Here is a 72,089-nt window from a genome sequence, read left to right as displayed (position 1 = left end):
TAAGCTAGAAGTGACGATTAGATTAATGACGAGTGATGATCCGTTTTCATGTGATAGCCTTGTGAGCTATTTGTCTGACGTTATATGATTTATCTGACATGTGTGCACTTATAATTGTGTAATTGTGGTAGTACATGATTTTTATTTACCACCACACATTCCTACACTCACACCCATTATTTTAATCTATTTCTCACATGTGGGATTAGGCGGATTAGACATGTTGCTAAGTGGGGAGACAAAGTACTATTTGAGCATTTAATGCTTCTTATCTAAAAGGGGTAAGATTCTTGATTAAAACCAAAAAGTTTCTCTCTCTTTCCGTCATTCTCATCATTTTCAGCCCCTTCACTTTCTTCTCTCCCCCTCACGCCATTCTTACTCTCCTCCATTGGAGACCAAGCTCAAGCTTCTAGAAGATTAGTGGAGTTTGATGCTTGAAGAATAGAGAGAAGATTTCCTTTTTCTCGAAACTACTTGAGTAAGTATTTTAATATTTTGGATCTAGACTTTATTATGTGATATATGTGCATAGAAGGACGACTGAAGCATGAGAAACTCCTCCTCCACCTTTTTCGTCATTTTCGAAAAATTACGGTTCATGCCCTTTAAAAAAATCTTTCTGGTTCTTTTCTAAAATTGGGGTGAGAAATGTGTTATATGTGATGATTTGAGGTGATTAAGATGTGTTTTGCAAAGCTTAGTCTTGAGATCTGAGATTTTACAAAATTCAGTTTGATATATGATTTTGGAAAATCCTTGAGGTTATGTTTTGAATGATGATTTGATGATGAGCATGAAAATATGAAAGGAATAACGTGATGTTTGATGAATGAAGTGTCTAGATGAGTTTTTGAGTTGGCTATGATGTTGAGTGATAGTAATTTTGATGTCTGGGAGTGTTTGATGAACTTTGGGAATAAAAAGTTGATGAGTTTTCGAGTTGCTCTTGACTGCATGGTTCTGCCTTGAGTTTTGTTCTACTCCGCCGAGTTGTGTTTACGCTGCTCTGAAATCGAGAATCCATTCCGCCGCCCTGCCAGCGAGTTCATTTCTCTGCCCTGACCCGAGAAGTCATTCCTCTGGTATGACAGAGAGTTCGTGATTCCTCTGATGATTGATTCCTCTGACGTTTGATTCCTCTGACGTTTGATTCCTCTGACGTTTGATTTCTCTGACATTTGATTTCTCTGACGTTTGATTCCTCTGATGATTGATTCCTCTGACGTTTGATTCCTCTGACGTTTGATTTCTCTGACGTTTGATTTCTCTGACGATTGATTCCTCTGACGTTTGATTCCTCTGACGTTTGATTTCTCTGACGTTTTATTCCTCTGATGATTGATTCCTCTGATGTTTGATTCCTCTGACGATCGATTCCTCTGACGATCGATTCCTCTGACGACTGATTCCTCTGACGAAGTCATTCCTCTGACTGTTGATTTCTCTGGCGAGCATTTCTCTGCTTTGGAGAGTATTTCTTCTCTGCTCTGCCAAGCTAGTCTGCCCTGCTCTGATGAGTTTTTCCGCTCTGACCACCGAGCATTTCTCTGCTCTGGTCTCCGAGTCAATCTTATGTTTGTTTGTTTGCGATATGTTTATGTGTGAGTTGTATGCTTATGTGTTTATACTTGCCTATGTGTTTGTCTGCTATGAGTATAGTCAGAGTTGAGAGTTAAATCGAGAATAGGACGTGTGAATCCTTAGAGGTTGAGTATACCTAGGGATTTAGTTTTATTGGGTAAATAGACGTTGAGTGAGAAGTCATTATTGAGACGAGATTAGATTTTAGTAATGAGTTCTAACTAAGGTTTGTTTTATCACATGAACCTTCGTGATGATGTTGATGATTTATGAAGACCCGAGCGAGACGAAGAAGTAAGTCACCTATTCATATCCGAGCTTAAGCGAAGGACTACAGGTGGGCAATATTTTTGAGTATACGTTTATCGTACGAATTTTCTAAAATGATTGATGATGATATTTATAAGTTTATCAAATATTGAGTTAAAGGATGTTTATGAACTGTTTGACTTGCCAATTTTTGATGTTGAACTTGTATGTTACCCTCTACTGATGAGACGAATTCGGTCCTGCCACAAGCGGGATTTTGTGCACAGAGGTGACTGTGAGCCGTCTTCGGGTCGGCCGATCACGGTACTTGAGAGGGAGGCCTACTTCTCAGTACCGATCATAATGATGAATTGTAGACGTGGTACATACATGATGAGTATTTTGATAGCGCTATCGTTCTTTATGATGTTATGATTATTAAAACTGCATGCACAGATTCATTTATGCTGACGTATTTCTGTGTATTGCTGATGTTATGGCAAGCTTCAAACATATAGCTCTAAGAGCGCCTTTGATGTTTTTCCGGCGTTTGCCCACTGAGTATTATTACTCACGCCCTGCATATATTTCTAAATGTGCAGGCTAAGCTTGGGAGCGAGATTGGACTGGTGCTGGTGGGAATTGTTTCATCGATGAAGTTTCTTTGCAGCTTTCCTTTGATGTTAGAGTCATAAGGATGAGATACTTTGCTTTCCTTCTGACATTGATAAAACCTTAGTGAAAAGATACTATGTTTTCTTTTGAATCAAGCAATATACTCACGGTTATGTGTCTCCATACATATAATCGGTTCGCCTTTTGCTGCGACACTCTGCATGTTATGCTTCCTGATGAAAAATGAGCTATACCCGTTTTGTTTTTGTTCGGGAAATTCCTGATAATTAAAAAGTTATAACGACGTTGACGATTTTACACTTGAGTTCATTTACGATGATTTTCTTAACACCTTTGATGCGAGCTTCCGCTTGATGTTTGGCCTATACATCTTATCTTCTATTCTTTTAAAAATAGTCGTATCGATACTCGTACTCCGCTATCACTATAGTTGGGAATCGGGCTGCGACAGAGTGGTATCAGAGAAGGTCGTCTGCTCTGAGTTAATTTCTTGATTGAGTTGAACCTTTGATTGCTTCTACTCTTTTCAAATTAAGTACTAGTCTAATTTGAGTTCTTAGACTAGTTTGAGAGAGAGTCTTTTTGAAACGAAACCCCAGCACCCCATCTCCTCCGGCTTAACGAGGTAAGAGGTTGATGTTGTTCTTATCGCTTTTCTGATGAGAACTTATCGCTTTTCTGATGAGAACTGAGTTTGATGCACTAATGAGTTATGTATTGTTTTGATGACAAAATTGTTTGAGATGATGAATTCTGATGTGAGGCAGTCGATGTGGAATATGAGGAGAGATGTTGAGGCTGGTATAGCCGATGCCCCACCGTACCAAACGAGGATGAGATGCCGAGTTATATTGAGACAGCGATGCAGCGATGGTCCAGGGAGTATATCCCGGACGAGGATGACACCTTGGGTGAATTTCTGGCACACTATCGCCGACGATGGAGGAGGGCTATTTCCCTATGGGATTGATGGTGCGGAGGCCATTACGCTTTTGATTCCATAGCTGCCACCCAAGTGGCAAGACTGGGCGGCTTCGCTGGTGCCGCAACATATTTTGAGGACTGAGTTCGGGCGTTTCGTGAGCGCCAATTTTCGTGGCTTCGTCGCGACCTTGAGCCACCGCTACTTTGCTTGTGGCGAGCCACCTTCATCGCCGTATGGAGAGCCTGAGGGACCAGCCCAGGGAGGGGAGCCAGTTGTTGTGCCCCCACTTCCCGAAGAGGGGGATCCGGATGAGGAGACTCCAGAGATGACGGTCGGCTACGGACGGACCCAGCCATTGCAGCATCATACTACTGCTGAAGGAGTTGAGACATGGGTACCTATTCTTGAGGTGCCGGTTTATGGTCCGATGGTGGACACCAATGTCGAGGATGAGCCGAGCGACGATAGCACCTACCGACTGATCGACGAGTACGAGAGTCAGGAGACAGAGCCGAGTGAGGATATGGAGGTTAACGATGTGACGAGCAGGATTTCAGGAGACGACGACTAGCGATCACGTGTATCTAGTAGACGCGTACATATGTAAGATGTATAGTTGATATATATATCGATAGGTGCTTAGTACCTATGATGCTGGTATAGTTAGAGCATCATTTTGGAGTTAGAGCTTTGGGACACAAGACCTTACTTTTGTAAAAGACCTTGACAGAGAGAGACAGTTTTCCTTATATATATATACAGAGAGGTTGATGATTAGTGAGTTTCACTTTCTTTATCAGAGCTTAGAGAATGATGATGATGTTGATGCTTGATGATAAATGAGAAATAGAGATTGACGAGAATTTCGAATGATGATACACGAGAACTAGAGTGGACAAGAATTTTGAGAATTTTGAGATCACTTATGAGATATAGAAGCGAAGTGAGAAAAAGGAGAATTAGTATTTTGTTTTGACGAACGGCTAGTTTCGAAGTCGATAGTTATATAATTCTTTTCCTTTGTAGTATGTCTCCTAGAAGAAGAGGGAACGGAAGGAAATGAGCCGAGAAGAAGATGAAGAAGAGAAGCAGATAAAGAGATAGATGAGATAATACGACGAGAGTTAGAGATTTCATCGCAATTTACGGACATGACCCTAATAGGGCGAACGTATTATGGAGATTTCATAGGATGCATAGATACTTTTGACCAATTGTACTTCGTAATAGAGGTATTGTCACCAGGACCGCACGTATAGACTTATTGAGTCCCTATTCCGCTTGGTCGTATTTAAAATTTTCTGCATCCATTTGAACTCCTACATGAGATGAACTATTTGCTATTGAGAAATGTTTTCTAGATCCACTGTATTTGAGCCTAAATCGTCTGGGTTGGAAATCCTTGCCCCTTGTTTAACAGTGGACAATTTATTCATTTTCCACTTAGTGGATTGCTTCTACTTCCAGTATTGATTTACTCCCATCATATTACATCTCAGTTTTTATCTTAGTTTCTGTTCTAGCTTTTGATCTTCCTTTGATTGTAACTTCTTCATTATCCTTGAGATAGCACTGGCTATTATGGAATCATTCCATTACTTGAGCTCGTCTTGTTCAAGATCAGACATTTTTATTCATTACCTCCTAGTCCCTACCACATCCGACAAGAGTTAGGAATGTCTAGGTAACTAGGATGGCGTAACAAGAAGAGTATTTGGAAGAAAACACGAGTTATGGGAGCAGTCGTAGAATACATTATTACAGGACGAGCACAACTGTTCGATTATGGATTTTCTTATATTAGCCAAGTATGTAGAAAGCTAACCATTTCGAGGATGAGAAGAAGTGATGCTAAGCCAGAATAGGCGATAGCAGATTCAAGGAGATCGAGATGACAGATTAGAACAGATGACGTTTTCCACGATAGCAGACTGAGATGACGACTGATGTAGAAGTAGCAACGTCGTAGTATTTCGGGATGTTTTATGGTTATGCCCCGCAGTTAGTAAGAGCTCTCGAAAGAGAAAATTTTCTTATATGTCTATACGATGATGACCAGAAAGTCCCTATGCTTGAGTAGAGCTTTGAGCTGATGTTACGATGATAGACATGAAATATGTCTTTGACGTTGAGTTATGAGAATTGAGAAAATAGTATGATGATTGAGTAAGAGTCTTATGATTGGTGAGTTATGAGAATTAGTTCTATGGTTGATACATATTCCCTTAGACTTTTGTCGAGAAAGAGAAACCGATTGAAGAAAGAAATAAAGTTGATGATATGAGATAAGGCAATAAAACCGTAGCCGAATACGAACGTCAGTTTCGCGACTTGGTTCGGTATGCCACATATTGAGAAGAGATGAACGAGAAGATGTCAGAATTGTTTCGATTAGATTTGAGATAAGAGGTACGAGACGATGTAACGAGTCAGAGTGCGGTTATGAGTACTGAAGCATTAAATAAAGCATTTGATATAAATTTGGCAATGCAGCCAAAGAACGCGATTTAAGCTTCAGCACCCCAAACGAGTTAGAGCACTCGAACGTGCAATCTATCTTTTTATGGACGAGGGCATGAAGGAAAGAGAAAATGAGACGACCGAAGTCAAGGCCCTAAGAAGCCGTGGCAGAGTCAGAATGCGCCACCACAATAACAGAAGTGAGACAAACAGCCTAATGTTGGCCCAACTGCCCCAGTAGCAGTAAACCTTCAAGAATCAAGAGGGATGTCGCCTTGTCGAAGAGCAGTAAATTACGTTTGAGATGATGTAAGATGAGACAGAACAGCTGTTACACCTGCGGAAGGATCGGGCACTACTCGAACCAGTGTCCGAATCGGCAGCAAAGTGGAAGCGAAGGACAACCGAGTCAGTTCGACCGCAACTCAAAAGCAATGGAGGGAATCCTATCACTACTTCCACCACAGCGACAACAACCAGCCTTTCGACCACGTCAGACAAGAAGGCAACCACCAGCCCCGCGGGCGAGTCGACCTCATCACCAGAGACTGTTCGCGCTTGAGTAGAAAGCACTAGACAAGAATCAAGGAAATTTGTCAGATAGAGGCGAGTTGAAAGATGTGCCCATAGTTTTTGTTCGACACCGAACGAAGAGCCTGTTCCACAACCTCTAAAGAAAAATCACACTCACAGGCTGAACCACTACGGTTTCATCCGTGTGCCCTAACTTAGAATTCGAGTTGAGATCAATTAAGATCAAGGCGAGAGACCTGAGATTGATGCCTATATGGCACTTGGATATAATTCTTGGAGTGGACTGGTTAGAGGAAAACCATGTGAAGATACAATGCAAGGAGAGACGGATATCTTTTCAGCCAACTGGCCAAGAACCTACTTCTTTCATTGGTATTGAGAGAAAATGGAAGAAGACGCTGATCATCTCGGCACTACAAGCAAGAAAGTTCTTGCGGAGAAATGATACAACCGCGTACGTTGTATATCTGAGCCAGAGAGACGAATCCAAAGCAAACGTTGATGATGCCAGTCGTGCGAGAGTATAAAGATGTTTTTCCGAAGACGGCATTTCGTACGAGATATAGACACCATGAGTTATAGTAATGACGTTCGGTTTGACGAATGCCCCGACAGTAATCATGGATCTCATGAACCGCGTCTTTCGCGAATACCTAGACAAGATCGCGTTAGAAAATTTGCGAGTTTTGGCTTGAAGAAGTCAATTTGCTCAGCCATGTTGTTTTGCGAAAGGAATTGAGGTAGAACCCTCAAAAGTTCAAGCGGTATAGGAATGGAGATCACCAACCACACCGCACGAGATTCGCAGTTTTCTGGGACTAGCAGGGTATTATCGACGTTTTCCTGAGGGCTTTTCGAAAATCGCTAAGCCATTGACGCACCTGCTAAAGAAAGAAGTCAAGTTCGTTTGGCCGAACGATTGTGAACGAAGTTTTCAAGAGCTAAAGAAGAGACTTAATATGCAATTTACACTGACGCATCGAAGAATGGTCTAGGTTGTGTGCTGATGCAAGAGGGAAAAGATATAGCGTATGCTTCGTGACTTTTTGCGATCGCATGAGATAAATTATCTAACGCATGATTTAGAATTAGCAGCCCCAGTGCATGCTTTGAAGATATGGAGACACCATCTCTATGGAGTACGGTGTGAGGTATACACCGATTGCGAAAGTCTCAAATTTTCTTTGAGCAACAAAGAAGACGATTAGAGTTAGTGAAGGATTACGATTATGAAATGAATTATCACCCTGGAGAGGCTAACGTTGTAGCTGACGCGTTAAGCAGAGAGAATCAGGGAGAGTTAGGATTTCTCCTTACTCAAGAAGTGAACCTAATCGAGGAATTCGAGAAGATGAGTTTGAAGGTAGTAATGCCCCCACAAACGACAGAAATAGTATTTTCTGCACTAAGCAGTATACCAGACTTACGACCGAGAAGCTCTGCTCTGCCAAGAGAGAGCTATGTTTTTAGCGGTCTTTGCTTTGGACAGAGCTGGCGCCGATTCCTCTGCTCTGACAGAGAAATCACGATTCCTCTGCTCTGGTAGAGAAGGATAAAAAGATGAAAAGGTTTCGAATAAAGATTCGAACCGAGGAAGTAGAGAATTATCAAGAGGCGGCAGATAATGCCATTTTGTTTAAGGAAAGAGAAACTATGTGTGCCTGATAAAGAAGAGCTGAAGGAATGGAATCACGAGCGAACTCGTACTTTTATGAGTAGTAGTAGTGTCGAGACACTACAGAGAGTACTACGGTACCGAGATATGAGATTGTAGCCAAAATGAGATGGAGTTATGATGATACATAGAGATATTGAGTATTTTGAGTTACACCTTTTGATGAGACGAGAGCGCTGAGGAATAAACATAAGTTGATGACGAGATGAGGTAGCTGCACCAGAGCGAAAGCCATTTCTCTGATGACTCATTCCGCTGCTCTGGCATTCGATTCCTCTGGCTTCTTGATTTCGCTGCCCTACCTAATGATTTTGCTGCTCTGACAGAGAAAGTAGGAATACGTGCCAAGACTGAAACGACGTTTTGAATAGAGAATAAGAAGCGAGAGGTGACATCTTTCGTAGAAAGATGTTTGATGTGTTAACACGTGAAGGCGCCACTTTGGCAACCTCGTACAAATTACACCTGTTAGAGGCTTCCACAATAGAAGTGAGACCACATGCCATGAGTTATGATATCGATTAGCAAAATCGAGAGAAGGAAATCCGACAGTTGAGTAATCACTGATAGATTCTTTTGACGCTAGAAACGATGTTTATGTAAGTTTTCCCTATCTCGGGGAGCGTGTTAGTTTCGAGTTAAAGAAAGACTCAAACCGAGATATATAGGACCTTATGATGTATTAGAAGAAGTAGGCCAAGTAGCTTATAAACTAGCGTTGCCTCTGAGCTTCGCGAACGTCCAAGACGTTTTCCATGTTTCTCAACTGAGAAAGTATGTGTCTGATCCAAAACACGTCATCCATCAAGAAGAAGTATCCATGGTACCAGTTTTGAGCTACGAAGTGAGAGACCTGATGCTATACTGGACCGGAAGATCAAACAATTGAGGAACAAGTCGATTCCTTTGGTGAAAATCCAATGGAGACATCACGATCAAAGAGAGTCAACATGGGAACTTGAGGAGAAGATGGTTGTAAGCAGATGTTTAAAGAAGCGGTTACAAAATGGCCAATCTCCAATAAACTCTAATAGCTGCAAGGCACAAAATTCTAGATGGCTAAAAAGGCGAAGTTTGGGAAACGTAGAAGAAATTGATAGACACATTTGATGGACTACTTGGAATCAGCGGGAGTGTATCCCCCAGAGCTTGAAGAGAAGATGAAAGAGAAGTACCCAGAGCTTTATCCCGAAGATGAATAACTCAAATTTCGGGACGAAATTTCTTTTAAGGGGGGTAGGATGTAACACCCCGTACTTTTCCTTACGTTGGGAGATAGTGTTTTAACACTATTGAGAATAGTGAGAAGACGAGATGCGAGATTATTTTCTTTTATGATCAGACAAGACAGATTTTCTTTTAAATAGAGTCATGAAGTGGACAAACCAATGATGGAGTTAGAGTGATGAGATTTGAGGAACGAGTCGAGATTTTATTTTACTTCCGACTACCGGGAATAGAATTACCGGATACCGAGTTATCAGGGATTGACTGTCCTATTAAGAAAATAGGAATAATGAGTTTGACATAGAGTCGAGGAAAAGAAGGAGAGAGCCCTTGATGATATTACCTTGAATTAGCATCGAAATACCATTGAGAACCTTGAGAGTTAAAGACTAGCTTAATAAAATCGAGAGGAAGTTATCGATGGATGGTAATATGAGTAAAATAGAGATGTTGATAGAATTGAGAATGATGTTAGAGTTGAGATGGAGACGTTGATTAAATTTTGAGATGAGATGAAAGACGAGAGATAGAGTCGAGGTAGTGATTGAGAGTCACTATAAAGAGGATTAAGCTAGAAGTGACGATTAGATTAATGACGAGTGATGATCCGTTTTAATGTGATAGCCTTGTGAGCTATTTGTCTGACGTTATATGATTTATCTGATATGTGTGCACTTATAATTGTGTAATTGTGGTAGTACATGATTTTTATTTACCACCACACATTCCTACACTCACACCCATTATTTTAATCTCTTTCTCACATGTGGGATTAGGCGGATTAGACATGTTGCTAAGTGGGGAGACAAAGTACTATTTGAGCATTTAATGCTTCTTATCTAAAAGGGGTAAGATTCTTGATTAAAACCAAAAAGTTTCTCTCTCTTTCCGTCATTCTCATCATTTTCAGCCCCTTCACTTTCTTCTCTCCCCCTCACGCCATTCTTTCTCTCCTCCATTGGAGACCAAGCTCAAGCTTCTAAAGATGTATCTATGGTGAAATCCTCCACTAAATCTAGTCCTTAAACACTTTCTACTCTTGATTCTAGAAGATTAGTGGAGTTTGATGCTTGAAGAATAGAGAGAAGATTTCATTTTTCTCGAAACTACTTGAGTAAGTGTTTTAATCTTTTGGATCTAGACTTTATTATGTGATATATGTGCATAGAAGGACAACTGAAGCATGAGAAACTCCACCTCCACCTTTTTCGTCATTTTCGAAAAATTAGGGTTCATGCCTTTTAAAAAAATCTTTCTGGTTCTTTTCTAAAATTGGGATGAGAAATGTGTTATATGTGATGATTTGAGGTGATTAAGATGTGTTTTGCAAAGTTTAGTCTTGAGATCTGAGATTTTACAAAATTCAGTTTGATATATGATTTTGGAAAATCCTTGAGGTTATGTTTTGAATGATGATTTGATGATGAGCATGAAAATATGAAAGGAATAACGTGATGTTTGATGAATGGAGTGTCTAGATGAGTTTTTGAGTTGGCTATGATGTTGAGTGATAGTAATTTTGATGTTTGGGAGTGTTTGATGAACTTTGGGAATAAAAAGTTGATGAGTTTTCGAGTTGCTCTTGACTGCATGGTTCTGCCTTGAGTCTTGTTCTACTCCGCCGAGTTGTGTTTACGCTGCTCTGAAATCGAGAATCCATTCCGCCGCCCTGCCAGCGAGTTCATTTCTCTGCCCTGACCCGAGAAGTCATTCCTCTGGTATGACAGAGAGTTCGTGATTCCTCTGACGTTTGATTCCTCTGACGTTTGATTTCTCTGACGTTTGATTTCTCTGACGTTTGATTCCTCTGATGATTGATTCCTCTGACGTTTGTTTCCTCTGACGTTTGATTTCTATGACGTTTGATTTCTCTGACGATTGATTCCTCTGACGTTTGATTCCTCTGACGTTTGATTTCTCTGACGTTTTATTCCTCTGATGATTGATTCCTCTGATGTTTGATTCCTCTGACGATCGATTCCTCTGACGACTGATTCCTCTGACGAAGTCATTCCTCTGACTGTTGATTTCTCTGGCGAGCATTTCTCTGCTTTGGCGAGTATTTCTTCTCTGCTCTGCCAAGCTAGTCTGCCCTGCTCTGATGAGTTTTTTCGCTCTGACCACCGAGCATTTCTCTGCTCTGGTCTCCGAGTCAATCTTATGTTTGTTTGTTTGCGATATGTTTATGTGTGAGTTGTATGCTTATGTGTTTATACTTGCCTATGTGCTTGTCTGCTATGAGTATAGTCAGAGTTGAGAGTTAAATCGAGAATAGGACGTGTGAATCCTTAGAGGTTGAGTATACCTAGGGATTTAGTTTTATTGGGTAAATAGACGTTAAGTGAGAAGTTATTATTGAGACGAGATTGGATTTTAGTAATGAGTTCTAACTAAGGTTTGTTTTATCACATGAACCTTCGTGATGATGTTGATGATTTATGAAAACCCGAGCGAGACGAAGAAGTAAGTCACCTATTCCTATCCGAGCTTAAGCGAAGGACTACAGGTGGGCAATATTTTTGAGTATACGTTTATCGTACGAATTTTCTAAAATGATTGATGATGATATTTATGAGTTTATCAAATATTAAGTTAAAGGATGTTTATGAACTGTTTGACTTGCCAATTTTTGATGTTGAACTTGTATGTTACCCTCTACTGATGAGACGAATTCGGTCCTGCCACAAGCGGGATTTTGTGCACAGAGGTGACTGTGAGCCGTCTTCGGGTCGGCCGGTCACGGTACTTGAGAGGGAGGCCTACTTCTCAGTACCGATAATAATGATGAATTCTAGACGTGGTACATACATGATGAGTATTTTGATAGCGCTATCGTTCTTTATGATGTTATGATTATTAAAACTGCATGCACAGATTCATTTATGCTGACGTATTTCTGTGTATTGCTGATGTTATGGCAAGCTTCAAACATATAGCTCTAAGAGAGCCTTTGATGTTTTTCCGGCGTTTGCCCACTGAGTATTATTACTCACGCCCTGCATATATTTCTAAATGTGCAGGCTAAGCTTGGGAGCGAGATTGGACTGGTGCTGGTGGGAATTGTTTCATCGATGAAGTTTCTTTGCAGCTTTCCTTTGATGTTAGAGTCATAAGGATGAGATACTTTGCTTTCCTTCTGACATTGATAAAACCTTAGTGAAAAGATACTATGTTTTCTTTTGAATCAAACAATATACTCACGGTTATGTGTCTCCATACATATAATCGGTTCGCCTTTTGCTGCGACACTCTGCATGTTATGCTTCCTGATGAAAAATGAGCTATACCCGTTTTGTTTTTGTTCGGGAAATTCCTGATAATTAAAAAGTTATAACGACGTTGACGATTTTACCCTTGGGTTCATTTACGATGATTTTCTTAACACCTTTGGTGCGAGCTTCCGCTTGAAGTTTGGCTTATACATCTTATCTTCTATTCTTTTAGGATTATTGAGTTCGAATTTGGAAAACTTGTATGAAACAGAAGTTGTAGATCGTCTCGATATAAGTTCGTGAGTGCAAACGGATTGCAAATCAGAGTTCGAACGAGAAATTTATGGCTGTAGCAAAAACATCGCGCGCAGCAGTCAAAACTCGGCGGTCAACGACTTTGACCGCCGAAAATGGGCATTTTGAAGAACAAATTCGGCGACCAAAACGGCGGGCGCCGATTTGGTCGCCGAAATCTCTGTTCAGTTTTGCACTGCGAGTTTTAAATTCGGCGGTTGCCGAATTTGGTCATTTTTCAGCACAAAAACGGCGGTCAACTCGGCGATCGCCGAGTTTGACCGCCGAATTTGGCGGGTTTGCGAGTTTTTCCAATTTTTAGAGTTCTTCTGGGTTCCAAACACTGTATTTTACCCTGACACTTTAAATAGGTCCTCTTTTGACCTATCTGGGGTTCCCAGCTTTTATTTTTCAGTTTCATAGCTTTAGATTATTATTGCTTTCCAGTTTTTACAGCTTGGATTGGATTTCTATATGGATTGAAGATTCAAGATTTTTGTTTCAGTTTTATTTAATTCAGTTTTTATTATTGCTTTCTTATTTATTATGTTTATGTTTTATTTTGCTATGTCTGGCTAGTTCTTTTATCTGAACCTAGGGTTTGTACAAAGTTGATTTAATATGTGTGTTTGATTTCTTAATATCAATTTGCCCTCCAACTTGTGATTCATGATTCCTGGTGCCTGTTTTCTGGTGAATTATCTGATCAATAATTTGCATGTCTAGTTGTTCAGTTTGAGTCTTGAATGCGATAATTGTTCAGCCGATTCAGGATTGCATGATATAGTGTTAGCCTTGAGTCTTGAATGCGACAGGTGAAGCTATAGGAAGCTATTCTTTGTGTACTATTTGGAGTTAATTAATTCCTTGGAGTCTTGAATGTGAAAAGGGGTAAATTAATCTACGTTCATAGGTGTTCGTTAGAGAAGCTTGTGAATAATATAGTGATCTTTCATCAGGGTTGGATTAAATTGGTAATTGAATTAATAGATTGAATGCATGTGTTTGAGTAACGATAGTACATCCCTAGGGTCAGAGTTCGTTTTATTATTTGAGTTTTTATTTTGTTTTATTTTGTTTTGTTTGGATTTTAGTTTTGCTCTTCGTTCTTTTGGGAGTTTGCCTGGATACTACTAGAGTTTACTCGGGATTACTTAGAGTGATTCGTTATAATAGTCCCTGTGGATATGATACTCGACTTGTTGTTTCTGTGCTACGATTACACTGTTTAGTTGCAGTTATTGTTGTTAAGAAATTAGCGATCAGTAGTTCAGAGCTGGAAAGTCAGCTCTGGAAGGTTGACTCTGGTTAATAGTTCAGAGCTGAAAAGTCAGCTCTGGAAGGTTGACTCTGGTCTTCCGGGTTTACTCTGGAGATTTCGGCTCTGGAGATTCAGCTCTGCTCTGGAGGTTCAGCTCTGGAGATTTCGGCTCTGCTCTGTAATGCGGGCCTTCAGCTCTGCTGCGGGCTTTTCAGCTCTGCAGTCCAGAGTATGCACAAAATTTCCAAAATTTGCACTCTTCCATCTATAAAACCTAAATCTCCTGCAAAGCATAAAATAACACATAAAACGCACCAATTTCTAGAAGATTATCTTAAAATAAGCTCATGCAAACCCCAAAATCTAGAACAATTAAGCATAAATCACTGTCTCACTTTCGCTCCTACACAGTTTTGGTTTGTTTAGACGGGTACTCTTTTACCTTTTTAAGGATTCTCCTTTTCGGGTTTGCCTTAAAAAGGTTTTAACGAGGCTCGGCCCTTAGTTTACTTTTCTGTGCTCTCAAGGGTTTTTTTAAGGTTCCCTTTCTTTTTTCTTTTTTAATAAAATCTCAATTTAATAAAAAAAAGTTGTGAATTCATAAATCTGATTGTGAATTCAAGAACATTAATCAATTTTTTTATTTTTTATTTCTCAAGTCTTGAAAATCAACTTCAAATCCTAAAAAAAAAAAAATCATCAAATAATCCACAATATTACTGGATAAAATACAATGTATCCACAATTATTATAGCAAATTTCATTTTCATAAGCTTTATCTCTAATAAATTTGAAAGTATGCACCTTATGAGCCGAAAAAAGAAGATTGAGAGAGTAGCGTGAAAGGCGAAGGTGCAGCACTAATTTCACAGTAGGAGAGATGAAAATCTCAAATTATACCTCACTTATCTAGAAATCATTCAAACGCAGCACTAATTTCATAGCATTTAGCAGGACACGCACGAAGAGGAGAGAGAGAGTTGTGATATGTTTTTCGAAAATGTGTAGTGTATTTGTGATGATATATTAATGAGTATTTTTTTAATTTTAATCTTAGGAGAAGTTTAGTCATTTAACACAAAAAGTGGGTAATTTTTAAAGTTTTTATTTGAGTGGGTAAATTTTTAATTTACTTCTCCCTCCGTACCGGCTTTTAGTATCCAATTGAGAGTGACACGAGTTTTAATAAAGTGATTGTGTGTTGTGAGTGGAATAAGACTCTCACCTTTTATGTGAGTGTTAAAATAATTAAAGTGGAGTAAGGGTCCCACCTACTTTTACTTAAAATAGAAATGAATACTAAAATATGGGACGACCAAAAAAGGGAAGTTGGATACTAAAAGATGGGACGGAGGGAGTGACTCTTATATTTATCTACTAAAATTAATAATTAATCTATATATATATAATAGCAAAATAAATCTTATCCTACATGGCGTCGTATAATCACTTCATTCTAATTTTCCTCAATTATCATTCATTCTTATTTTTTTTTCTAAATTTTTAATCAATTTTCATATCCAAAAACCATTAAATATCTAACAATCATTATATTAATATTCTACAGCTTTGGGATATTTGGTTAATAATGTACATCTTATATATAATACGATTATGAGTCCAATTTTATGTGACTTTTTGTCTATGTTTTGTGCTTATTTTTCTAAATTATATTGTAACAACTTATATTTGACAAGATATTTATAGACTTAAACGAGTTTGAGAAAAATTAGCGGATATTACTATACATGTTTTGACGGGAACTGGTAGTAAAAATACTTTTGAATTGGGTTTACGACATGACTGGTATATAAATTCTAAAAAGATTTCGTATAATATATAATTTCTAGATTTATTATAAATTATTTTTTAATCTTTTATAATTTATGTTGTTTATTATAAATGTATACTTTATAATGTCCAAAACAAACATATTGATTGTAAAGCTTTTATTGAGTTAGATAATCAATAACTATAATAATTTATATTGTTTATTAATATATTTTATAAAATTTGGGTTTTCCATCACCCGGATGTGGATTTCCGTTTGGTTTTCTCTTCTGAGCAAGTGATTATCGCGGACTACTCTTGGAATTCGCTGGATTTTTGTGTAGCTGTGGTCCATGGGGCCTCGACTTATGTGGAGAGACGGTTGCTTTGGGCTGATCTTCTCCGATTTATTTCGGGTAATATGGTGATTATGGGCGACTTTAATGCTGTGAAAGGAGCCCATGAAAGAGTAAGCAACCGAATGCCTGACCAGATTTCTTGCAGGGATTTTTGCCCCTTTATTGATGAGTCTGTTTTATCGAATCCTCCATCGTCGGCTTACGTTTTACTTGGTCAGGTCGTCGTTTCATGCCGAGTCACGTGGAGTCTCTCCTTGATCGTGCTCTTTATTCAGATTCTTTCTCAGATTTTTGGTTCTCGGTTTACACGCAGAACCTGACTAGGGTTACGTCTGATCATTCTTCGATTGTTTTGCAGTGCTGTTTGCCGCCGCGTGTGAGCCGTCGGTTTTTCAGATTTTTGAATATGTGGGCGTCTCATCCCAATTTTTTGAACATGGTGGAAACTTCTTGGTCTCAGGATATGCAGATATTGTGCCCTATTTATCTGGTTATGGCGAAGCTCAAACGTCTGAAGCGGGAGTTGCAAAGCTGGAACAGGAATACTTTTGGGCTGGTTGATGATCTCGTAACTGTCGCCCAGAAAGAGTTAACTGATATTCAGTTGAGTATCTCTTCCCAGGGCTACTCTGATGAACTTTTTGATAAGGAGGTTCAAGCCCAAGCTCGAATTAATGTTGCTCTTTCCCAGAAGAGCTGTTTCTTGCAGCAGAAAAGTCGTGTGTCCTGGCTGAACGATGGTGATAGAAACACGGCTTTTTTTCATGCTTCGCTGCGCTACAAGAAAAAACCCAGCAGAATTCAGTCCTTGGCGATTGATGGAAACATGGTTTCTAATCAGGATCGTATTGGGGATCATATTGTTGAGTATTTCACGAAGCTTTTTACGGATGATTCTGGTTCTGAGGTTGACATTACTGCTATTGAGGCGGTCATTGAGCCTGTGATTTCTGATGAGCACAATGCCTTTCTTTCAGCGGTCCCCACTGATGAGGAGATTTCTGCGGCTGTCTTCGGCATGGATTCCAATAGCTCCCCAGGTCCTGATGGTTTCTCCGGTAAATTCTTTCAGACTTGCTGGGATATTGTCAAGAAGGACATTTGGAAGGTTGTTCGCAATTTTTTTCTTGGATCTTATCTTCCTACGGGTTGTAATTCGAGTACGATGGTCCTTATTCCTAAGTAGAAAATTGTCATTTCGGTTTCTGATTTGCGACCCATTGTCCTCTCCAATTTTTTCTTCAAGATTATCTCTAAGGTGTTGGCGGCGAGGCTTAGTTTTGTTGCGTCAATTTACGTCTCACAGAATCAGTTTGGCTTTATTCATGGGAGATCTATTCATGACTGTATTCTGCTGGGCTCGGCAGGTTATAATTGCTTGTGGCGGACGGGGAGAGGTCAAAATATGGCTTGTAAGATCGACATCAGGAAAGCTTTTGATACTCTTCGTTGGGATTTTTTACTGAAGGTTCTTAGAACCTATGGGTTTGATGAGAGATTTATTAAATGGATTGACATTATTCTTCGTTCGGCTAGGTTGTCGATTCTTTATAATGGTCAACTTCATGGTTACTTCGGCTGTACGAGAGGTGTTCGACAAGGAGATCCTCTCTCCTCTATTTTGTTCGGCATTGCTGAAGACGTTCTGAGCTCTTTATTTAGCAACTGTGTGGATTCTGGTCATCTTACTCCTATGGCGATGACTCGCAATCTTCCGTTTCCCACTCACCTTTTTTATGCTGATGACATTCTGGTGTTCTGTAAGGCTTTGGTTAGAAATGCCAAGACGCTTAAAAAAATTCTGGATTACTATAGTTGGATGTCTGGACAGGATTGCAGCATTGAGAAATCGTTTATCTATTTCTCTTCAAAGACTTATGCTGTCACAAAGCGCGCTGTTTTGCGTGAATTGGGATTTGTTTGTGGCCGCGCTCCCTTCACTTATCTTGGGGTGCCTATCTTTCATGGTCGTGGCAGAGCCTCCTACTTTCGGCCTATTCATGATTGGATTGTTGCAAAATTTTCTAGATGGAGAGGACGTCTTCTGTCTATGGCTGGGCGTATCTGTTTAGTTAAATTAGTTATTCAGAGCTCCGTGACTCACTCAATGCTGGTTTATAAATGGCCGCGTTCCTTGATTTCAGAACTTGACAAGAAGTGTCGTAATTTCATCTGGACTGGAGATATCACTATGTCGCCTTCTTGCTCGGTTAGCTGGAGCCGTGTCTGCACTCTCAAAGAAGAAGGGGGTTTGGGTGTTCGTTCGTTCTCTCTAATGAATAAATGCTTCTTGATGAAGATGGCCTGGAAGGTCATTTGTGGTAAGGGCTTTGGTTTTCAAATGCTTAAAGATCGTTACTTGAATTTATATGGTCGTGTTCGGTGTAATTCTGTCTCTTCTTCGGTTTGGCTGGGCCTTAGAGAGGAGGTTAGTGAGCTGATTGATAATTCGTACTGCTACGTTGGAGATGGGACCACCACGAATTTCTGGTGTGATGATTGGCTGGGTTACAAAATCAAAGATAAATGTCGAATACCTCATTTTGTGACGGAGATTCTTGGTCACTTTGTGGCTGATTATTTTTATGATGGCATATGGCACTTTACACAGGAGTTTGTTAATCTTTATCCGGAGATTGTGATTGATATTTTGCTTCTCCCCGTTGGTGATGATAATGATACCCGGTTTTGGAAACCTTCTCTACATGGCGCGGTGACTGCTGCTCTTGCTTTTTCAAATAATTGCCACAGGTTTCCTAGGGTTAGTTGGGGGTCTTGGATCTGGAGGCCCTATATTCATGTGCGCCGATCGCTTATCTGCTGGAGAGTGCTTCATAGCCGACTTCCTACTTATGATCGCCTGATCCGTCATGGTATGATTACACCCAATTTTTGTACCTTCTGCTTTGCTGCTGAAGAGACCATGGACCATATCTTGTGGTCGTGTATTCAAGTTTAGCCGATCTGGCTGGAATTCCTCAGTTGGTTTCAATTTCCAGATGCTATGGTTGCCTCTGACATTCATAGCTTTTTAGTTCGCGCTTGGAATCATAAGTTGAGTTCTCAGTTGGATTGTTACTGGAGGGCTGGGATTATTGGTGTTTTATGGGCTATTTGGTCTCATCGGAACTCTTGCACTTTTGACAATGCGCGCTTTGATCACAGGCAGATCATTAGGATTATAAAGGTGTGACGCCCGGGGACAAAGTACGGAGTGATCGCCGGTGCAAAAGAGGCACGGACAAGGAGCGGCTCCGATTAAGGCTTCCAAGCAGAGGGACGCAGGGATGAACCGAAACACACCCGAACGAGAGGGATTCCGAGAATATGTTGGAATGGGACAACATATTCAAGGAGAGCTTAAAAGATTTGGTTGAGCTACTCATATCAACAAGATGCATCTTCTTTTCTGGTGCATATACGAAAGAAACTCCAAGGTTAAGCGTGCTTGGCTTGGAGCAATTTCGGGACGGGTGACCCCCTGGGAAGTTTCTCAGGGAGCGTGCGAGTGAGGACAAAACACGCTAGAAAATACTCGTGTTGGTCTGTGGGGACAACCGTCAAGTCTAGAGCCGGGCTGTTACAGGTGGTATCAGAGCCGAACCTCTTCCAGTACGGTGTGGTTCGAGGACTAACCAAGCGGAAGCTGGTGGGCCTGTGACGCCCGGGGATAAAGTACGGAGTGATCGCCAGTGCAAAAGAGGCACGGACAAGGAGCGGCTCCGATTAAGGCTTCCAAGCGGAGGGGCGCAGGGATGAACTGAAACACACTCGAACGAGAGGGATTGCGAGAATATGTTGGAATGGGACAACATATTCAAGGAGAGCTTAAAGGATTTGATTGAGCTACTCATATCAACAAGATGCATCTTTTTTTCTGGTGCCTATACGAAAGAAACTCCAAGGTTAAGCGTGTTTGGCTTGGAGCAATTTTGGGATGGGTGACCCACTGGGAAGTTTCTCAGGGAGCGTGCGAGTGAGGACAAAACACGCTAGAAAATACTCGTGTTGGTCTGTGGGGACAGCCGTCAAGTCTAGAGCCGGGCTGTTACAAAAGGTGTCTTTCAAAGAAATCGAGAATACCTTTAAACTTGGGCATATGGATAATTCTTGGAAAGAATACACTATTCTTCGTGCGATTGGGGTAGCGTCGCGAGCTGCTCCTCCGATGGATTTTTTATCAGTTCATTGGTGGCCCCCGGTCTCTCCCTGGATCAAAGTTAATACGGACGGTGTTTAGCCCTATTTTGTGATGTTTTTATGGGCCTTTTTGTTGTGCATTCGAGCATGCTTCGTGTCTTTTTGCTCTATCTTTCACTTGCTCGATGTTATCTGGGTGTGCTACTGTCGTGTGCAGGAATCGGGAGTTACCGAGCATTTTGGCATCGTTGGGAGCAATTTCTGTTGAAATCAGCGAAGACCGCAATTTCTGTGGGACGGCGGCCGCCGTCCCTGGCGATTTCGGCAGTTACGTTTTTTCCGTTTAAAAGCCCATTTTTAGGGTTTTTCACACCACTTCTCGACCCCAGCAGCCTCCAGACGATTTTACCTTGGTTTTTCCTAGTTTTAGAGTAGTTAGAAACATCATAAACATCTTTTGATTCGTTGGATTAAAGTTAATGTCATTTTACATTCCGTTGGATTGGATTTTCGGATCGTACGCTTATGTAAGAACTCAGTTTATGTTTTCTATATGAATGAATGCTAGTTTATTTCCAGTGCTTAGATTATTGATGCTTAGTATTCAATTGATTAAATGATTATTCTTTTATCTTGCCTAGGTAATCGTTGTTTATGATTGTTGAATTAGCTATTGCTTTCTAGATTGCTAGTTAGAACCCTAGGTTTATTAGTTTTCCTGCGTTCTTAATCTGCTTCCTATCTTTCGCCTAGATAGATTTATATGCTTTATTTCAATTACGCACTAGTTAATTGGAGAGTGAGTGTCAGACCCCAACTACCCGATTAGAGTGTTTAGGTTTATTTCTGTTTCTTGTGAATAGCACAGTTAAAGCCCTGCTAAGCCTTCCTTGAGAGACGACTTGAGTCAGCTTACCGCCCTAGGACGACCTCGTATAAATTCGAGTCCATCCGCTAGGTGTTTTTGGATGAGTCAAATTTTGGCGCCGTTGCCGGGGAAGGCTTTAGGCATTTGATTGTGTTGCATTGTTTTCCGTGTTTATTTTTGTTTCTTTCTTTTAACTCGATTATTTTCTCCCTCCGGTGCGTTTGATTTGTTTGTTCGTGTTGTGTATGCAAGGACGTAGAAGCTTGAAGAGAAAGCTTGCACCTTACTACGACAACATTCATCGACCTCGTGAGGTTCTTTCAAGCCTGGAGAAGGAGTCCGAGTCCAGTTCGAGAAGCCTTGCGGAATCACAGTTTCGAGAGGAAAAGTGTGAAGAGAGAATCGCTTCCAACCCCATTCTGGAAGCCGTTGAGGATACACCTCCATTGCACTCGGAAGGAGAAGAAGAAGCTCGGCCTAATCCTGGCCAAGAAACCATGGCGGAGCAGAATGTCCAATACATGGGGGATTTCTCCAGGCCGGTCATTGGGAACACTAGCACTTCAGCGATAGTGCTTCCCACAGCAGTCCGGAATTACAATCTGAAGCCCAACGATTCAAACCTGCTGCCGCTCTTTCATGGGATGCCAAGTGAGGACGCCTTACAGTTCATCCGTGACTTCTGCTCTCAAGTGCAAACCTTCCCATTGTTGGGACTCACCGAGGATCAGTTGAGACTCAAGTGCTTACCTTATGCACTCAAGGACCGAGCTAGGACGTGGTTACTGTCCTTGCCGCCGACCTCCATCACCACATGGGGAGAGGCATGTGAGAAGTTCATGCTCAAGTACTATCCTAGTCACAAGACACAGGAGATTAGGAGCCAGATAATGAACTTCATGCAAGAAGCTGATGAGCCTCTCCACAAAGCTTGGGAGAGATTCCAAGAGCTCCTCCGCCAGTGCCCACAGCACCAGTTAGCTCCCGTCATGTTGATGCAGTTCTTCTATGACGGATTGATTCAGACGGCACAGTTTATGGTGGACAGTACCGCAGGGGGCAACATTGCCCGAAAGACAGCCAATGAGCTCAAAGAGATCTTCGACACACTTGCCGCGAGTTTTCAACAAAAGTCGGTAAGAGGAAGGAGAGTCGAAGCGAATGCAGTAGCTCCAAACAATGAGCTTCAGAAGCAGGTAGCAGACCTGATGAGGCAAGTACAACACCTCACGATGAACCAGGTGGAGGCTCCACCCGTTCGCGCACCATCAGCAGAAGGTTGTGGCATATGTGGCGAATTTGGCCATGGAATTAACGCGTGCCATCGAATGGGCGAATTCCCACCTGAAGGACAAGAAGAGGTCTATGCTGCTCAGGGCTACCCGGGGAGGCCTCAATTTGAACAGAGGCCCAGCTTTAATCAAGGGCAACAAAGCTTCAACTCGGGTTGGAGAAATGAGCAGAATTCGGGATGGAGGAACCAAGCTCCTGGCCAAGGGTCGGGATCAAACCAAGGCAATCAGCTCCCCCGACCTCCACAGCAGTTGGGGTATCAGAACCAGCAGCAGTTCTACCCATCTCAACAACAGCCCTCATTTCCTCAGCAGCAGCATTACCCTCAACCATATCAGCAACAGCAACCACCGCAGCAAATCTACCCACCTCAGCAGCACCAACCTCCAGGCCCCTTATTTGAAGATCAGATGCAAGCTTTCATGCAAGCTAGCAAACAGGCGATGGAGGCTCAGAGTGCTACCATCAAGCGCCTAGAGACTACAGTTGGGCAGCTAACAGGAGCCTTGAATCAGCTGCAGCAAGAACAGCCAACTGGGAAGTTCCCAAACCAGGACCAATAGCCGCACCAAGCTCATGCCGTGGCGGTAATCAAGGAAAATGCCCCAATACCCACGGGGAAATGGAGAAGCAAAACCGTGCAAGCAAGCAAGGCTACCCAATGCTCCAGTGAGCCACCGCTACCTGTCATTGTTGCACCAAACCAACCACCACCCAAGCAAGGAGATCCAGGTAGATTTATTTTTTATATTAGCTTAGGTGGGGTTGAAAAGGTTTTGGGAATGCTTGATTTGGGCGCGGCAGTCAATTTGATGCCGCTTGATATTTTTGAGAGATTGGGAAATAAAGAGCTGAAATGCACGAATATTAAGATAGAGCTAGTTGACGGCTCCATTAGCAGCCCACGAGGCCTTGTTGAGGATGTTGAGGTGGTCGTGAGGGGGATTAGAGTTTTGGCTGATTTTGTTGTCCTGGATGTGGGAAAAGGGATTAGAGGCGAGAATGGGCATCTCGTGCTACTTGGCCGACCCTTTATGGCTACCACCCATACTCGCATCGATGTGGGTACGGGAACTGTAAGTATGGTAGGGGCAGGTAGAGCGGTAACATTCTCTATTTTTTATAAAAAACCTACTACCCCCACTCCCTTAATTCAAATCTGCTCTTATGTTGAAACATTTGATGCTTCGGATGAGGATTGTATTGTGCAGGACTTCCTTAATAAGCTACAGGAAGAGGACGAGATCGTGGAAGAATTTCTTGCTAACTTGCAAGATGAAAGTGAGGTTGAGAGAGAATTCCTGGATAAGCTACAAGAGGAAGATGATAAAGAGCAAGGCTTTCTGTGTGCCTTGCTACTGGAAGAGAAGCTAGATGAGGTTGGGTCACTCAATTTCGTTGGATGTGTGGATAGAGGGCCATCCCAGGATATGAGCATGGAGGACTCATTTGGAGGACCCGCAGCTGCAACTCAAGAAGATGTGTTTATAAGGGCGCTAACGCAGCTGGAGCTCCAATCGGATTTTGGTTAAAGGGTTCTCTTAGTCGGGCTGGCGACTTAAAATCTAGCGCTGCATGGGAGGCAACCCATGTTTTCTTGCTTTTTTCTTGTTTCTTTTTTCTTTCGTTTCGTTTGTGTTGTGTTTTGTTGCTTTTGTTGTTTGGTGCAGGGTATTGCGTTGGAGACTGCTTGTTCTTTGGATGAGAGAGAGGCAAACATCGTGGGACATTACAGACTCACCACTGGATCGATATTTAGGGAAGTTTCCTCTTTCACCCCTCTTTTTGTTTGCACTGAGGACAGTGCCAGAGTTTAAGTGTGGGGGGGTGTTTGTTGGTAGTTGTGAATCCTGTGGGTGTCTTCTTGCTGTGATCTTGGGCTTTCTTGTGTGGGGCGAATGGTCCCCTTATCTTGAATTCTTGTTGTTTTTAAGTGCACCTCGCATGTTGATGGTGGTTCACTAGCGATTCTGGTTGGTGTTTCGAGTGGTTTGTTGTCCTTGTCTTTTGTGATTGAATTGTTCCCATTTTGGTGTAAGTAGTTTAATGTTTGGATGCAACACCCTGATGAGCAACTCTTGATGTGATTTGTCCGATAGAGGCTAGGGGGAGTGTTTTCATTGCAATTTCCTAATATCTTTCTCTGAGTTGAAATGTTTGGTTGGTTGTTGAGTTTTTGATAGCTCTGGGTCTCTGTTCCTCTAATGGCTTCATTATGAGCATGGGAAACCACGCGAGAATATTTTGGATCACCTCCAAGAGTGTCAATCTCGTGAATTACGGCCCATCTATTAAGAGCGAAAATAACTTGACCCCAAGAAAAAAAAAGAAGTGAAATGTAAAAAAAAATGAAAGAATGCGAAAAAGGAACGAGATGTGATTATAAAGGAAATTGCATTAGGAAATTCACCCCTAGCGGAGAATTGGGTCTGATCGGATTGAGTTGTATCACCTTGTTGTTGCATTCTAAACCTTAACTTTGAACACCTGATTGGGGACATTGATATCTTGGAAGACTTGGGTTGGTTGGTGTTTTGCTTCGTGAGTAGAATCCCTCGTGGATTTCCATTTGATGTTGTGACTGTTGCTTGAGGACAAGCAAGGATTTAAGTGTGGGGGGGTTGTTTAGCCCTATTTTGTGATGTTTCTATGGGCCTTTTCGTTGTGCATTCGAGCATGCTTCGTGTCTTTTTGCTCTATCCTTCACTTGCTCGATGTTATTTGGGTGTGCTACTGTCGTGTGCAGGAATCGGGAGTTACCGAGCGTTTTGGCATCGTTGGGAGCAATTTCTGTTGAAATCAGCGAAGACCGCCTACGGCGCCGCCGTGTCACGGCGGCCGCCGTCATGAAGCCGGCCGCTGCCCCACGGCGCGCACCATGCAAATCTTGGAGGGATCAGCGAAGACCGTACACGGCAGCCGCCGTCCCACGGCGGCCGCCGTCCCTGGCGATTTCAGCAGTTACGTTTTTTCCGTTTAAAAGCCCATTTTTAGGGTTTTTCACACCACTTCTCGACCCCAGCAGCCTCCAGACAATTTTACCTTGGTTTTTCCTAGTTTTAGAGTAGTTAGAAACATCATAAACATCTTTTGATTCGTTGGATTAAAGTTAATGTCATTTTGCATTCCGTTGGATTGGATTTTCGGATCGTACGCTTATGTAAGAACTCAGTTTATGTTTTCTATATGAATGAATGCTAGTTTATTTCCAGTGCTTAGATTATTGATGCTTAGTATTCAATTGATTAAATGATTATTCTTTTATCTTGCCTAGGTAATCGTTGTTTATGATTGTTGAATTAGCTATTGCTTTCTAGATTGCTAGTTAGAACCCTAGGTTTATTAGTTTTCCTGCGTTCTTAATCTGCTTCCTATCTTTCGCCTAGATAGATTTATATGCTTTATTTCAATTACGCACTAGTTAATTGGAGAGTGAGTGTCAGACCCCAACTACCCGATTAGAGTGTTTAGGTTTATTTCTGTTTCTTGTGAATAGCACAGTTAAAGCCCTGTTAAGCCTTCCTTGAGAGACGACTTGAGTCAGCTTACCGCCCTAGGACGACCTCGTATAAATTCGAGTCCATCCGCTAGGTGTTTTTGGATGAGTCAGACGGTTCCGCGATGGGATCTCCTGGAAATATTGCTGCTGGTGGTGTCTTCCGTGACAATTTTAGTTGGGCCGTGGCTGCTTCCATTTTAAAGGGGGTGTGGGTTTTGCTTTTGAAGCTGAGCTCCTCGCCGTCATCAAAGCTATCTTCATTGCTCATGATCGGGGTTGGCATCACTTATGGGTCGAGTCGGACTCCACGTATATTGTTCATCTGCTTTCGGAGAGATCTACGGCGGTTCCTTGGCGGTTTGCGGCCTCATGGAACAAAATTCTGAGCATTCTTCCTGATTTCTATCTTCAAGTTACTCACATTTATAGAGAAGGAAATAAACCCGCTGACATTATGGCTAACTATGCAAGAGAAGAAGGGTGGTGGCCTCATGCCATTGACGATATTAAGACGGCTGTGAATCTTGATATGGGGTCCCATAGCCACATCAGGAGAAAGTAATGATTTGCTGCCTTGGTATGTTGCCGGAGTCTTTGTTCGTCTGTTGGGTTATCTGGCCTCATCTGGACCTTGATGGTCTGGCTTGGCTTTGTTTTGTTTTGGATCGGAAGTTGGATAGCTTCGGTTTCGACAGAACTAAAGCCTGGATGTTCTGGACTTTTGCAAAACTGAATCGGGAGCTCAGTTCAGTGTCTACTCTGGTGGAGCCCTCGGCTGCTCTGGTGCGGCTGCGGTGGAGGTCGTTTGAGAGGAGGTTTGTCCTCAGCTCGCAAACCAACTCTTCTCCTCAGGTGCGAAACAGATCGGGCGAGGTTCTCTTGGGTGCGTCGAGGTTTGGCGTTGGTGGTGCTCGTTTGATGCTTTTGTCGGATATGCTTGCTGCCTGGGATGCGTCCACAGTCAGGTCTTTTGTCGAACATCTGGTGGGTTGTGGTCTGCTTTTAATCGAACACTTGGTGGGCATATGGGCAGCTCTGTTTGGCTTCGGGCTGTGGTGTTCGGGCTGTGGTGTTCGCGTGTGCTATGGTAGCTTAGGTTCGTGGTGTTGCTGGATCATCGCGGCAGCTTGGTGCCGCGGCGCTCAACAGGCCTATCTTGACTCCGGCGACGGCGTCTTACCGGCCGGGAGTTGCTTTTGGGGTTGTTTGAGTGTCTTTTCTGATGGGGTTAAACCGGCGACGACGTATAACCGGCCGAGTCTTCTCCTTTTTTGTGTGTTTTTTGAGCATCTTAGTTTTGGAAAGCTCACGGCGACGGCGCATAACCGGCCGTGTTGTTTTTCTGTGTTAGTTTGGGTTTTTTGGTTGGTGCTAACGGCGACGGAGTCTAACCGGCCGTTTAGCTTTCTCTGTTTTGGTTTTTTGGAGACTCTTCATCCTTCTAAGTTTTTTACTTCTACATTTTTTGGGGAGAGAGCCGGGATTGTTTGGGGACGATGGTTAGGCCGGAGTTCCGGAAACTTTCCCTTCCGCTCTCTCCTCTCTTTTAGACGGGCACTCTTTTTCCTTTTTACGGTTTTTCCCACTGGGTTTTCCATAAAAAGGTTTTAATGAGGCCCGGCCCTTAGTCTGCTCCGTTGTGCTTTCAAGGGTTTTTTTTTCGGTTTTTTCCTTTTTTTCTTTTTAATAAATTCGCATTTAATAATAAATATATTTTATAAAATTTAAATGTGTTCGGATATGATTGGGCGTATTTTATACATATATTTTGATTATTTTTGATTGATTTTAATGCATAGTTCCTGCTTATTATTATCTTTTGGAGTTAATTGTGGAACTAATAAATATTTTTGATGGTTTTTGATAGCTTTTGGAGAAAAAGCTCAGTTTTGGGAAGAGTTTATTAAGTCGTGAAGCTGTAAAGAGAAAGCTGTACGCGTTTGCTGTGCGGTGTGCCCATACCGTCTGGATTGCCGCCAGAACTGAATTCACGAGAGATTAGGCGGTTGGAATGTGGGCTGAAGTTTTAATTATTCTTTTATTAGGCCGATGCGCCACTTTTCAATTCCATTAGATTAGATTAGGCCTTTATTACTTAGGGCTTTACGCCACTTTAGTTATTAGATTAGGTTAGTTAGTTTTTTTTATATATATACCTTTTGTTCACGCTAACTTGGAACAGAGCAGCTGGGACGTGATTTTTCAGCAAATTAATTCAAGTTTTTTTCTTTTCTTTTATTCTTCGCAATTTATTATTTTTATTTTTCTTGTTTTATTTTCTTATGAGTTTTAGCAAATTTCGTTTATTCCAGCAGCGATTAGGAAAGCACTAGCAAGATTATTCTATGAGATTTAATTTGTTCTTATACTTTATTTTATGCTTGTATCTGTGATTCTCTGTGTTTATCGATATTAATTATTTTAATCCATTAGGTAGTGCGCAATATTTAGTGGGTTAGAATTAATTATACAGCCAATTGAACCGGCCATCCGTAATTGTGGTTTAGGTTTGATTAGTGGTAAATTGACACATCAGGGTCAAGGGAAAAGCAGTCTTAATTCAATAATCCTGCGTCAGAGTTTATTGGTTTTGAATCGGGTTTCTCTAGAAATTAATTATGTCGGCTCATTAAACCTATAGAGCGTCTCTTACGGTTGTCAGTCGATTAGGGTAGTAATCAGTGAAGCGTCTTCCTAGTTACCGAATAATTAAGGAGAAATAAGATCACGTCAGAAGCGTCTTCGGTGATTATAACTGGTTTGCTTGCATGAATTAAACTTATATTTGCATCAATGATCGGAATAATTAAGCTAGGGTGGACTTAATTGATTGCTGGAATTATTTATTAATTGTTTGATTTTTCTATTTATTTATTTAGTATTAGAACCATGCAATTCTTTTGGATTTTATTTATTTATTTTTAGATTTAGTATTTTCTCATATTTTTCAATAAATTTCGTTTGTAGAGTTACTTTGCAGGTTAAATTTTAGGAGAATTCTCGCCGATCCCTTGGGAGACGATTTTGCTTGCTGATGTCTGCGCAGTGTGGGCATACCGGCTGACTGCCGGATATTTTTGGTGTAAAACGACGCATCAAATTTGGCGCTGTTGTCGGGGATCGGTTTTTAAGTAGTAATTTTCCTATTTTTCGATTTGCTTTATTTTATTTTATTTTTGTTTGATGTTGATTTAGAGCTGAAATTGAGATGTCTGAAAATGGGGATGATGACCGTGATGACATTCTGCCACCACCACCGTTGATAAGAGAGTTGGGCCGCCACAAGAGAAATCATCCATTATGCATTGTGTTGCCCACGATTAATCAAAATGCTGAAATCAAACCTGACTTCATTCAAGTTCTTCCAAAATTCAGCGACTCACTTGGAGAGAGTGCACATAAACATCTTGCTGAATTTGATTTAGTTTGCATTACTTTACGCCCTCAAGGTTTTACTGAAGATCATTTAAGATTATTAACTTTTCCTCATACATTGCAGGGTAGAGCTCGAGATTGGTTGTTTGATCTATCACCTAGCTCAATCAGAACTTGGAACGACTTAGAGGAGCAGTTTTTGCGTAAATTCTTTCCAGAATCAAAGGCTGCAATTCTAAGAACAGCTGTTAGTAGCATTAAGCAGAGGCAAAGAGAGTGCTTGTCTGATTATTGGGAGAGATTTCAACAATTGTGTCATAGATGTCCTAACCACGGATTTTCTGATTATCAGTTGCTCATTAATTATTTTTATCGCGGTATGTCTTCTTTTGACAGGAGGATTGTTGATGCTGCTTGTGGAGGAAGTTTGACCAACAAGACCTTGGATGAAGCAAAACAATTGATTTTTGATATGGTCTCCAATGGTCAACAATATGAAGATGAGGATGATGATAGGTATATGCCCGTCAACATAGCAGAAGATGCATGTGTGAATGAGAAACTCGATGCTCTAACTTCCTTAGTTAGAGGCTTTGTTGGAGCTCAAATTCAGAAGGATAATCATCCAAATTTCAGTTGGAATCATTTGCCTGAATTTTTCACCAGCGCACAGCCGCAGGCTGGGCGGTATGCCCATACCGACCGCCCAGAGCCCAGTATGAGTGATATTCTTAAAAGTCTGGAACAGAGCAGTCAGATTATTAATAATCTAGTACAAAGTCAGCAAGCTTTCCAGCAAGAGACGTAGGCTGCGTTGGGTAGTATGGGCACACAGATCACTCAACTCACCACTCAAGTGAACAAGTTGCAAGCCAATCATGGAAAACTTCCATCTCAAAAAGTACATCCCAAGGAATATGTTTATGCTGTGAATTTCATGAGTGAGGAAGATTTCTTTGATCCAAAGCCCATAGAAGATGAAAAGGAGGAAGAAGAGCAAGAAAGTGCGCAAAATGATGAATTTGTCGAAGAGGCACAACAATATGAAAATCTCTCTTCTTCCGAGGTTAGTGTTGAATCTAAAATTTCTAATTCTAAAACACTAATTCCTTTCGCTTTTCCTTTCAGGTTGGCCCAAAATAAAGAAAAAGAATGTGGCAAGGAGATTCTGGAAATATTCACGATGAATAAAGAACCACCAGAATATTATGATGAAATTCAAGGGTGTAAAGTGCAGTCGAACTCCACCAATAAAATTCACACTTGGCATCTATCGCGCGGTATGCCCATACCGACCAGCACTGGACAGATTGTGCCTTCAATTGTGAAACTGCCAAAGCGAAAATTGAAACCACCTGATGATTGATCCAGTTTCAGGGAAGTTCTGTTAGTTTCTTTCGTTTTTATTTTATTTTATTTTCTTTTCTTTTATGCTTTATTTGTTTTGTGTTTTTATCGTTAGTTTTTCCCCACACAATGAGGACATTGTGTTGTCTAAGTGTGGGGGAGTTTTTGTGTCTTTTGTCTTGAGTCTGTGTGCTCGTTTTCTTTAGTTTTTCTTTTTAGTTTGTCTATGGAAACTTTTCATGCGGGCATTTTGATTTGTTAGGATAAGCATATTGATATGGATTGTTTGGTTGTTTTCTTGGATGATACAAAAATGTGTTGAAACCCATATGTGTTTGAGGATGACGAATGTGCAAATTGATCATTTTTGTTGAAAGCCACTCATATAGTGAAGATTGAGCCATAGAGCAATAATTTGAATGCTCCATACTTGTTTTTGATGAGTGTTATGCATACTTGACTTCTTGACATTCGGTTTGCCATGTTATCATAATCAAATTTAACTGCTCCTCTAAGTCGTTCCAAGTTCTGATTGAGCTAGGTGATAGATCAAACAACCAATCTCGAGCTCTACCCTGCAATGTATGAGGAAAAGTTAATAATCTTAAATGATCTTCAGTAAAACCTTGAGGGCGTAAAGTAGTGCAAACTAAATCAAATTCAGCAAGATGTTTATGTGCACTCTCTCCAAGTGAGTCGCTGAATTTTGGAAGAACTTGAATGAAGTCAGGTTTGATTTTAGCATTTTGATTAATCGTGGGCAACACAATGCATAATGGATGATTTCTCTTGTGGCGGCCCAACTCTCTTATCAACGGTGGTGGTGGCAGAATGTCATCACGGTCATCATCCCCATCTTCAGACATCTCAATTTCAACTCTAAATCAACATCAAACAAAAATAAAATAAAATAAAATAAAATAAAATAAAGCAAATCGAAAAACAGGAAAATTACCACTTAAAAACCGATCCCCGACAACGGCGCCAAAATTTGGTGCGTCGTTTCACACCAAAAATATCCGGCAGTCAGCCGGTATGCCCACACTGCGCAGACAGCAGCTTCTCTAACGGATATTATTATATATGTTTGGAAAGAGAGTTACTCTCTTTCATATGTTTGTCAGTTTGGACGGGCGAATAATTAAAATTACTTTTAAATTGGGTTTGACACGAGTAAAAATATATAAGTTTTAAATGAGTGTATAAATTATATATTTTTTTATTATTCATAGTATTTATTGTTAAAACACACATATAAATGTTAAGGAATCCACATTTATTTTTTGCTGAAGACTTCACTAATTGTAGAATCTAAATAAAATATTATCTACATACTTACGTGAAATTTTCTCTATTTATTAATCTTTTATTATTTATTGTTAATGTTTATTTTTAAATGTTATGAGTTTTTATTGAGATAGATAACTAATTATCGTAATACATTATATTTGATTACTTAGATATTTAATAAATTTAAGCATATTCAGGTTATTATAGGATATTACTAACTTTATATCGAATCGAATATAATCGAGTCGAATTAAATAGTAGTGTGCTCAAGTTTGATTTGTTTAGTATCGAGTTGAATTCTAAACTTTATTTATCGAATATTTTGAGGCTGCGAGCTTAATCGAACCTATACGAACTTTCTAAATTTATATTTATATTTAAAATATTGATTATTTTATTTTAAAAATAAATTATTTCATTCAAAATAATAAATATATTAATTATTTTGTTATAACAAAAAGAGTTAATTAGCGATTTAATTAATACAGAGTTAATTATTTTCATTCAAAATTGTTGTCCGTCGAAATTCGACGTAAATTAATTATTATATACTCCCTCCGTCCCGCTTCAAATGTCTCCTTTCTTTTGGGCACGGAGATTAAGAAATGTGTAAAAAGTAGATAAAGTGGGTATAAAGTAGATAAAGTGGGTTGGTGGAAATTATTTAAATATTAGGTATAGAGAGAGTGTGTTTTGCCAAAAAGGGAATGGGTCATTTGGAGTGGGACAGCCCAAAATGGCAAATGGGACATTTAGAGTGGGACGGAGGGAGTATAAATTTTGTTAATAATTTTAAGTATAAATTTGATAATTATATAAGATTATATAATATGCAGACGAACATTGTAAAATACCGGGCTTGGTTAAGAGCAACATATTGGGCCTAATGGGTCTCCTGCGGTGGCCCATTCTCTTTCGATTTGACCCCTTTTTCTGGGTATGAAATAAAACTGAGAGCATGAAACATAAAATTATTTATACATTATATTTACATAACTTTATTTTAAAAACATGTGTTATTGTTCATTAATTACAGAAATAAAATAAGAATACGTCACGTTTAAATTCGGGAAAAAGTAATAAAATGAAGTTAACTAGTAACAATTAAAAAAAAAAAAACTAATCTAAGAAAATATTTTGTTGGGAAAGAGTAGACTGCATATTATTGTCAGTTAGAGAGATGTCCAATAGAAGAATTCCACGTGTCCCCTCCCGCGAAATCCACAATATGAAAGCAGTTAGCTGAAACATGAGAGAGCTATGGCGTCTCTGAAACTAGTCCTTCCACTCCTCTTCCTCTTCGCCCTCTCTACCGCCGCCCAACCATCTCCGGCTCCGCTTCCTCCGCCGCCGCCTCCTTCTTCGTTGTCGGATGCGGTGGAGACTCTGGCGAACTCGGGGTACATGGCCATGTCATTGACCCTGGAAGAGATCAAGCTCCCGTCGAGCCCTCTGACCATATTCTCCCCTCCCGACGCCTCCTTCAGCTCCGGCGGTCAGCCCTCTCTCGCTCATCTCCTCCTCCACTTCTCCCCCGTGTCCCTCTCCCCCGCCGCTCTCCTCTCCTTCCCCTTCTCCACCCCCATCCCCTCCCTCTCCCCCTCCAAACACCTCATCGTCACCTCCATCCAATCCCACAAGATCTCCATCCACAACGTCGGCGTCTCCGGCGTCCCGCTCCTCGACGACGGCTTCGTCCTGGTCTACGCCGTCGACGATTTCTTCGATCTCAACTTCACCCTCCCCTTCTCCATCCCCGCGCCCAAACCCGAATTCTTGCGCTGCACCAAGCTGGAGACGCTCTCCCGCTTCCGCGATGCTGCCGGAGTTCTCAAGACGAGGGGGCACTCCATCATGGCCTCCTTTCTTGAGCTGCAGCTTCTCGGGTTCCTCGACGACCGCGGCGGCGATGACTGGACTGTGTTCGCGCCGGCCGATCAAGAACTGGTGGAGTTTTCTGGGGATTTTCTTGAGTACTCCTCCCTGCTGACGAGGCACGTGGCGCCCTGCAAAATGGGGTGGCTTGATCTTGAAGGATCCGACGGCAGCACGGCGCCAATCTTGAATGTCAAGGGGTTTGCTTTGAATATCAGCAAGGATAGAGACGATCAGATGTTGATGGTCAATGGGGTTGAGATTGCGTTTCCAGACATGTATGAGAGTGAGAGGCTGGTCATTCATGGGATCAAAGGGGTCATTGCGCTGCCGGAGCTCGACGCCGACCAAGAGTTGCTGGAGGAGTTTCCGGCGCAACAAAGCTGACCTACCAAAGATGCCAACTTTTTCACTTTTTTTTACTCATTCTCTTGTTTCTTGTATAAACACAGACTGCCATTGTTGAGGTTTTGATATTTGCATTTGTTGTTCTGTATTAGTATTCTTTAGGTCAAATGCAATACAATGCATCTACTCATTTTCAGAGCATGAGGAATTGATTTCAAGAATCAAGATTGTCATTGGCAAAGTCTCATTTTGGGAAACAGAAAGCAAGAATTAATATAACCTAATGAGTTAAATTAGTGTATAGCACAACATGAAATCAACCAACAAAAGGGGATTTCCTCAGCTTCTCAATTTTGTGAGCAAAGATAATGACAATGTCTTGTTTCCCCTCTTTAACAAGAAACTGCTTCAGCTGCTTGAACATGCGATCTGGAGGCCGCATGCCCATTTCCAGCATCTCATGAAAATATTTGCAGGCAGCATCTATCCTCCTTTCATTGCATAAGCTATCAATCAATGCTGAAAACATGTGCATCCCCGCGAGCACGCCCCTCGCCTTCATCTGCGCCCATATTTGCATTGCCATATCCGTGCGCCCTTCGTTGCAGAACATCCTCACCATGATCTCGTATGTGCTCACACTCGGCTCACACCCCATCTCCCCTTTCATGCTCTGAAAAACACCATACGCCTCTTTGCTTCTCTGAAGTTTTACAAGATTATTAAGGATTATATCATATGTTCGCGTGTTAGGCCCGACTCCACATTTCCTCATCTCATCAACTACCTTATAAGCATCATGCATCCTCCATGACTTGCAATAAGCACCCACCAAAGCATTATATGTGGGAGCCTCGACATCACAGCCGCTGCCCTTGCATAACTCGTAGAACTTGACAGCTTCGTTCAACCTCTTTACGGACCCCAAACCATTTATCAAGGTACAATATATATGAGGCGTTGCCTTAATATTCTTTCCTTCCATCTCATAGTATAATCTTACAGCATCATCATACTTTCCTCCTTTGCAGTAAGCATTGATAAGAATCCCATAAGTCACAACATCAGGCTCAAATCCATCCTCCTTCATCTCGCGAAAAGCCTCATCAAGCCTTAGGAAGTTGCGCTCTTGACCCCACCCCTCCAACATGATCGTGTATGATTTGAGGTCGGGCATAAACCTCGTGTTTTTCCATTTGTCGAACACCATTTGGGCCCTCTCCACTTGCCTAGATTTGCTTAATGTGTCGAGCAATCTATTGTAGTCCTGCAGCTCAGGCTTCATTCCATACTTTCTCTCCATCCTCTCAAACGTCTCTATAGCCTCTTTTACCTTCCTCGCCCTCGCTAGCCTCCGCGAAATCAGGGCAAATGTGTCAGCACAAAGCAGGCCTTTCAGTTTCATCTCATCCACCAATAACCACACCATTTTGAACTGTTCGATTTTCCCCAATGACTCAATTAGACAGTTGTAGCATTCTGAACTGTGCTGAAAACCTTTTTTCTTCTCCGCCCACCGGAAAAAGGACAGCGCCATGATTCCACCATTGTTTAATCTCTTTAACACTTCAAGAACCACATTTGGAGACAGACAATCAGTCGACGTAGCAGAATTCATGGCGGCTTCTACATTTTGCGAATTCCCAATCGCGGATACTAGCTTACAGATCACTTCTGCTTGTTGCGCGGTTTCAAAATCTGCTTTAAGCTTTACTTGGGCATTTTTACAAACAGTTACCGCCCTCGCTGGAACATTGACAAAATTGCACCTTTGCACTGCAAAACTTGGGGTTTTTTGTGGGAAATGTAATGGGAGTAAAGGATTTGAGGGAAATAAGATGTGATTTCGGCGATATAGGGGTGATGTGTAGCTCTGTGTGGGATTTAATTGGGTGAGAATTGTGGAATAAGGTGGTGTATGAGAGGATTTTAACAGGGATTTCGTTATATTTCTCCGGAAATCTTTTAGATGCATTGAAAGAAATGAAATGATTGAAGTTGTATCGAGGCGAAACAAATGTAGTGGGTGATTGCAAATGGATTTGCAGAGTATCAACGATTAGGGTTTTACATGACACGGATGAAAGCAAAATCCACTTTAGGGCACCCTTTGTGGTATGGTTTTCTATCAAGCTGCGATTGTTTAGGCATGTAATTACCGTCTTTAAAAGATACTCCCTCTCTCTACAAAAATTATCCCAACTTTTTTGTTTCCATTCATCTATAAAAAAATATGTTACATTCATTTTTAATAATAGTATTTACACAACTCCACTCACATATCCTTGTTACACTATCAACTTCACACAACTTCCTTGCCCGCACTCACCCGCGCTCGCTCGAGGGCCTTCCACACCCAGCGTTGTGCGCTCAGCCGAGCGGTCGAGGGATTCCTCGCCCCCAGCGCCCCCTTGCTTCCCAGCAGGCGTGCTCTCCTCCCAGCGATCGAGCTCAAGGCTTAGCAGCTAAGCTTCTCGCCCATCGCCCGAGCCTCAAATTCCAGCGGGCGAGTGCTTTCAAACCTCGCGCCCGAGCCACAATTCCAGCGGCCAAGCTATCTCTCTCTCACGCCCTTCTTTTAATCGCGTGTTCTATTTTAAGAAAAGAGAAGAAAAAATGTATTTTACTTTCGGGGTTATAAAAGCGCTGACTTCTCATTTTTCTAGGGCACGCTCACACTTACACTTTCCCAGACGCAGTTTTAGCCATCGTTCCAGACGTGTCGCAGCCCGACTTCTAGCTAGTAATAGCATAGACCGAGTATCACGCGACTAATTTGGAAAAAAGGATCGATTTAACAATAATAACAATAGACCATTGATTTCAACCATTTCATAATAAGGTTTGATCAAAACAGAGGCGACTCTCATAACGGACAATATGCAAATCAATAATAGCCATTATTAGTCCCTTACTAAGTTAATTAAGTCATCAAACCTTAATTTTGATTTACAAACATTTCAACAGGAGGTAGACAACCACAGTCATGACACACAAAGTATTATATCATTACAAAATAAAAAGGTATCCAGTCATATGTTCACAGAGCAACACAAACAAAAGCATAATCGGATTATTCGTATGAAGGCGCGTGATCCGTGAGGTCTAAACGAGATATCATAGATATGCCATCACAAGCCAAGGCATACACCTTAAGGTTTGTGATGATGCAAAAGTGAAAACAGATAATAGACGTCATTTTGAAGTGTCGAGTGTAACAGACTCTTCGTACATAACGCCTCCTCCTCTCCATCTCTTCTTATCCTGCACATTTAGAAATATATGCAGGGCTGAGTAACAAAATATTACTCAGTAAACTTGTGCCGAAGATAATTTGAATAGTGCTACTTAGAGCTATAGGTTGAACTTGCCTGTAATTTAGCAAACACAGGTATATAAATTTTTAGAAAAAAAGTTACTTGTGCCTGCCATTTTTTTTTAACAAGAGATAATAATAATCCAACATATATATTTATATATATATATATATATATATGTATAAATAATTCAACAATAAATCTGCAATATGGATATCCAATAACATAGAATGCATGTACCTCTGCTACTCCATATTTTCCTCATCGTAAAGATGGTAATAGTAACAATATGGGGAAGAGAAGGTGGCCCCCTTTCTCAACCCTGTGACCGGCCGATGCATGACAACGGCTCACGATCACCACTGTGCACATACCTTAACTAGTAGCCCGTCAGCTCACATAGTTGAAGGCCGATCGTATTACATTGTAGCAGGTACAATACACTTCATAATCACTCAATCAAAACATGGCAAGTCAACAATTTTAATCACATTATACTTAATAATAATAGCAAGAAGTTTAGTCGAAACATTTTTATGTTTTTAACCCACATAGGAAGGTTTGCGAGGCCCACATATTAGGGTTAGAAAATATGCCCACCTGTCGCCCTCGCTTTCCTTCTTTTAGTGACGTAGATTACCCTGTCGCTTTTCCTCGTTCAACCCTTGATAGTATGAAAGTACGTGTGTTTATTAATATGGGAAAAGAGAAGCGACATGCATAGTGAATTATATTATTCACTCATTTCCAAATAAATCGTGTTTCTCCATATATATATATATATATATATATATATCTTATCAACTAAAAGTTGTTTAAATCATGAAATTAGAGTAAATTGGAATATGCTAATCATATCTCATTTTATCTTATTTAATAATTTATGTTCTCTTTTTATCGAATTATTTTTCTTATACTCAAATATTTATAGAAATATTTGAGGATGTAGGAAACCCCAAATTTTATAAAATCCTTTTTAGTAATCAATATATAACATTAAATCTTATGATTATAAATTAAATAATCAACATTAAATCAATATATATATATATATATATATATATATATATTATCAACAGATAATCAAAATTATGTATGCCAAGTGAAGGTTTGTATTAAAAAAAATTGTTCATTATCAGCAGTAATAATATATATATATATATATATATATATATATAAGAAAAAGGAGTTTCCAAATAAAATCAAAATTTATTTCAAATGAATTGTCTTAAAATAATTACTCCCTCCGTCCCGGCTTTTGGTATCCAGTTGAGAACGGCACGAGTTTTAATAAAGTGATTGATGTGTTGTGAGTGGAATAAAGGTCCCACATTTTATGTGAGAGTTAAAATAATTAAAATGGAGTAAGGGCCCCACCTGCTTTTACTAAAAATATAAATGGATACCAAAATGTGGGACGGCCAAAAAAGGAAAGTTGGATACTAAAAACTGGGACGGAGGGAGTACTTTATAATTATAAAAAAAAAATGAGGCCTTGATAATTCAATGATAATAGTGCTCAAACAAAATTTTAATCAATTTACTAATTAATCTATCATTAGTAAATCAACAATAAGAATTAATACATGACATAAAAATTAAATTTAGTGAATTTATATCCAATTATTCCAAAAGTTATGCGATCAATTATTTTATCAAATATTTTTTTTTTTGTTAATTTAAGATTATTTTATCAAATATTGATAATCCATCACCACTGTTTTTAATAAAATCAATTATTACTAATCACATGTATACATCACCTTTGCATGCATGATAGGATATATTTTTTTTTTTATTCCCATGCAAAGCTTCCCATGCAAAACTAGCCATACAAAATAATTTGCAACAAGTCAATAATTTAAATAAATCAGTAGCACTTTAACACTTACTCAAATCCATAAGTGTTTGGGAAATTCAAGTTGTGCTTTGTCGTGGAGCAAGCTCGGTGCTTTGATTTTTCCGTTCAAGATCTAAAATTATTGATAATAAATTACTACGTAAGATTTCTTCTTATGAGAAGAAATAATAATATCAATAATAATAATAATAATAACAATACTATTATTAACAATATTAATAATAATAGTAATATTATTACATATATATATATATATTTACGTATATATATATATGTACATATATAAGTATTCAATATAGGTAATAATACATATCTATATATATTCTGTGCATGTGTGTGTGAGTATTTTACGTAAGTATATATATATATACTTATTACATGAGGTATAAAACTCAAGCAAAGTTTGAGATAGGGTCGTTGGCTACCGGCGATATCAACGCCGATGAGGTAAACGGCGACTGGGGGCTGAGCTTGATGGCTTTGGTATCGTGAGGGATGGCTTCTACGTCGAAAGTGAGGGCAACGCAAGGTGAGAAACAAGGGTGCTCGCTGAGAGATCTTTCGGTCCTTTGTACGTGATGATGTTCGGTCGTGGAGACGAACGGCTGGGCTGTCCTCGAGCGAGGTTGGTCGGGCTATACGACGGTGTTTTCTTGGTCTCTTTTCTTTGTAGGGAGAGCGAGACACGAAGGTCGCAAGTCGGCTGGCGGATGTGTCGGAAATTCGACGTTGGTTGCCGAAGGATATTGCGGTCGTTAGTTAGGGAGATAGAGAGAGTATTTCGGCTTTTCGATTTGTGTTGTTGGTAGCCTGAAGATGAAGAAATGGTTAAGTTTTGACGGTTCACGGTCTAGTGGTCGGTCGGCGAAGATACGAGCCGGCGAAGGCAGTCCACTTGAGCTCCTGCACTAATTTCAAGCAACAAATCAGAGAGATTTGTAGCGTCTCTCTTGTGATTCCGCAGCGTCCTCGGCTGGCTTTTGCGAGGGTGACGGCGTAGGAGGGTCGTGGTGGTAACGACGGTGGTCGGCGGAGCTCAATCGACGAGCTCGAAGAGGCGACGTGGCGACGGGGCGGCGCGGCTGGGCTTGCTCGCTGCCAGCTGCTTCCCTTCGTCGTTTGGTGATTACGGAGGTGAGGGATACTGGTGTGTGTTGCTAAGAGGATGGTGAGGCGGTGGTGCTGGTACAAGAGAGGAAATAGAGAGTTTCTTTGGCAAGTAGAGGAGAGAGATGACTTTGTGAGTGTAAGAGCGAAGAAGGCAGCTGTTTATGAATAATTTTTCGTAGGCTATCACCGCTGTTTCCTGGAGTAATATATTCAGTTCCCGTAAACACAATATAGCGGAATACTTGGTATTACACAAAAATATGATCTCTCCCTAAAATATTACTATAAATAAATAATATAATTTGTGATGCATATAAATATGAATAATTTAATTATTCCAAAATGGTAGTAATTCATTCCCATAATATCAAACTTAGCTCAATTATCAAGTTGTAATTCATCATAGCTTATTCCCAAAAATTTAAATTGTGGGCTAATAACAATGCAATAATAATATATTTGTGATATATCTGCATTTGCTAGTTTCCAATATTATGCATTGTCACAAAAGTAACCAAAATCACTTATTTAATATAAACGATTATTTCTTATATCAAGAATGATATCCCTTTAAATTCTACCCATAGAATATAGGTAACTAAAATTTTCATTGTTTAATGAAAAATATAATAATATCATTTTATGCTCATATAAGCATAATATGATTGACCGACATATAATATATTACTTAGCTTAATGTGTGTGTGTGTGTGTATATATATATATATATAAGTATATATCACAAACGTTACTAAATAAATAGCAGGATAATATATATAGATATATATATATATATATATATATATAGTTAATAATAATCTCACTTTTTGAAATTTAATTAATGGATATAGAAATCATTAATATACATATATATTCATATACATATGAAATTATTATTATTATTATTATTATTATTATACTAAAAGACATTAATGAGTCACACATCCTTAATGGACGCGGAATACCTTTAAGCATGTTTAGAAATTCCTACTTTTAACAAATGATAAAAGTTTAAATTCCTACCAAATAATCTTTATAATATTATATAGAGTGGATTTTGAAAATGGCCACTTTCATATTGTAAAATTAAAATCTAGCCTATGAAATAAAAACATAAAAAAAATGGCCACTGTTACCAAAATACCCTTCCACATTAAAAATTAAAAAAATGGCCACTTTACACCACCCCTTTAAAAAATCCCGCAATTCACAACCAGTGTGAATTCACAACCAAAATTTTTTGGTTGTGAATTCACACTGGTTGTGAATTGAGAATTCACAACCAGTCGAATTCACAACCAGAATTTTTTGTTTGTGAATTCACAACTAGTCGAATTCACAGCCAAATTTTAATTCACAACCAGTCGAATTCACAACAAAAAATTAATTCACAACTAGAATTTTTTGGTTGTGAATTCACAACAAACGAATTCACAACCAAAATTTAATTCACAACCAGATTTATGTTGGTTGTGAATTCACAATCAGTCGAATTCACAACCTGAATTTAATTCACAATTAGAATTTATTTTGATTGTTAATTAAAGTAGTTGTGAATTTGAATTTTTAAAGTTTGAATTCACAATTAAAACTGTAATTTATTTTGATTGTGAATTTATAGATTTGGTTGTAAATTCAAGAATATTAAGTTGTGAATTCATCGAGCTAGTTGTGAATTCAAGAACATTAAGTTGTGAATTCATCGACCTGATTGTGAATTCTTAAATCTAGTTGTGAATTCTTAAATCTAGTTGTGAATTCATAAATATGGTCGTGAATTCAAGAACATTAAATTGTGAATTCATAAATTTGGTTGTGAATTTAAGAATATTAAAAAAATAATTATACAGCTCAATCAAATTGCTGTACAACACCAAAATACAACAACTCAATCTACCATCAAAATACATCAATTCCTCTAAATCAACAATAAAAATACAACAAAATATTATTCAAATCAATTCAATCTACAATTAAAATACAACAATTCCTTCGAATCAACAATCTCAACATTCAATCTCCGAATCAACAGATCTTAGAACGAAAATCATTCACAGACGTATCAGATCTAAACTTTTTTTTCAAGGAATTAAAACAAAAATCCCCAAAATTACTCAGATATGGAACTAGGGTTTTTTTTGCCTGAAAAATCCCCAAAATTACTCGGCAATGGCTCAAAACGAAGAGAAATTGCAGTCGATGTTGTACCGTGAAAGAGGAGGAGAAGAAGAAGCCGAAGGAGCGCCGCCCCTACCTGACGTCGGAGATGGCGGAGGCGACGAGGCCGGGGCAGAGACGACGAGGCCTGGGCGGCGGCGCTTCGCGGTGGGGGGTGAAGCAGAAGATGGCAAAGGCGACGAGGCTGGGGGCGGCGGCGCTTCGCGGCAGAGGGTGAAGAGAGAGACCAAGGCGGAGGAGCTAGATCTAGCTTCGCCAGCGGTGGTGCTGCGGCCACCACGCCGCCGTACCCTCGTCCGCCGCCGCCTCCTTGCCATAGAGGCACTTCGGCTGGGGAGGGGCTTGCTATCCGTCCAACAGATCGGTGCAACTTCGATCTGTCCGCCAGAGAGAGAAAATGGGAGATCTTCGCCAGCGGTGGTGTTGCGACCACCACGCCGCCGGAATCGCCAACTCTGTTGCGGACGACGATGAAGACGAAGGCGGCGGCGGGGCGCAAATAACCATAGTCTTCACGGAGGTGAATGGCGGTGAAGGAATGGGCGGAAATCTGGCGGTGAATCGCCGAGAGAGAGAGAGAAGAGAGAAGCCGGTGAATCGCCGAGAGAGAGAGAGAGAGGAGAGAAGAGAGTGCTAATGACAGAGAAAGAGAAATTGCAAATATTTAAGGAGGGGCATTTTAGTCTTTTCACGCAAAAACTGGCTAAAATTTTATGTTTTTATTTCATAGGCTAGATTTTAATTTTACAATATGAAAGTGGATACTTTTATATATTGACACTATTATATATATATATATATAAAGAATAAAAATGGCGGGTATTACAAGACGCCAGTTTCTTAGTTAGGGTTTATTCATTTTCTTATCTCAGTCTTACACCTAGAATAATTAGTAGTCAGAGATTCTTTTCCAGTTATCATCAATTATTGTAAGTTTTTATTTATTGCTTAGATAAACTCTGGATTTATGATTTTAATACCGTAGTTGTTATTTATTTCTGGATGCTCTTTATATTTATTCTTATTATTAATTTCTTCCCTATCTAGATATTATTTATATTGCGCAATTAGTTTAATGAATTATTGTTTTTCCTCAAGAACCCTAGCGTAGATTTCCATGCTTTTTTTTTCCTGCATATTATTTTAGTTCTTGCCTAGATAATTTTACTTGCTTTATTTCTTGCCTAGATAATTTACATGTTTTATTTTAATTACGCACTAGATAAAGAGAGAGAGAGTCAGCCCCTAAAATCTTGATTAGAGTGTTTAGGTTTATTTTCTGTTATCTGTGTGCAACACGAGAAAACACCCTGTTTAGCCTTGCTTGAGAGACGACTTGGGTTAGCTTATTCCACTGCAATTGCAGATGGGATCCTCTGTCCCACAATATTATATGTACCACGTGTACCACTCTTCATTTCTTTGTTTTATAAATTGTTTTTGATAAAAATAAAAATTATTATTATATTATAAACTCTAATTAGTATTTATCATTGAAAAAATAAAATTTAAAAAATTATATACCCTAACTTTGAATTAATGAACCCAAATAATCTATTATTAATTCAAATAAATATAAAAAAATAATTATAAACCCTAAATGGATGAGTGAACCCTTGTTAATTATCTTTATATTATATAAAAGCATAATAAATTAAAATTGAATAAAAAATAATTTGTAAATATAAAGAAATGAAGAGTAGTACACGTGTTACACACTATATTTTGGGACAGAGGATCTCATTTGCTGCAATTAACCTCGTACAATTGCGAGTAAATTCATTAGGTGTTTTGAGTTGAGTCATTATGCCCCTTTTCCCAAAGCTGAAACGTGGAAATAGCTCAGTTCCGTAATTTTCAAAAATAAGTGCAGGGCTGTCGAGCACACTCCTTTGTTCAAAAAATCTTTACAAAATAAACGCAGAGCTGGAATTAAGATTGAAACTAAAAGGCCTATTCTCAAGGTTCCCACAAATGAAATGCACGGCTATCGCGTGTTGTTCATCTCGAGAACAACACAGGGCTGGAAGTGTCGAGAAATTGTGTGCGAGGCAATGATCCCTGATATCCCAGCCATCGAACAAGGTAGTGTAAACCCATTTCCAGAGCTGTTATATAACATTTCTCAGTTTAGAAACTCTGTGGATAGGTCACGGGTTATTGTCAACAACCTCTTCGCACCCTTGCACCACCAAAAATTAAACAAACCCATAAGTTGTTGTGAGTAAAACAAGCATATTAAATTAAGAGTTTTGAGAAATGAGAGTCTTCCCCATCGAACTAGATGTGTCATAGCAGCTCGAGTTTCTTCCCCCTCGAATCTATCACCGCAGTCAAGCTAAATTTGAAATCTTAACTTTCAGAAACCCAAATCCCATACGAAGCTGGAGCTAACAGCGCCTAACCCTCAGAATTCTATACTCTATTTTCAAGCTTTGATTCAGAATTCACAAATTTTCTCAATCCTGGAATAGCAGAGCTGGATTGGTTCCCTTTCGCTCCTGCTTTCCGCCTCTCCGGCGTTCCCTTCCCTATCCTTGCAGAGAACGGCAATTTCAGCTCTTTCATACATCCCTCTTAGTAGAGACGGCTTCCTTCGCTGCCCTTCCGATCGGCCCAACATCTTGGTAATCTTGAGGATCTGTTGAAATCCAGAGATTAGAATTATCAATTATTGCAGCCATGTTGTGTGATATTCATTGGCTTAGAACTCCCATGGATGGAGCGCAGGGCTGGAGTTCGTCATCCCATCAGCCACAAACCTGGGCAATCATAAAATTACCAACAACAAGTAATATGTTGAAAGACTCGTCATGATGGCCTTGAATTCACAAAACAAAATTAGAACCAAATTAGTTCATTAATCAAAAAATGATTAATCCCAAAATCAAAACAATATTAACTCCAAAATCATTAGCAAAAATCATATCTAAATCAGAGCCGAAGCATGATTGATTCATAATATTTCCACAAAGTGAAGGGATTTAGATAGCTTAGCTTCTTCCTCGATATCATTATAAATTTCTTCTTGGTCGCTAAGTTTACTGGATATCGGATTGGTAGTGCTGACTGACGATGGAGGGCAAGGTTGTCGTGTTATATGCGGGAGATAAACACGGTCCATAGCTGGAATAAGAAAGCTCTCGTAGCTGAAGCCCCTCTGTATATTTCTTGTATATATCTCTGCTTCGAAATCAGAGAGAGAATTCCTCGAGCATCCACTCTGTTATAAAATCATGTATAATTGATACGCCCATGATCGTTCAAGCTCTTCCCTGAAATAATCAAGCCACACAGATGAGGCTCTTCGAATCAGAATCATCGCAGGCCCAACCAAGTTGTTGGTTCAGCCACCAGTGATCGAGCTTGCATTAAGAACCCCCATGTTGCCCCTCGCCCTTCAAGGCGATCAAATCCCCATCGAATGCTATCATCTCGAACCCCTTCCCTGTATAATTCATACAATAATGTCTTTAGTATATTCTAAGGATGAGGCAGATAATGAAGTAGCAAAGATATTCTACACATAAAGCTATTATTCAAGGTATCAAGTTAAATTGAAGATATCAATCATTTCAAAACTGATTTCTACAAATCAGATAACAAAAGTCTTCCAGGGCTGTCATTTGCGGTCAAGAGCAACTGTGCAGAACTGTCGTACTACACTCACGAGATGAGTGTTGGGTCGCGGCTACAGATTTTTCTTTGATGAGCAGTTTTTTCCTGGAATTGGAGATAGAAACGCAGCAGTGCTGTCATTGAGATAGGTATAACGGCGATGACATATGCCTCTTTAGCTACCCCTTTGAACCAATAATTTCTTGAACACAGATCTGCCTAGAGTGTATTCCGATTCCACTAACAGATTCGTCAAGATTCAAATCACAATCAAGAGAAACACGGAGAAGCTTCGTTTCCATCCGTGATGAAATTTCCCGCATTCGACCTCCGCTTTATCCGCTTCAATTGAGTTCATTCTCGGCTCTGTCAAGCGGCCCATCTAGAATGACATTTTTATGTCTCATTCCCCTTTGGCACATGTGATATCAAGCATCCATCTAGGACTCTCAATCGAAGTAACCGAAATAACGTGTAGGACAATGGTGTAATCCTTTTCGGTGCTGACCCGAATCTTTGCCAACCATGTCGGGTACCGCCTATGTGACAACGGCCCTATCAGCTGTATCGTCCGGAGCTGTAACCCAAGGTCAGCTCTGTTGAAATAGCAACAAATCCCCGTCCATAATAAGGATATAGGTGCGCTCAGCCCCATCTTGTGCCTCTTGTCACTGTTGTTGTGATATGCTTCATACTTCACAAGACTTGCAAGAGCTGGTAAGGCTAGAGTAAACCTGTATCTGATTCTGAAACACAGGTTTACCCCTTGAGTTAGCTGCCCAATAATTTCATGGCTGGTTGCATAATTGATTCATAGTTATTAATAGCGCTGGTAGTGCGCGCGATCGCGCGTCGCGCACCTCCATCGCGCCGCACTGCTATAACATGGCTGCTTCATGATAGCGCGCGCTATTCGCGCATCGCGCAGGTCGCGCATCGCGCCGGTAGCTGAATTAGGCTTAATTAGGGTTATTACTTATTAGGGTGCTGAATTTTGATCGCTAACGCCTCCAACACTCTAACTTCATGAAGAGACTCTCCAATAAGGCAATAAGTAATATTTAATTAGGGTTTTAAGTTTTATTTTATATACTTAATTACTTAGAGTCTTTAGAATTTCCAACGCAGAAGATTTCTTTTATTTCTCTCACGGCAGTCTGCCTCTCTCTCTCACGGCAATCTCTGTCTCTCTCTCTCACGGTTCATCAACCTTCTTCCTCTCATAGTTCTTCCTCTCCTCTTGTCTCCTCTTATGACTTTATTTTTTATTAACTAGACATATTATGCATGGTTTTACTATGATTATGATATATATTATGTTTTTATCTATTTCTGCGCGATATATTCAAATAGCGCGCGATTCGCGATGCGCGATCACCCTAGGACAGGTTTGCGCGATCGTGCGCGATGCGCGATTAATAACTATGAATTGATTAGTGCCAGACCCTCTGCTCATTCATATCTTTCAACTCGTCTGTTAAGAGTGCATTCAAGGTTTTAAATTTCATGTTCCGCTATATATACGTCTTGCTGCCAACCATGATCTACGACAGTGCTGCTTTGTAAGTGCTGGAAAAATAAATACAATAGCATTGCCCTGTTCCCTGAGAACGAGATGTCAATCGACAATCCAACTGAGATGGAACTTCCTTGCATTAAGGGTGCCTCGAAATGAAGAAAGTCCATGAAGCGGAAAACCAGGATAACCTATCATGCCTGATGGCCTTCAACAAATTAATATCAATAGGAGAATAATTAATAAGCTTTATTTCAGTAAGGGAAGCAACAAAACACTGTAAACCATAATAGACAATTCACAATTTAGTGAAAAATCACTCCCAATTTTTAGGACATAAACGACATTGATATACCCTCAACAATGAGTTGATATTATGATAAAGTAGCATTGTTGTTCAGGCTAGAGATTAAGTTGAGCATCAAGCACAATTTCAAGAACAAAACATTTAGATCAACCACCTAATGTTCAATCCCCCCATCCATTATCACGTTATGCTCCCCATTGTTAGTCAATTAAATCAACAATCGACTAAAATAGCAGTAGAAGACAAGCAATTGATTCATCAGAAAATCAGTCAAAGCGAAAAGAGTTGGAGAACTTAGCTTTGCAATGTTCATCTCTGACCCGACAACTCTGCCATCGACCATTTAACCTTGCTGATCGTGGTGCTTACAGTGGCAAGCATTGCTAAGAATAGTGTTGATATTTAAAGACTAAAAGCCTTTCCCAAGTAATTCCTTTGCATCAAGATTAATGAACACTCTACTCAGCTGAAGTACTAGATTAGTGGGTCATCTGATGACCTTGAACCCATAAGGCTTCTTTCGTTCTTAACGAATTGCTTTCCTTTGATTCTACCCCCTGGTCATCAAGAAGTCATCCAGGCTAATTCATCCCCGAAATGATAGATCCACATAAACTTCGAACAAAAGCAATCCCCTTGCTAATCATCCCAGCCAATCAGACCAACAATACAAATGCTACACCAATACCCACTAAGATAGCAGCCGACGAACTTAGCCCAATTTCCCTGATTAATTCCAAACTAGGTTCAATTTAAAGAGAAAAGCAGCGATAAGTTAGCTTCTTCATATGGTAATGTTCATCCCTGACCCGAATCCTCACCCGCCTCCACAGGGGTGACACAGTCAGCGCTGGACTTCGGATAATCTACAATTGAGTTTGGGAATTCTGTTGGGAATTCTGCAATTCTAGCTGAAATGCAGAGGACTGAGAGATTTCATGGGGGAGTTCGCCCCTCTGCTAAAAAATCACAAGACCTAAAGAAACACCGAGAATGCAGCATCGACTGATATGACCGCGAAGCGGTGCAATTTGAAACAACCCTCGCCGTGAATCGAACGACGATCGCAGAAAAAGAGGCCATGGGTTGATGAGCAAGCGCTTCATCTCCAGCTTTACTCTTCCTCTGATTGACAACGAGGAACTCTTATCTGGCTCTAACTAAGCCACAATGGCTCAACTATCTCCCAACATTCATCACAGACACATCGTCCTCCCTTATTTAATAGGCCCCTAAATTCAACTGGAAATTTTGATCTATTCACATGCATCGATCCCTAACCGTTCATCATAAGCCTCACAACAACAGTGACAGAACATTTGTTGCCCTTGCATAAAAAAATCAAACGAAATCATGAGAAATTGAGGGCAAAAGAAGCAAACTGAATTAAGGTACTAAGACCCTTCACGAAATTGATCTAAAAAGGCTCTAATAAATGGAAATCTTCCCCCTCAAATTGGAAAAACCCCTCGACGATGCGATTCTGGCCAAGGTCGTCGCGCTATGGTGCTTTGACACCATCGGGAGATGGCCAGTTTTGTTCCCCAAGTCAAAGCCCCCATCGGAGGTCTCCTCTGCCCTAAATTGACAGAATGGAAATGGAGAAGGCAGGACTCTCGCACGGCGCGGCGACGGCGCGGCAGCGCAGATGAGTCTAGGCCATGACCAGCGGCGCGCGCGGCTCCCACATGGCGGTGGTGCGCGGAACCCTGACGACGCTTGATGAAGAAGTGGTTTAGGGCACTGGATTTGCGAATATCATTATGGCTTTTCTCTAATTTGGGGATTTTGGTGATGATTCGGGGCAGAGCTTCGATTGGGCAATGGATTTGGATGTAGTGAATCTCTAGAAAACACTTGGAGACGACAATAACCAATGGGATTGACTGGGATTTTCCGATTGGTTCAGTGGGGGAAGCTTGATTCAGAATTGGGGATTTTTTCTTTTTTACAGTGAATGTCGTTGGAAATTGGAAAAGAACCCCCTGGAAAATTTCACATATCATATCTAACAAAAGTTTGTCGCAACTCACGGCGTAACTCCGATCCTTTCCCACAGACGACACCAGTTGATGAGTTCCGAAATAATTTCCAAAATAGAAAATAGAAAAAAAATAGTAAATTGAGTTCCGAAATAATTTCCAAAATAGAAAATAGAAAAAAAATAGTAAATGACACAAGATATACGTGGTTCGATCATAAATGATCTACCTCCACGGAGGTTGCCCAGTTTTTCCACTATGTTTCGTGAGAAGTTTACAATTTACAAGTGAAGTGCTAGAATAAATTAATCTCCCCTTTATTATATGTACAATTGCCCTATTTATAAGGATGAGAATAAACCTAAGGCATTTGGGCCCTTTAGACCCCTCGAGCGCATTAGCCTAAACCCCCCTAATACTGATCTATAGCCTGGAGTCGAGCTATCAGAGCTGGTGCATTTCAGAGCTGGTGTATGCTAGAGCTGGAAGGCGGAGCCGAGCTGAGCCAAACTGAGAGTCGAGTCAATCCTGTACCAAATATCAAAAATAACCATAATAATAATAACAATAATAATTAGAAATATTCCCGTCCTGATGTGCACAACGCTGATGTATATTTTACTCCTCATCAAAGCCCTTCAGTTAAGTATCATAATCCACATCGACCAGTTTGAACTTGAGAAAAAACTTCGTTAAGATCATAGCTACATTTGTTTAGATGCTCAAATGTTCTTTTAGCACTGACAACCTTATCTTTAAGCTTACATAATTCAACATCACGTTGTGTTAGAAGGTCTTCCAGTTTGGTAACCTGATCTTTCGACTTTTGATTCCCATCCAACAATAGACAGATGCCATTCCTCAATTCTACACCTTGATTGTCCACTTCTTCATACAATGCTTCATTGATCTCCATTTCTTTAAGTGGATCAAACACTTGTTCTTCAACAACAGCAGTACAAGAAACATCTGGTATATTAGTATTGAATTTACCAAGAAATATTATTTCATACCAGTTTGTTGTGTTAGTAGAGATCTCTATTTCATCAACATTTTGAATGTTTGGAGCAATGTTATCAACATTATCACCAACATTCATCAGATCTGGTTCAGTATTATCATCAAAGATAACATCAAGCTCTTCGAGGGCTTCTATCATTCCAGCTTCTGACAATTCATCCTCAGATTCTAAGTAATCACTAAGAGTGGCTGTAAGTCCAGCTTGTCTTTTTCTTGCAACTGTAGGATACTCATTTGCATAATGGCCCATGCCTTGACAACCCCTGAACTGAATGTTGCAGCATTTCTAATCTCTGATGTTGGACTGAAGTTCCTCTTAAAATTTGTGATGTTGGATGAGGATCCTATTGACATCCAGATGTCCTTTTGTTTCCAGACTTGATATTTGCTTTCTTCAAAGATTTCATCATGTTGTTGAAATTTTTGACCAACATGGAAAGATTAACATCATCATCTTCCAGATCAACATCTATGCTCTCAACATTGTCAGCAACATCAATCACAGAAGCAAATTTGTCAACATGAAAAGCAACACTCTTAGGATTATAACCAGATTTTTATTGCTCAAGATTCATCTCAAATGTTACTAACTTACTAACCAAATCACCAATTCTAATCGAAGTAACATCAACAGTTTCTTCAATGGAAGAAATTTTCATGTTGTACCTTTCCGGAAGTGATCTCAACATTTTATTTACAAGTCTCTCGTTGTTGATCGGTTCTCCAAGACCAACAGCCTCATTTGAGATCTCACACAACTTCTTATAATATGCTGAAATTGTCTCATCTTCACGCATCCTCAACATTTCAAACTTGGTGGTTAACATTCGTAATTTTGTTGCTCTAACACTTGTCGATCCTTCACATTGTTCCTGTAAAATAAGCTAAGCATCGCGAGCTTCAACACAGTTAGAGATCAAGCGAAAACAAGGAACATCAACTAAGATAAGCCAATGTTTACCTCATTTTGGTTGAGATTTATGGTTCTTGGGATGCACGTTTGAGAATGCTCTGCGCATATTTGTGTTATTTTATACTTGCTCAATGGCTTTGTGTGCTTTTCTCTTGTTTTGTAGGGTATCGTGGTGGTTTTGGTGTTTCGCGAAGCTTTTTGTTGATTCGGCTTGGATCTCCCGCTTCGTAGAGTTGTACGGGGCCACCGCCGCCTCCGTGCCCACCGCCGCCTTCAGCGCTCGCTGCCCCGCGTCGCCCTCCGTGTCCTTTTTGGCGAAGGGCATAGGCGGCGCCGCCGCTTCGCGCCGCCCGCGTATTTCTGGCAGTTATGTTTTTTCGGGTTTAAAACCCTTTTTTCTAGGGTTTTCTTCTCATTCTCAACCCAGCAGCCTCCTTTGGCATTTTTTATGTATTTCCCTTGGTTTTGGTAGATAGAAACGCGATTAGAAACATTTATATTCCTTTAGATAGCTTCAGATTGTCATCCACATTGAACTATTGTAAGAATTCTTAATTTAGTTATTTGCTTCGTATGATTCTTGATTATTTACTTTTGGTTGCTTATAGATTAATGTGATTTATGCTTTTATTTATCTCTTCGCCTAGTTAATGTAGTTAGATCGTTGTTTGATTCATTCTTTGAATTATCCATTGGTTGTTTGGTAGATTTCATTAACGCGTTCTTTAGGATTAATGGTAATTAGTGTTGCCTTGGAATTTGGATGCTCATTCTTTTATCTTGCCTAGATAATTGTTGGTTTATGATGTTGGATTTAATTATTGCTTTCTAGATTGTTAGATTAGAATCCTAGTTCTATATGCTTACTTACTGTTTTCTTTGCCTGCTTCCTATCTATCGCCTAGATAAATTTATGTACTTTATTTCAATTACGCATTAGTTAATCGGAGAGAGAGTATTAGACCTAAACTTCTTATTAGAGTGTTTAGGTTTATTTCCTGTTTATGTGCGTAGCTTGATCAAAGCCCTGTTTAGCCTTCCTTGTGAGACGACCTGGGTTAGCTTACTACATTAAGACGACCTCGTACAATTGCGAGTCAATCCCTTAGGTGTTTTGGGTTGAGTCAGCCAACATCATCAGTAACACGTGATGGAGTTCATCCATCCAACACAGCAACCCAGACACGTTCATCAATGGATTTTATGTATATCTTTATCCTAGTTTTCCACAAGGAATAGTTCTTTCCACTACTATCCAAGGTAGGAGGACGAACCGAAGCATTAGACACATCCATTGGTGGTAATTTTTCACACAGGGATTGATTCTTAGTTCGTCAAGAACCTGCTCTTGATGCCAATTGAAAGAGTTTAGTGCCCTAAATTACCACAAGTAACACTGTGTAATTCGTAAGAGTAATGTTAGCAGGAATATTGATAACAGAATGTTGATAACATTCAAGATAACATGCAGCGGAAATTAAAGAACACACAGGAATACTTTTTCACGGATTATATAAAGGCTAAATTCACTATGATCATCAACAATATAAAGTGCAAATTTAAATCTCTTGGTAATCTATCTTTATAGATTGGCTGCCTAAGACAAATCTACTTATCTACTCACTGTACTAGAATTTAACTCAACACAGAAATCAAAACAGCCGAATAACAAATGTTACTCGGACAAAACAAACAGTCTGCTACGCTCCAATGTCTTCGATATTCAATCCTTGCCCTTGACCTCCCATCAATACAGAGTAAGCCTTTACAGATTGGCTGCATAAGACTCCTCCGTCAAAACAAGTCTTGAAGAACTGGTGTCATGTTTGCAGCAAGACAAATGACGAGTTGGTTGTGAGCGAATGTTAGGTCGGTGAAGATGCACTCCCAAAACGTAAGAATGAACGAGGCTTCTTGCTGCTTTTATAGATCTTCATTGTTAGGTCCGGGGGGTCTCGAATAGGTGTATGGGGGGGGGGGGAATACACCTATAGGCTATTTTTGCAACAATCTACCGACCTTAATCAGAGGGATCTCAGTCAGAGATTAAAGCGAAACTTTACATGCAAACAAGACACCTGTTTTACCGAAATTAGTTTTGACCAACAGGGTTGACGACTGATACTGAAAGCTCTTCAGTAAAGAGTTATCAGTTAAGTCACTGGAACTTAACTGATCCACGTAAGGGCTTCAGTCGTGTTTGCAAAGATAGAGATGATATCACTCTTTCTTACTATCAGAGGATAGTTCAGTCAGATTGATATCATACGCACCGGAAATTAAACTTAGTTTCGAATAGCCTCGGTGGAGCAGATAGTTGGATTAAGGTTTCTCTTTCCTGTTAGTCAATGTTCAGTTTTATCAATTGAAATCGCACAAGTATTGAATGTAAAACTGAAAGCTGTAAATAACACAGAGACTTTTACGTGGTTCGGAAAAACCCTTTCCTACATCCACGGCTGGTTGATCAGACCAACAATCCACTCCGCAAGTGCTTGCCTGGTGCACTGCAAACCGTACCCGTGTGCTTGCCTGGTGCACACAACCGTAAACTGAAGATAAACTCTCTTCAGCACCCACACACCTCGCGTAGGATTTCCCTGCTAAGCACACCTCGTGCTCAGACTTCCCACTCAGAGTTCAGAGTACCTTCCTGAACTCTGAATCACTCAAACACTCTTATGGAGGAGAGGTTTAAACGAGTGCCAACTATACTTACAAAGAACAAGTTCTTTGAAGCAAGTTTGACCTTTGGCTTCTGGGTAAACAGATATATGCCTAGGGTCTAAGAGAATGTATGTAATCAGTAGAGACTAGGGATGGCAATCTACCCGCGGGTAGTGGATATCCGCGAAAACCCGAACCCATTAGGGTGGGTTTGGATACCATTTGATATCCACGGATAGTTTCGTGGGTACAATTCACTATCCATTTAGTTCGTGGGTATGGGTTTGGATACTTACTATCCATACCCGCGAAACCCGTTTACCCGCGAAAAATACCCGCCAATTACCCGTCAATTATCCGTCAATTACCCGTCAAATATCCACAAAAAATTCTATAAAATATGGGCTTTAAATACATATTTTGAGATTATGGGCTAGTATTTTATATTTTAAAATAGGCCCAAACAATAAGGCCCAAAGTCTAATACTGAGCTAAATGAAAGAATGGAAGCTTTTGGACTTGTCTTGAAGATGAAGAAGAAGAGTTGAATGGAGAGGGTTCTATTTCTACTGTCGAGCAATTATAGACATTGTTCTTTGTTGGATTTTATATTTTAGTTGATGAATTTGAACATTGTTCTTTGTGAATTTGAATTTAAATATTGTTCTTTGTGGATTTGAACTATGCTATTTATGTTGATTTTTTTTTCTATTAAATTTGTTGTAAATTTATATATAAATTCTATTTCGTGGGTATCCAGCGGATAGTGGGTATCCGACGGATAGCGGGTATCCGTTGGATAGTGGGTGACAGATACCCGTCGGATAGCGGGTTTCGCGGACACCCGACGGGTAGCGGGTATCCGCGGGTAGTGGGTTTGGATATCATTTGATATCCATGGATAGTTTCGTGGGTAGCAACCACTATCCATTTAGTTCGTGGGTATGGGTATGGATAGTCACTATCCGTACCCGTCGTACCCGATTGCCATCCCTAGTAGAGACTGATTTTGGCTTTGGAATTCTCTTCTTCGATTCAAGCTTTGGGCGGTTAAGCTTTAGGCTGAGTAGCAATTTCGGCAGAGTTTCAGCTTATGTTGTTGAATCGGTGAAGATTGAAGTGATCCTCGAGCGCTATTTGTAGGAGAACTCTTGAATAGATCCGTTGGCGTAAATCGTCCTCAAGATTTCTTCCGTTGGAGAGCAATTTGAATTTGGGTTGAGGCTTCAATCTTCGAGGTTCCTTGTCTGTGTAGAAACGACTCTCTTTGATGGACAGGAGAAGTGACATCTCTGAAAAGTAACCACCAGATAGGAATGACCTCTGCAGAGATAAGATATTGTGATATCTCTGCATTTAATGCGGCTGTACTTGTGTGTACGTGGCTTCCTCTGAACGTTGGAAGATCAGTCCTAGGAGGAATGTTCAACTGATACTTGACTTTAGTATCAGTCCATTGCGCACATTAAATAATCAGTCTTCAACTGATTCTTCAACTGATACTTCAGTTGGTAACTCCAGTCTTCAGTCTTCAGTCTTCATTCTTCAGTCTTCGACACTGTAACTAAACTAGAAACGAACTCTAACACTTGAGTTCAAAACGATTCTAGTCTATTACAAATAAGTCCTATGATTTTTGGTATCATCAAAACAAGGGTTATGATATTCCACAAGGTTCCCAACAATTTCCCCCTTTTTGATGATGCCAAAACCACACAGCAGTTCTAGACAACAAAGAGACTGAACTCATAGTACAAGTTCTAAACAAGAGGTGAAAACAGTTCCCCCTTAACAATAGAACCTAAACAACTTGTACTTAGAGCAAGAACGAAAACAGTTCTAAAAACAAAACTTAAAGAAGACACAAAAACCATAATCAGAGCCTGGACAAAGAGTCATTGTCTTCAGGTTGAGATCAAAAAGAAGTTCATTTCATTAATAAGACTGATAAGCCATCAGTCGAGGTACAGAGCAAGACTTACATTGGAGTAAAAAGAAAAACAAAAACATCATGGATAAACCATGGACTCCAGCAGTCTGCTTGGCTGCGCCTTGAACTTCTTGATCTTCATCTTCTGTCTTCATGTCTTCGTGTTCCTAAGCTTGTTCCACTCTCACTTGTGTTCCGTTGATTTGAGGTCTTGTCCTCTTGGCGTATCTTCCTCATGATCATCGGATGAAATAGGATGATCATGTTGCTTATCCGACTTAAGTTCATTAGATTGTTCTTCTTTCCCCCTTTTTGGCAACATCAAACAGAAGGACGAACATAAGAAGGAAGCACATATCCTGCGAAGGAAAGTTCGCAGGAGGAAGATATTGGGGTCATGGGGGATGTAGAAGGCGAAGGCTTAGAAGGAGGTTAGGAAGAAGAAACAGATGACGAGAAAAAAAATAAGAGAAGCAGAGGTTTTAAGGGGTGAGGGGTTATCAGTTCAGAGGAGATTGTGAGCGTCTCCCTGTTGACATAGCGCCGGTTGACAATGAGTTCCTGCTCATTGTTGTTGCTCCGCATTGGTTTTCCACAAAAAGCGAGAGACCTTTTAGTGAAGACGATGAAGTCTGTCCTATTTCAGACAGGTACTTCAAACCGATGCACCGGGCATGAGGATAGAAGACACTCGCTTTGCTGGATACAAGTGAGGGTAGAGCAAACTTTGACGCCGGAGAGACGTTGAGATCCAGTGGAAGGGTCCGGTGAAGACCAGGTATGTGAGCGTCATTCTTCCACTCCATGACTTTGCAGTCATAGATTTTTCCTTTAGTCGGAACAAATTTTTCTCTGCAACTTTGGAAACAATTGAAGCTTTTTCTCACAGTGAAGGCTGTGGAGATTTGTTAGTTGATGCAGAAAAAAAATCGTGAAGACAACATGGTATAAATAGGCAGAATGTGAACCATGTAGAAGATGAAAAAGTTTTTCGAAAACTGTGCCTAAAATGCAATTGAAGAAAAATTTCGCGTCCGCCGTCACTGCGAGGGACTTTGAAAGGCATCATTACATTATGTCATGTCAATGAGCGTTTCAAGAAATTTTATTGCAGAGGCAAAAAGGTTGGATGGATTTTTGGCAATAAGATCAGGACAAGTTCAATCAAAACAGAATTTCACTTTATAAAAATCTTGTCATTTTCGGATATTCCATATTCCAACAATTCCAACAATCAGTTAAAGTTTTTGAAAGAAACTGATCAGTTAGAGAAAAGGTTTTGAACTAAAAACTTAAATCTCTATACTGAAATAACTGATTTTGAAAAGTAAGCATTTAAAATACTTACTGATCAACTGATCATCGTAGTCAGTTGATACCACGTGATCCTGGTAGATTCATCAGGATGACTTCTTCTTCAGATGAGCATTCGGACTTCATTGCTTTCCACGTCGGCGATCGTAGCGGCCGCAGTTGGTTGACCACCAGTCAGCATGACTGTTTGAGAAAATCTTCAAACACAGCATCACTCTTCAGGGTTGATGAGGCCGATCTTTGCACATAGATCATTGAACCTTTCTTCTGGAAGAGCCTTGGTCAGTAAGTCCGCTCTCTGAATAGCAGTGGGAATCCATTCCACAGAGACATTCTTCTTTTCGACATGATCACGAATGAAGTGATGTCGAATCTCAATATGCTTGACTCTGGTATGATGAACTGGATTCTGGGAGATTGCAATAGCACTGGAGCTGTCGCAATAGATATGAACTTCCTTTTCGTCGATCCTATAGTCCTTAAGTTGATGGACTAACCACAGGATTTGTGAACAGCAGCTTCCGGCAGCAACATATTCAGCTTCAGTTGTAGAGGTGGCGACTGAAGTCTGCTTCTTTGAAAACCAAGAGATGAGCTTGTTGCCTAGGAATTGACAAGTTCCGGAGGTTGATTTGCGATCAAGCTTGCATCCACCGAAGTCTGAGTCTGAATATCCGGTGAGCTTGATGTCGTCGTCTGCTGGATACCACAATCCTAGATTGGGTGTGCCTTTGAGATATCTCAGAATTCGCTTAGCTGCATCCAAATGAGCTTCCTTAGGATCTGATTGATATCTTGCACATACCCCGACTGCAAATGCGATATCTGGTCTGCTCGCAGTCAAATACAGCAAAGATCCAATGATTTCTCTGTACTTCTTCGAAGGAACAGAGCTTCCTGCTGAATCTGGATCAACTTTCCAGTTTGTATTCATTGGGATCTTGACTGACTTCATGTGCTGAATACCGAACTTAGCTATCAGCTCCTTGGCATACTTGGACTGGCTGATCAGTATTCCTTCGTTGGTCTGCTTGACTTGCAATCCGAGGAAGAAATTCATTTCTCCCATCATGGACATTTGAAACTTGTTGGTCATGATGTCAGCAAACTTCTTGCACATGTGTTCGGATTTGGATCCGAAGATTATGTCATCGACATAAATTTGAACAAGCAAGAGATCTTCTCCTTCTTTGAGAGTGAACAAAGTTCTGTCCACAGATCCCTTTTTGAAGCCTTGTTCAACCAGATACTCCGAGAGAGTATCATACCACGCTCTTGGTGCTTGCTTCATCCCATAGAGCGCTTTCTTCAGCTTGTACACCTTTTCTGGTCCAGCAACCTCAAACCCTGGAGGTTGTTCTACATAGACTTCATCTGTGAGCACTTGTCGCAGCCCGATTCCCGACACTAGTGATAGTGGGGTACGAGTATCGATACGACTATTTTTAAAAGAATAAAAGATAAGAAGAATAGGTCGAACATCAAGCGGAAGCTCGCATCAAAAGGTGTTAAAGAAATCATTATAAATGAACCCAAGGGTAAAATCGTCAATGTCGTTATAACTTTTTAATTATCAGGAATTTCACGAACAAAAACAAAACGGGTATCGCTCATTTTTCGTAAGGAATCATAATATGCAGAGTATCGCAGCAAAAGGCGAACCGATTATATGTATGAAGACATATAACCGTGAGTACATTGCTTAACTTCAAAAGAAAATTAAAGTATATCAATCATCAAGACTTTATCGTCAAAATGGAAATACGATAAAGTAAATACATCCTCCAACATTTCCCCGCCAGCACCAGACCAATCTCGCTCCTCGCTTAGTCTGCACATTTAGAAATATATGCAGGGCGTGAGTATATAATACTCAGTGGGCAAACGCCGAAAAACAAGAAAGGCGCTCTTAGAGCTATAAGTTTGAAGCTTGCCACATCTCAGCAATACACAGAAATAAAGTTAGCGTAAATGAATCTGTGCATGCAGTTTTCATAATCATGATATCATAAAGAAACGATAGCGCTATCAAAGTACTCATCATGTATGTACCACATCTACAACTCGTCATTATCAAAGGTACTGAGAAGTAGGCCTCCCTCTCAAGTACCGTGACCGGCCGACCCGAAGACGGCTCGCAGTCACCTCTGTGCACAAAATCCCGCTTGTGGCAGGACCGAATTCGTCTCATCAGTAGAGGGTAACACACAAGCTCAACATCAAAAATTGGCAAGTCAAACAGTTCTCAAATATCATTTAACTCAAATCATTTGTTAATCTCATAACATCATCAAATCATTTTAGAAAGTTCATATGATAAACATATACTCAAAATATTGCCCACCTGAAGACCTTACTCAAACACTCCCGTCAAAGCGGAGTTACTTACTTCCTTGCTCTGCTCGTGTCTTCAGGGATCATCGTCATCATCGAAGGTTCATGTCATAAAATGAATCCCGATTAGAACTCAACGACAAAAACTCATGCCTTAACTCATGCTCTATCTTATATTCTATCTCTTAATCAACTCTAAATCCTTAAGTCCAAGGATAGGTTTCAAGAAAATCATGGTTCTAAGTCTCGATTTATCTCTCATATAAGACTCGTCTAATCTCATTAAAACACTTAGGCAACATAAACACATAAGGCACATAAGAAAATACAATCAAACATCAACAAATCATGTCCTGTTTTCCCACTGACTCAACTTCAAAATTTAACACGTTCTGACTCCGACATCTCCTGGACTTCAGACGCATACCAAAAGAAAGGTATTTTAGTCTAGTTTCATTTAAAAAAAAGTAGAGTCAGAAACTCCAAGTGGTTTGGGAGATATGGCGTTTTTACCACGGTCTACCATATTCGGCAGTTTTGAGCAATCGGAAACATTGATTTTTGAAAAATAGTAAACGTTGTCAAAATGAGCTCAAATTTGGTGGATATCTATCCCATACAGTAAGGTTGATACCATAAAATTTTGGAAAGCTAGATCACACAGGAAGCTACTGAAATGAATGACTTTGTCCCCTGTTCTCTGAAATTCCCGGTAGAAATGTGCAGATTTGGTTTTGCATTTTATAAAAATAGTAAATCAAGTCCAAATGACTTGAAATTTTACCGGTATGCTCAAGCCGCATGTAGGGACATGTTGGAAAATTTTCAAAGTCATTAGACATCGACAACCCGTCGATCACAGTAGGTCAGTAGCCTACGAAAAGTCACCAAAAACTCATCTCAAACTCTTAAATGCTCAATTCAACATTCCTTCAAAGAAAACCAATCAAAGCTCATTTTAAACACATATAACACTCAAAAACATTCAAAAACATTTAAAATACTCATCATACTCAAATTAACTCTCCTCTTTTACATCTTAACTCAAATCTCAAGGAAAACGTTTCTACAACGTATCAAGTAAATCCTCTTCTCAATTTCATGCTTAAAAACACTCAATCATTCAAAATGACCTCATACTTCTTATAACTCATTTTATACACATAAATCCCCTATAATCATACCAACCAAATTTTAATAAAAACTCATATATTCACATAAACTTTCAACAAAAACATGACAACTTCACAAAATGGTCATAAAGCAAATTAGACCTCATTTTATCAATTATTGACTTCTCAAAATATGAAAACTCAAAAACTCTCATAAACTAACTCAAGTCAAAATTTTACTTAGCTTCCAATAGACTTAATCAAACATATTAAAACACCAACATCATGCTCAATTACACATATCTTAAGCCAAATCATTTATTAAACACATAGACAAGAAAATCCCAATTTTTACCAAACTAAACTCTTTGACATTTTATGAACTCACATGGATCTTTAATCTCATCATATATCTATTAATCTTAACCCATTTAACTCACATATAAACCATCAATTTACAAATTAGAGCATAGATACACATAGCCCTAATTTTAGTAAACTAACTCATATCAAAATCATCATTTGACATCATATACTCAATTTACTCCATCAATCATCATCATATACATCTCATAGACTCATTTACATCATCAATTCATCACTTAAACCATCAACTCAAAAGTTCCCAATTTTGGGTAAACTAAACTTTATCAAAGTTTGAATCTCAAAGCATAGCTTTTCAAAACACACATCAATCATCATTGAACATCACATAGATCATCTTTCTCACCCCAATTCAAGGAAAGAAGAAGAAAAATTTTTGAAGGGTAGAACACCCATATTTTCGAAAATTTAGAGAAAAATGAAGGGGGTGGTTTTCTTGCTTCAAACTCTCAAGAATACTCATATACAATCTCTTACAAGTCTAGTCTATGAATATGGAGATCACTTACCCAAGTTTACACCAAATATCAAATTTTCTCTCACTATCTTCAAGATTGAATCTCCATGGATCTTCTTGAATCTAAGGAGATGGAAGGTGTTTAAGGTGGGATTTTGTTGGTGATTTATGTGTTTGGCATATTTTGGTGAAGCTTCGAAGGTGCATCAATGGAGGAAAATGGTGGAAAGTAGAGAGATGAAGGGGAGAGAGGTGGTGGTCGAAAGTTAGGGGAGAAGGAGAGAGAGGAATTTGCAAGATATGAAATGATCTTGGTAATCTTATAAAAGATTTGTGAATCTTTAAAGAGGATTTGAGAATCTTATGAAATATTTGGCAATTAATGCCTTGATCTCTCTCTCTCTAATCTCTACACTCTCTCTAATCTCTACTCTCTAAATCTCTACTCTCTCAATCTCTACACTTAGTAAATTTTAGTAATTAGTCTCATACTTGGGAAATTAAAAATAAATCATGTGAGAAGGGTGATTAAATAATAATCACAAAAACTATGGAAATATTACTCATTAATAAAGTACCATAGTATAATTATTCATGTGACCAAAATAGAATAATTATAGCACTAATATTAGTGCACTCACTCAATTATAATATTCCTCATCATAGGAAAAATAATTTTTAAAAAAAATTATGCTTGGAAAAATTTCCATAAACCGGCATCGTTCGATTTCTCGGTAAAAATAAACCGCACTTTCTTTGGAAACTTAATAAAAATTCCCAAGTGCTAAGGTTTCAAATAAAAATCATAATAATTTGGTCATATTGACACACGTCACAAAATCACATAATCATTCAGTCACGTAAACTCACATAACATCACATCAAAACAGTCGGCAGACTCAAATAAGCTAGACGTCTCTCTGACCGACTCTATTTATCAAGGTTTCTCACTCTTTCTTCCTCGACTCTATTTCCAACTCATTATTCCTATTTTTCTTAATAGGACAGTCAATCTCTGATAACTCGGTATCCGGTAACTCTATTCCCGGTAGTTGGAAATAAAATAAAATCTCAGCTCAATTCAATCAGCATCTCTATCTCTACTCATTTCTCAAATCTCATCACTCTAATTCCATCATCGGTTTATTCACTCGTATTTCTATTTAAAAGACAATCTGTCTTATCTGCTCATAAAAAAAGTAGTCTCGTAATTCGACATCTCAGTACTCTCAATAGTGTTAAGACACTATCTCACAACATGAGGAAAAGTACGGGGTGTTACATCCTACCCCCCTTAAAAAAAATTTCGTCCCGAAATTTGAGTTATTCACCTTCGGGAAAAAGTTCTGGGTACTTCTCTTTCATCTTCTCTTCAACTTCCCATGTTGATTCTTCTTGACTGTGATATCTCCATTGGATTTTTATCAAAGGAATCGATTCGTCCCTCAATTATTGGATCTTCCAGTCCTGCATAGCATCAGGTTTATCTCTTCGTAGCTCAAAACTGGTTCCAGGGACACTTCTTCTTGATAGATGACGTGTTTTGGATCAAACACGAACTTTCTCAATTGAGAAACATGGAAAACGTCATGGACGTTCGCGAAGCTCAGAGGCGACGCTAGTTTATAGGCTACATGGCCTATTTACTCTAATACATATCATAAGGTCCTATATATATCTCGGTTTGAGTTCTTCGTTAACTCGAAAATGACATGCTCCCCGGGATAGGGAAAAACTCACACAAACATCATTTCTAACGTTGAAAGAATCTATCAGTGATTACTCAACTGTTTGATTTTCTTCTCTCGATTTTGCTAATCGATGCCATAATTCATGGCTATGTGGTTCCACTTCTATTGTGAAAGTCTCTAATAGGTATAATTGTATAAGGTTGCCAAAGTGGCACCTTCACGTGTTAACACGTTAAACATCCTTCTACGAAAGATGTCCTCTCTCGCTTCTTATTCTCCTATCAAAGCGTCGTTTCAGTCTTGGCACATTTTTATACTTTCCGCCTGTGCGGTGTAAAAGGTATCATGAGCTTTGCTCATGATTCATTCTTCAGCTTTGAAAACTTCGCTCGCATTTGTTCGTTCAAACGAACTTGACTTCTTTCTTCAGCAGGTGCGTCAATGGCTTAGCGATTTTTGAAAAGCCCTCAATAAAACGTCGATAGTATCCTGCTAATCCCAGAAAACTATGACTCTCGTGCAGTGTGGTTGGCGATCTCCACTCATGTATCGCTTGGACTTTCGCTGGGTCCACTTTAATTCCTCTCGCAGAAACAATATGGGCGAGAAAATTGATTTCTTTAAGCCAAAACTCGCATTTGCTAAACTTCGCATACAACTTTTCCACTCGTAATCTTTCCAACACGATCCTCAAATGCTCTTCGTGTTCTCGTTTACTCTTCGAGTAAATCAGGATATCGTCTATGAAGACTAACATGAACTTATCTAAGTATTCGTGAAAAACGTGATTCATGAGGTCCATGAATATTGTCGGGACGTTCGTCAAACCGAAAGACATATCTTCCAAACATCTTTGAGTTTATAGTAATGCCATAATGCATACGCGATGCCGTCTTCGGAAATATTTTCCGATCGTATCTTCAGCTGATGGTATCCCGTCCTCAAGTCAATCTGTAAAAAGGTGCTTGCTCCTTGTAGTTGATCGAACAGATCGTCGATTCGAGGTAACGGATGCTTATTCTTTAACGTCACTTTGTTCAACTCTCGATAATCGATACACAGCCTTAAGCTTCCATCCTTCTTTTTAACGAAAAGAACTGGTGCTCCCCACGGGGAAACACTGGGTCGAAAGAAACTCATATCTAGAAGTTCTTGGAGTTGCCGCTTTAACTCTTGCAACTCTGTGGGGGCCATTCTGTACGGCGCTTTCGACGTCGGTGCTACGCTAGGCTCTAACTCGATTGTAAACTCAAGCTGTCGATTTGGGGTAATCCCGATAAAGTCTCAGGAAAAACGTCTTTATACTCTCGCACATCTGGTACGTCGTCAACGTTTGCCTCAAATTCATCTCTCTGGTTCAATTATACAACGTACGCGGTTGTATCTTTTCTTCGCAAGAGATTTCTTGCTTGCAGTGCCGAGATGATCGGCGTCTTCTTCCATTTTCTCTTAATACTAATGAAGGAAGTAGGTTCTTGGCCAGGTGGCTGAAAAGATATCCGTCTCTCCTTGCATTGTATCTTCACATGGTTTTCTTTTCTAACCAGTCCATTCCAAAATTATATCCAAGTGCCACATAGGCATCAGTCTCAGATTTCTAACCTCGAGCTTAGTCGATTTTAACTCGAATTCTAAGTTAGGGCATACGGATGAAACCGTAGAAATTTTGCCTATGGGTGTGGCTATTCTTTAGAGGTTGTGGAGCAGGCTCTACGTTCGGTGTCGAACAAAAATACTATGGGTACATCTTTCAACTTGCCTATCTCTGACAAATTTCCTCTGTTCTTGTCTGGTGCTTTCTACTTACACACGAACAGCTTCTGATGATGCGGTTGATTCGCCTGCGGGGCTGGTAGTTGCCTTTCTGACTGATGTGGTCGGTAGGCTGGCTGTTGTCGCTGTGGTAGAGGTAGCGGTAGAGTTCCCTCCATTGCTTTGAGTTGCGGCCGAAACTGACTCGATCGTCTTTCGCTTCCACTTTGCTGACGATTCGGACACTGATGCGAGTAGTGTCCGACCCTTCCACAGGTGTAACAGCTATTCTTTTTCATCTTGCGTTATCTCCGACGTAATTTATTGCTCTTCGACAAAGCGATAACCCTCGCGGTCCTTGAAAAACTGCTGCTGGGGCAGCTGGGCCAATTATAAGGCTGTTCATCTCAGTTCTGATGTCGCGGTGGTGTATTTTGACTCCGCCACGGCTCCTTGGGGATCTTGACTTCGGTCGTCCCATTTTCTCTTTTCTTCTTGCCTGCATCCAGAAAAGGATGGATTGCACGTCTGAGTGCTCTAACTCGTTTGGGTGCTGAAGCTCAAATCACGTTCTCTGGCTGCATTGCCAGTTCTATATCAAATGCTCTATTTAATGCTTCAGTACACATAACCGCATTCTGACTCGTTAAATCGTCTCGTACTTCTTGTCTCAAGCCTGATCGAACATCTTCTCGTTCAACTCTTCTCGACAAGTGGCATACCGAACCAAGTCGCGAAACTGACGTTCGTATTCAGCTACGGTTTTATTGCCTTATCTCATATCGTCAACTCTATTTCTTTCTTCGATCGGTTTTTCTTTCTCGGTAAAAGTCTAAGGGAACATATATCAACCTTAGAACTAATTCTCATAACTCACAAATCGTAAGACTCTTACTCGACATCATATTATTTTCTCGATTCTCATAACTCATCGTCAAAGACATATCTCATGTCTATCATCGCAACCTCAGCTCAAAACTCTACTCAAGCATAGAGACTCTCTGGTCATCGTCATATAGACATATAAGAAAATTTTCTCTTTCGAGAACTCTTACTAATTGCGGGGCAAAACGAAAATAAAACATCCCCTATTATTACGACGATGCTACTTCTATACTAGTCGTCATCTCAGTCTGCTATCGTGGAAAACATTATCTGCCTCTAACCCATCATCTCGATCTTCTTGAATCTGCTATCGCCTATTCTGGCTTAGCATCACTTCTTCTTGTCCTCGAATTGATTAGCTTTCGGAATACATGGCTAATATAAGAAAATCCATAATCGTAAAGTCGTGCTCGTCCCGTAATAATTATATTCTACGAATGCTCTCATAATTCGAGTTTCTTCCAAACACTCTTCTTATTATACCATCCTAATTACCTAGACGATCCTAACTCTTGTCGGATGTGGTAGGGAAATAGGAGGTGATGAATAAAAATGTCTGATCTTGAACAAGACGAGCTCAAGTAATGGAATGATTCCATAATAGCCAGTGCTATTTCAAGAATAATGAAGAAGTTACAATCAAGGTAAGATCAAAAGCTAGAACAGAATCTAGAATAAAAACTGAGATATGACATGATGGGAATAAATCAATACTGGAAGTAGAAGCAATCCACTAAGTGGAAAATGAATGAATAAATTGTCCACTGTTAAAGCAAAGGGTAAAGATTTCCAACACAAACGGCTCAGGCTCGAACACAGTGGATCTGGAAAAATTTTCTCAATAGCGAATAGTTCATCTCCTGTTGGAGTTCAAATGGATGCAGAAAAATTTAAATACGACCAAGCGGGATAGGGACTCAATAAGTCTACTCTCATGACTACTCTAGCGATGATACGCGCGGTTCCGGTAAAAGTATCTCTATTTCAAAGTACAATTGGTCAATAGTATCTATGCATCCCATGAGGTCTCCATAATACGTTCGTCCTATTAGGGTCGTATCTCTTATTCGCGATGAAAACTCTAACTCTCGTCGTATTATCTCAACGGTTGGTTTCTCTGTTCCACTTCTTCATCTTCTTCTCGATTTATGTTCCTTCTGTTCCCTCTTCTTCTCGGAGGTATATTATAAAGGAAAAAGAAATATATAACTATCGACTTTTAAACTAACCGTTCGTCGTTACGAAATACAAATCCTCGTTTCTCATTTCACTTCTATATCTTATTTGTGATCTCAAAGTTCTCAAAACTCTCATCCAGTCTATTTCTCGTCTATCATCGTTCGTAATTCTCATCAATCTCTATTTCTCATTCATCATCATTCTCAAAGCTCTGATAAAGATAGTGAAACTTACTAATCAACTACATCTCTGTATATACATATATAAGGAAAATTGCCTCTCTCTCGAGGTCTTTTACAAAAGTAGGATCCTATGTACAAAGGTCCTAACACTAAAATGATGCTCTAGTTATACCAGCATCATAGGTACTAAGCACCTATAGATATATACTATCTACACATACATACTATACCATGCCTCTCTACCTATATATATACATATACGTATATATCGACTATGCATCTATACATATGTACGCGTCTACTAGATACACGTGATCGCTAGTCGTCGTCTTCTGAAATCCTGCTCGTCGCATCGTCAACCTCCATATCCTCACTCGGCTCCGTCTCCTCGCTCGGCTCCGACTCCTGACTCTCGTACTCGTCGATCAGTCGGTAGACACTATCGTCGCTCGGCTCATCCTCGACATCGGTGTCCATCATCGGACCATAAATCGGCACCTCGGGAACAGGTACCCACGTCTCGACTCTGTCGGCAGTAATATGATGCTGTAATGGCTGGGTCCTTCCGTGGCCAACCGTCATCTCTGGAGTTTCCTCATCCGAGTCCTCCTCATCACTGTCCAGGTGTACTGGCCGAGACCTTCCCTCATGGGCGTCTCGGGACGGTGAATATAAAATCGAGTGTATATACGTCTGAAAAGCCAAAGTGCCCGGCTCAGGCAACGGGGCAACCCTCGGATAAGGATCAAAGGGCACATACTGTATCTGAGGCTCAACAGAAACAATCGGCTATGCCGACTCAACAGGTGGCAATGGCAAAGGTGCCGTTGCCAGTGTCAAATCCCAAGGCGGTAACTCAGCGCTGGGAAAAAGAATAAGGGATAGAAACGCAAACGGGTCATGCTCTACCACTGGAGAGTACGCCTCGAAAACCATCGGCTCTGAAACATCAGGCTCAAAAGAAACTGGAATCGGATCAGTTGGGGGTGGAGGGGCAATCGGAAATGGCTCCTCGGGAAGTGGGGGCACAACAACAAGCTCCCTTCCCTAGGCTGGTCCCTCAGACTCTCCATACGGCGGTGAAGGTGGCTCGCCATAAACAAGGTAGCGGTGGCTCAACGTCGCGATGAAACCACGAAAATTGGCGCTCACCAACCGCCCGAACTCAGTCCTCCAGATATACTGCGGCACCAGCGAAGTCGCCCAGTCTTGCCACTCGAGGGGCAGCTGTGGAATCAGGTGAGTGATGGCCTCAGCCTCGTCAATCCCGTAGATACTAGTCTCAACATCTCTCCTCGTATTTCACATCAACTGCCTCGTATCAGAATTCATCATATCACACAATTTCGTCATTAAAACAATACATGACTCATTAGTGAATCAAACTCAGCTCTCAACAAGAAAGCAACAAGAAACAACATCAACCTCTTACCTCGTTAAGCCGGAGGAGATGGGGTGCTGGGGTTTCGTTTCAAACTGACTCTCTCAAATTAGCCTAAGAATTCAAATTAGGCTAGTACTCAATTTTAAAAGAGTAGAAACAATCAAAGGTTCAACTCAGTCAAGCAATAGACTCAGAGCAGACGACCTGCTCTGATACCACCCTGTCGCAGCCCGATTCCCGACACTAGTGATAGTGGGGTACGAGTATCGATACTGACTATTTTTAAAAGAATAAAAGATAAGAAGAATAGGTCGAACATCAAGCGGAAGCTCGCATCAAAAGGTGTTAAAGAAATCATTATAAATGAACCCAAGGGTAAAATCGTCAATGTCGTTATAACTTTTTAATTATCAGGAATTTCACGAACAAAAACAAAACGGGTATCGCTCATTTTTCGTAAGGAATCATAATATGCAGAGTATCGCAGCAAAAGGCGAACCGATTATATGTATGAAGACATATAACCGTGAGTACATTGCTTAACTTCAAAAGAAAATTAAAGTATATCAATCATCAAGACTTTATCGTCAAAATGGAAATACGATAAAGTAAATACATCCTCCAACATTTCCCCGCCAGCACCAGACCAATCTCGCTCCTCGCTTAGTCTGCACATTTAGAAATATATGCAGGGCGTGAGTATATAATACTCAGTGGGCAAACGCCGAAAAACAAGAAAGGCGCTCTTAGAGCTATAAGTTTGAAGCTTGCCACATCTCAGCAATACACAGAAATAAAGTTAGCGTAAATGAATCTGTGCATGCAGTTTTCATAATCATGATATCATAAAGAAACGATAGCGCTATCAAAGTACTCATCATGTATGTACCACATCTACAACTCGTCATTATCAAAGGTACTGAGAAGTAGGCCTCCCTCTCAAGTACCGTGACCGGCCGACCCGAAGACGGCTCGCAGTCACCTCTGTGCACAAAATCCCGCTTGTGGCAGGACCGAATTCGTCTCATCAGTAGAGGGTAACACACAAGCTCAACATCAAAAATTGGCAAGTCAAACAGTTCTCAAATATCATTTAACTCAAATCATTTGTTAATCTCATAACATCATCAAATCATTTTAGAAAGTTCATATGATAAACATATACTCAAAATATTGCCCACCTGAAGACCTTACTCAAACACTCCCGTCAAAGCGGAGTTACTTACTTCCTTGCTCTGCTCGTGTCTTCAGGGATCATCGTCATCATCGAAGGTTCATGTCATAAAATGAATCCCGATTAGAACTCAACGACAAAAACTCATGCCTTAACTCATGCTCTATCTTATATTCTATCTCTTAATCAACTCTAAATCCTTAAGTCCAAGGATAGGTTTCAAGAAAATCATGGTTCTAAGTCTCGATTTATCTCTCATATAAGACTCGTCTAATCTCATTAAAACACTTAGGCAACATAAACACATAAGGCACATAAGAAAATACAATCAAACATCAACAAATCATGTCCTGTTTTCCCACTGACTCAACTTCAAAATTTAACACGTTCTGACTCCGACATCTCCTGGACTCCAGACTCATACCAAAAGAAAGGTATTTTAGTCTAGTTTCATTTAAAAAAAAGTAGAGTCAGAAACTCCAAGTGGTTTGGGAGATATGGCGTTTTTACCACGGTCTACCATATTCGGCAGTTTTGAGCAATCGGAAACATTGATTTTTGAAAAATAGTAAACGTTGTCAAAATGAGCTCAAATTTGGTGGATATCTATCCCATACAGTAAGGTTGATACCATAAAATTTTGGAAAGCTAGATCACACAGGAAGCTACTGCAATGAATGACTTTGTCCCCTGTTCTCTGAAATTCCCGGTAGAAATGTGCAGATTTGGTTTTGCATTTTATAAAAATAGTAAATCAAGTCCAAATGCCTTGACATTTTACCGGTATACTCAAGCCGCATGTAGGGACATGCTGGAAAATTTTCAAAGCCATTAGACATCGACAACCCGTCGATCACAGTAGGTCAGTAGCCTACGAAAAGTCACCAAAAACTCATCTCAAACTCTTAAATGCTCAATTCAACATTCCTTCAAAGAAAACCAATCAAAGCTCATTTTAAACACATATAACACTCAAAAACATTCAAAAACATTTAAAATACTCATCATACTCAAATTAACTCTCCTCTTTTACATCTTAACTCAAATCTCAAGGAAAACGTTTCTACAACGTATCAAGTAAATCCTCTTCTCAATTTCATGCTTAAAAACACTCAATCATTCAAAATGACCTCATACTTCTTATAACTCATTTTATACACATAAATCCCCTATAATCATACCAACCAAATTTTAATAAAAACTCATATATTCACATAAACTTTCAACAAAAACATGACAACTTCACAAAATGGTCATAAAGCAAATTAGACCTCATTTTATCAATTATTGACTTCTCAAAATATGAAAACTCAAAAACTCTCATAAACTAACTCAAGTCAAAATTTTACTTAGCTTCCAATAGACTTAATCAAACATATTAAAACACCAACATCATGCTCAATTACACATATCTTAAGCCAAATCATTTATTAAACACATAGACAAGAAAATCCCAATTTTTACCAAACTAAACTCTTTGACATTTTATGAACTCACATGGATCTTTAATCTCATCATATATCTATTAATCTTAACCCATTTAACTCACATATAAACCATCAATTTACAAATTAGAGCATAGATACACATAGCCCTAATTT

General features: G+C 40.0%; 2 protein-coding genes, 2 long non-coding RNA genes and 1 other non-coding gene across 5 annotated transcripts in view; 1 reads left to right on the top strand and 4 right to left on the bottom strand.

Moving 5' to 3' along the window:
• Positions 1-22,067: 22,067 nt before the first annotated feature.
• LOC131003847 (small nucleolar RNA R71) lies at positions 22,068-22,173 on the bottom strand. The gene has a single exon (XR_009094818.1). It is a non-coding gene; the product is annotated as a small nucleolar RNA R71 (small nucleolar RNA).
• A 10,906-nt stretch (positions 22,174-33,079) lies between these two features.
• On the top strand, positions 33,080-34,422 carry LOC131003846 (putative fasciclin-like arabinogalactan protein 20). Its single transcript, XM_057930397.1, has one exon. It carries the CDS (start codon positions 33,259-33,261, stop codon positions 34,258-34,260), a length of 1,002 nt encoding a protein of 333 aa, XP_057786380.1. The 5' UTR covers positions 33,080-33,258; the 3' UTR covers positions 34,261-34,422.
• Positions 34,423-34,429: 7 nt separating this feature from the next.
• Positions 34,430-36,401, bottom strand: LOC131003845 (pentatricopeptide repeat-containing protein At1g71060, mitochondrial-like). Its single transcript, XM_057930396.1, has one exon. The coding sequence runs from the start codon at positions 36,194-36,196 to the stop codon at positions 34,538-34,540; it is 1,659 nt and encodes a 552-aa protein (XP_057786379.1). The 5' UTR covers positions 36,197-36,401; the 3' UTR covers positions 34,430-34,537.
• Positions 36,402-59,460: 23,059 nt separating this feature from the next.
• LOC131003837 (uncharacterized) lies at positions 59,461-62,826 on the bottom strand. The gene is made up of 3 exons (XR_009094808.1): positions 62,294-62,826; positions 60,299-60,362; positions 59,461-59,785 (listed from the first exon to the last, which is right to left on the bottom strand). It is a non-coding gene; the product is annotated as an uncharacterized LOC131003837 (long non-coding RNA).
• A 6,831-nt stretch (positions 62,827-69,657) lies between these two features.
• Positions 69,658-72,089, bottom strand: part of LOC131003836 (uncharacterized) — a 3,338-nt gene continuing 906 nt past the window's right edge. Inside the window, exons 2-3 of the long non-coding RNA XR_009094807.1 lie at positions 70,496-70,559; positions 69,658-69,982 (exon numbers count right to left, since the gene is read on the bottom strand). This is a non-coding gene — a long non-coding RNA (uncharacterized LOC131003836). The remainder of the gene's footprint in view (positions 69,983-70,495; positions 70,560-72,089) is intronic.

Source organism: Salvia miltiorrhiza, unplaced genomic scaffold (assembly GCF_028751815.1).
Source record: "Salvia miltiorrhiza cultivar Shanhuang (shh) unplaced genomic scaffold, IMPLAD_Smil_shh original_scaffold_273_2, whole genome shotgun sequence".
NCBI lineage: Eukaryota > Viridiplantae > Streptophyta > Magnoliopsida > Lamiales > Lamiaceae > Salvia > Salvia miltiorrhiza.
Note: the sequence above shows the minus strand (reverse complement) of the source record. Positions and strands in the feature narration are given on the sequence as shown.

Excerpts from the sequence above, each read along its gene's own strand:
- LOC131003845 (XM_057930396.1), bottom strand. The coding sequence starts at position 36,196 with ATGCATCTAAAAGATTTCCGGAGAAATATAACGAAATCCCTGTTAAAA.
- LOC131003846 (XM_057930397.1), top strand. The coding sequence starts at position 33,259 with ATGGCGTCTCTGAAACTAGTCCTTCCACTCCTCTTCCTCTTCGCCCTC.